Here is a 51,220-nt window from a genome sequence, read left to right on the forward strand (position 1 = left end):
TAATCTCCACAACAACCCTGCAAAGTGGGTTAGGCAGGGTCACCCAGTGAAATTCATGGCCAAGTGAGGGTTTGAACCCTGGGTGTCTAGTCCGACGCTCTAACCCCTTACACCGCCAGTGGCTTCAGACAGATGCTAAACAAGACGGAGGGGGGAGCAGAGTCTTGCCTGTCACACGTAGCAATAAAACTGTACCAGGATTTGCCATGTTCAAATACCGGCATTGTTTGGGCTGTTATCTTATCGAATCGCTTACAGCCCATTGAAAAGAGCTCTTCCCTTATTACAGTTTGATCTGATGTGTCAGCAGTTGTGTTTTTTTGGGAGGAGGAATTATCTGCAGGGCCAGTTTCAGAAGGTATAATGGGGAGGTGGGTGATTCCCCCCCTCTTCCCAGCCCCCCCTCTTGTTTAATTTCCAAGCAAAGGGTCTGCTGTTTTCTCTTTAAGGTTTCCAGGCTCAAAAGAGAGCAGGGCAATTAAAGGCACAGAAGCCCTGTCCTCTATTGAGTCTGGCAACTCTACACCCAGGGCAGGTGTTGCTACATAGGGCTCATGTGTGGCATCACTACGTATGATGCATGCGCCGTACATAGCGACGCCACATATGCGCTGTATAGCAGTTTGCCGCCAGCGCTGCTCCAGTGCCGTACAGATGGTGCCGGAATCCCTCCGTCGCCACTACAGCCGCGAACGGAGGATCCCGGCACGGTCTGTATGGCACTGGAGCAGCACCGGCTGCAAACCACTATACAGCGCATGTGCGGTGTTGCTACATACAGTGCACTGTACTTAGCAGTTTGCTGGTGGCGCCGCTCCAGCGCCGTATGGACAGTGCCGGGATCCTCTGCTCACGGCTGCAGCTGTGAACGGAGGATCCTCCACATGCGGCGGTGCAATGGTTAACAGTAAATTGTCTCCTCATCAGTCTCATTGCCAGACGAAAGTGGACCAAACTGAAAATGTGAAGCCAGCACCAGGTGTTTAAAATCTGAATGTTTTAAGTTCTGAAGTTTTAAAAGCAACAAGGCAGGACTTTGAGTTGGCTAGAGGAACGGCCACCGTCAGCAGTATTGCAGAGGCAAGGCTTGGTCACGAACCGTAAACGATGTGTAGCAACCGTCCTCCAGTTTCCAGAAAACTGCTCCAGGACAATGAGCCCATAGAAAAGATGCATTGCAAACCGCATTGTTCTGCTTCCCCATCCATCAGGATGAAATGGGCAATATATTTGTGCTCATTTAAACAAGGGCGTCTAAACTTTGATGCGGAACAGTGATTAAACAAACTTCATATTTTAAAATGGATTCCTAGTATGTGAGTTCAGATCAGTGGCATTGTGCGGGAGGCAGGGGACCATGGCCCTGGGTGCAAATTTCCAAGGGGGTGCAACCAGGCGCCCCCGTTACGGGCTTCCTCATCGAGACTGGAGCCACAGGGAAGCAAGCTGCGCCCACACCAGGTCTTTGGGGCTGGGGCAGTGTTGCTTCCTCCTCCTTGTGGCCAGCAAAGGGATGCCCAGGCATGCACTGCCCCTGGGCCAGCCAAGGCAAGGGGAGGCGAGGGGAGGCGAGGGTGCCCCCCCACGTGCGTTGCCCAGAACACCTTGCTGCAAGGACAGGAGACGAGGCGACACAGCAGTGCTCCTGGCTTCGTGTTTCTCTGCCTTATTTCTGCTTCCAGGGTTGGGACTAGTTCGGAAGGAGAGACTCCCTTGACATTGGCCGGCAAAGAGACTGACTGCTGCCCAGTCCATCCAGGAGGCGCAAAACATGTCCCGCCCTGGGTGCCAACGACCCATTCCATGCTCCAGGTTCTATGCTCTAGGGACGCAGGTGGCGCTGTGGTCTAAACCACTGAGCCTCTTGGGCTTGCCGATCGGAAGGTCAGTGGTTCGAATCCCCGCGACGGAGTGAGCTCCCTTTGCTGTGTCCCAGTTCCTTCCAACCTAGCAATTCGAAAGCATGCCAGTGCAAGTAGAGAAATAGGTACCGCTGTAGTAGGAAGGTAAACGCCATTTCCATGAGCTCTGGTTTCCGTCACGGTGTCCCGTTGCACCAGAAGCGGTTTAGTCATGCTGGCCACATGATCCGGAAAGCTGTCTGTGGACAAACACCGGCTCCCTCGACCTGAAAGCGAGATGAGTGCCACAACCCCATAGTCACCTTTGAGTGGACTTAACCTTTACCTTTTTTCTTTCTTCTCAAGGTTCAGATTCTTCATAATTCTCCATTTTGTCCACCTGTCTCTTGCCAACTTTCTGTTTTTTCTTTTACATTTGCAGTTTTTGAACTCATGGCAAGATATGGCCACAGCCCAGTAGTAGAGCATTAGGGCTTATCTGTGCACCTGCTTGCCCCATGCCTAGAAAGCAATGGGTCTGAGCAGTTTTCTCCTTGCCCCGCTCCTTTCCCACGGAAAACCTGCTCTTTAGTGGTATGATGCAGCAAATGCCAATCCGGAGAAAACCCAAATGGCTGTTTGCTCCAAACGAGCGCTCAAGAGCAGTTTTCCCTGGGGGAAAGCAAGAGGACAAGAGGAACTGTTAGCTTACCAAGCCCTTAGCTTAACAGGCATCCCCAAACTCAGCCCTTCAGATGTTTTGGGACTACAATTCCCATCATCCCTGACCACTGGTCCTGTTAGCTAGGGATGACGTGAGTTGTAGTCCCAAAACATCTGGAGAGCTGAGTTTGGGGGTGCCTGGCTCAGCATGAAGAAGGTCCAGCCCTGTGCATCTTTGGGTAGGGCTGGGAATATCACCCGTCTGTATCCTCTCAGAGCTACTACCTGTCAGTGTAGATAGAAGATGGACCCAATGGCCGGCCTTGGTAGAAGGCAGCTTCTTATGTTCCTAGCATAGGAGTGTATGACGTATATTATTATTTTATTATTATTTATTGAATTTATATACCACCCTTTACCCAGAGGTCTCAGGGCGGTTCACAGAAAACGCATTTGTGTGGTGATGCGCCACCATTGGACCAAATGTGAGAGAGCCTCCCTGACCTTTTTGCACACAAAGGTGTGCAATCCCCCCCCCAAAAAAAAGACTTGGGCCAGCTCATCTAGCCCTGGGCCCTGATCCAGAATGGAGTTTGTATCCAGAATACTTTGCTGCAGCTGAACTTTGCTGCAGCTTTTCTTGTGTACAGGATGATGGGGGAAAAGGATAAGGGCAGAAGACAAGAATAATGCATTGACTTGCTCAAAGCTATGATTGCTTGTGGTTAGTACAGTCGTACTTTGGATCCTGAACAGCTTGCAAGTTGAACGTTTTGGCTCCTGAATGCCGCAAACCTGGAAGTGAGTGGCCCGGTTTCCGAACGTTCTTTGGAACCCGAACGTCCGACGCAGCTTCTGCGACTTCTGATTGGCTGCAGGAGCTTCCTGCAGCCAATCGGAAGCCGCACCTTGGTTTCCAAACGTTTTGGAAGTCTAAAGGACTTCTGGAACGGATTCCATTTGACTTCCGAGGTACCACTATATCCTAAAAGGGGCGGTGGAATTAGAGTTGGAGAGGATGCATGTCATAGGAAGCACATTTAAAGTGCATGGCTTCCCTCAAAGAATTGTGGGGATGGTAGTTCTGGGGGGGGGGGGGACTTCAGCTCATGGGATTCTTTGGGGGAAGCCACACAGGTGTGCTTTAAACATTGGGTGTGCTCAAGATTAAACTCTCCCTCCCTGCATTGCATACGCTGATGTTTCAAGAGGAATGAATGAAACAAAAAGGATACAATTTTCCCTTCCCCACTTCCCAGAATTTTGTTAGGGGCCCCACTGTATGGCTATAAAATTATCAAGTTTGGGGGTCTAGCAGCCTTCCACTGCTATGGTATTGTAATGGCTATATATAATGTATGGTAATGGCTATAATATATTGTCTAAGCAAGGGCGCTAACTAGGTGTGGGGGAGGAATTTGGTTCAGTTTGCATTTTAGTGCACTTTCAGAAACAATATGTGAACCGAATCACAGCTACCCTTGGAAATTCACACTTCCCTGCATTTTGGGATGCAGTTCCCCAGCAAAGAGAGAGAGAGGCAGCATGCAAAAATGTGTAAATTAGAGGAGAGTGTAGCTAAAAATGCATAATAGCCAAGCCAAAAAAAAATGCATTATATCGGGACATAGCTTGTTAAAAATGTATACATTAGATAAAATGCACACTAAAATGCTGCAATTTATTTTTTGTGAGGGCTTTTAAAAAAATGAAAACTGATGTGGAAACGCAGTGAAACGCTCTTAATATAGGAAAAATGAGAAGCTGAAATTGAGATGTTTGTCCATCCCTACAGTCTACCATTGGTACGCGGGTGGCGCTGTGGGTTAAACCACAGAGCCTAGGGCTTGCTGATCGGAAGGTCGGCGGTTCAAATCCCCGTGACGGGGTGAGCTCCCATTGCTCGGTCCCAGCTCCTGCCATCCTAGCAGTTCGAAAGCACGTCAAAGTGCAAGTAGATAAATAGGTACCGCTACAGCGGGAAGGTAAATGGCATTTCCATGCGCTGCTCTGGTTCTCCAGAAGCTGCTTTGTCATGCTGGCCACATGACCTGGAAGCTGTACGCCGGCTCCCTCGGCCAATAACGCGAGATAAGCGCTGCAACCCCAGAGTCGGCTACAACTGGACCTAATGGTCAGGGGTCCCTTTACCTTTACAGTCTACCATTAGTTACAGGTAGGTAGCCGTGTTGGTCTGACATAGTCGAAACAAAATAAAAAAATTCCTTCCAGCAGCACCTTGGAGACCAACTATGTTTGAAGTGTACATGCACACGAAAGCTCATATCAATGACAAACTTAGTTGGTCTCTAAGGTGCTGCGGGAAGGATTTTTTAAAGTCTACCATTAGGTGGTGCTGTTCCGTGTCCTTTGTGCTTGTCCTGTTCCGCTTTGGAAATGTTCCTGCAAAGAACAGATGTGTGTGAGAGGCCGCCTGAGCTGTCAGTTTAACTTGCAGATCTCTAATCAAGTCTGTTATTCTAATCAGGATACCTACAGGATATAGCAGAGCAGCGGAAGTCCCTGGGGGAAGGGGGGGTGAGAGGAGAGAGGGGAAAAGGCATCATTTGTCCTTTCCCAACTTCTGAAGTGACCTGAAGAGCATGGCAAGGCTTCTACACCAGAACAGCTGAAGCCCTGAACAAGAACACTCCTCCAAGCAAGTGGGGATGTGCTGCAACACTGTGTTGCAATTCCCACTTGTCTTCCCGTAGTGATCAGGTGCATAGCACAGAATCATAGAATCATAGAGTTGGAAGGCACCACAAGGATAATCTATTCTAGTCCAATCCCCTGCAATGCAGGAATCTCTTGCACAATGTAGGACTCGAACCCACAACCCTTAGGTTAATAGTCTCATGCTCTAGGGACCAAAGAGGGGGGGGGCAGGTCCATGAATTCCCTCCCTACCATTAAGATATTAAAAACACGAGTTAAGTAGGTCTGGAAACACTTGGCAACTTGAGAGAGAGAGAGAGAGAACCCAGGATGATATTCAAATCCACTGATTAACTAACAAAGGCTTCTTGTTTTTCCCCTACTGTGGGACTTGAACGCAGCGTATCCTTTCAGGTTTCCCCGGTTACCTTGGCGCAAGGAGAGGAACTTGAGAGGAATGCTGAAGAGGTTCTTAACTCTTGCTTAGGAGGCGGACGGCTCCCCTGGCATTTCTTGAGTGAGGACACTGCGCTATGCTTGTTGTCATGTTGAAGCAGGCCTGGTGCCAGTACCTGGCACAATTTGGAGAGTTGGGGAGCCGAGCCCACTCCATCAGGTAAAAGGTAAGGGAAAGGGAAAGGACCCCTGGATGGTTAAGTCCAGTCAAAGGCAACTATGGGGTGTGGCACTCATCTCGCTTTCAGGCCGAGGGAGCCGGCGTTTGTCCACAGACAGCTTTCCAGGTCATGTGGCCAGCATGACTAAACTGCTTCTAGCGCAACAGAACAACGACACAGAAACGCCGTTTACCTTCCCGCCGCAGCAGTACCTATTTATCTACTTGCACTGGCATGCTTTCGAACTGCTAGGTTGGCAGGAGCTGGGACAGAGCAAAGAGAGCCCACTCCGTCGTGGGGATTCGAACCGCCAACCTCCTGATCGCAAGCCCAAGTAGCTCAGAATTTTAGACCACAGCACTACCCGCGTCCTCCATCAGCTCTGGTGTGACAGGCCAGCTCCATCAGGCTTCCTCTCACCTGGAGGCAACCATTCCATCAGGATGCCTCAGAGGGAAAGATGACATACCCTCCAAAATTTCTCCAGTGAAAATAGGGACGTCCCATTCCATAATGATAACTTTACTATTTATACCCAACACATCGATCGGGTTGCCCCAGCCACTCTGGGCCGGTTCCAACATATAGAAAACCACAATAAACATTTTAAAAGAAAACACTTCACTGTACAGGTTTGCTTTCAGACAGCTCTGGGGTTATTATTATTATTATTATTATTATTATTATTATTATTATTTATTGAATTTCTATACTGCCTGATACCCAGGGGTCTCAGGATTAGATAACTCCATACCCTCCAACATTTCTGCAATGAAAGTAGGGACATCCCAAGGGACAGTGGGACAATCCAGGATCAAATAAGAAACCAGGACGGCTTCTCTAAATCAGGGACGTCCCTGGAAAATAGGGACACTTGGAGGGTCTGAGATTGAAAGCAGGGCTCACTCCATCAGCTTTGCTGAAAGCCAAGCTCCAACAAGCGCCTCCTGCCTCTGCACTGTGCCAGCTGCCAGCAACCTGTCTGAAGCCAAGCAGGTCTGGGTCTCCACTGCTTTGGGAATCCTCTGTATGCCTTCCTGAGATCCATCATGAATGAAGGTCCCATCTACACTATACATTTAAAGCACAGTTATACAACTTTAGACAGACATAGTGGGGAGCTAAGAACCGTAGTTTGTTAAGGGTGCTAAGAGAGAGTTATTTGGGACCTGTAAGGGGGGGCTTATAGGGAACAGCCCCCCCTCATCAGGAGCAGCCATCTCCCAGCAGTAATGAAAGCGAAGGGTCGGAAGGGGAAAGTCAGGAGACGGAGAGGGAGATGTAAGTGCAGCAACACCCAAGAGCCACTGCTCCTCATGCAGGAAGAGAGGGAGGGGGGGGAAAGAGGATGGAACTCAGACGGGCCGGAGACCTTTCCCCCCCGACACCAGAATTAAGGAGGAGGAGAAAGGGGAGGAGGTTCGCTGTCCCGCGACTCTTAGGTTGGTCAAGGCCGCGAAAGGGGGCAGTGCCGGATTCTGAATCAGACTGATGAGACATGAAACTAGCAGCTCACTTCACTGTAAATAATGTGCACCAATAAAAGTTCCTGAAAGACAAGCATGTGGAGGGTCGTTACTCAAGAGTAGTCACAAAAACCCTGACAGGACCCTTCTTCCCCTCACAGAGCTATAATTCCCAGAGCAGTTTAACAAATAAATCATCTTCGCAGAGTCACAGGGGTCTCCTCATAACTCTCAGCACCCTTAACAAAGCACAGTTTCCGAAAACGCTGGCAGCACTAAGGTTAAATTTGACAATATAACCTATTTAAAAGGGATGTAAGAGGGGAGAATTGAATTAAGACAGATACGGTATATGAAAATATGCAGGAAATGTGAGCAAATCAATAGAATCTTGGAAGGGGAGGGAGGGAAGTCGCTGAATGCATGGGTATAATGAAAGATGCTTATTTTGAAATGTAAGATTTGAACACTTAGTAAGAAATGTTTTTTTAAAAACCAAACAAAGCAAACCAAAACCAAACAAAGTTCCCAGGATTCTTAGGAGGAAGCCATGATTCCAATCATACTGCTTAAAATGTACAGTGCAGACAGAGCAACAAATGTACAATATTAAGGACTCAGCTACATTAGTCAAGAAAAAGCGTTTTAAACGTGTTATAACACTGTGACACCAGATGGCGCTGTAGAGTTCCGTCTTTTGCCAACGTGATTTCCCATTACAAGGTTTACAACAACGCGTTTTCCTGAAACGTTTTTTTGGATTGGTCTAGATCCAGCCTAAGTGAAAAATTGGAGCGAGTGAAAGCTGCCATGGCCCCTTCTCACCTTTCCGTTATTTTGTAGAAATCTTGAAATGATATGTGGAAACAATTATTACAGAAACACATGCGCGCGCACACACACACACACACACACACACACACACACACACACACACACAAACAACCACCCAAAGGCTCAGCTATGATAGTAAAGAGCACACAGTACTTACAACTTTAGTCATGAAGAACAAGCCACACTAGTCACCCAGTACTCTGCTGTATGTAATATATGTATTCTGGAAAGACCTCTAGAGGTGACTTGGAAAAGTGATAATGACCTACAACTGACATCATTTGACGTACAAGCTTAAAGCCACCAGTCCTCTTTAAAGTCTGCTTTTTACAAGTCTATTGTCTCTTGATGTAAATGTGTGCTGTTCTGGGCTGCAGGGACCTCCTTCTGTTCTACTGGCCCGTTTTCCTCTTCTCTGGCTTCCAATTCTTTGTTCTCCTGCACCAAGGTCTTGTTCTGTTTCCTTAAAATGAGGAGCACAAGCACACACGGGATGTAGGACACGGCGCGGAGGACGGAGGGCACACCCAGGTACAGCTGCCTGGAATGCAATTTAGACAGCATCAGTAAAGAGCAGCTATAGAGCACCGTATCCAGAAGTCCCCATGCCTATGGAGAATCATGTAGCCCCCATGCTTCTTTTCATTGGCTTCCTTGATAACCTTAGGCTTGTTTGCGTGTTACGCTGAACACAGATACATGCTTCTGTGCGTGGGCCAGTGTCTGTGTGAAACAGTGTGTTATGTATTTGTTATACATACACCACTTAGTGACTGTGGCACCTAATTAAAACTCACAATAAAAGCATTTCATCCAAACATCCACAATTGAAATTTTCCAAAAATGAAAGGAGAAGCCCATTAAAACAGCCAGAAACAGGGGTGGGGGTGCTCAACTGACCAGCTGGCAGGTGATTTGCTGCTGCTTCCTGGGCGGAGGAGGAAGAAGGGCAAGGGGGCAGTGAGGTTGGTGCAGTGCAAACACACCTTTTGAGCCAAACGGGAGCTTTTATTGGGGCGTATTCACCACGCCACTCTCCCTGCTGCCTCACCCTTCCCAGTAAGCAGCAGCAACTCACCAGCTCAACAAACTCAAGCACTTAAAGCATCAACAGGAGATTCAAGTCAGGAGATCAGGGAATGCTTGTCTAAACAGATAAATCTTCATGAGCCGGGGAAATGCCAATGGTGATGGAGCCTCTCTTATTTCAGAAGGGGAGGGCATTCCATTCCACTGGTGCCACCAGAGAACTTGTTGATTTGTTACAACTCTCTTAGAAGCACTCGCACTGGGAAATTCCAGACAAACCCCCTTCCCCCTTCCAAAGCATATATGAGGGTGCTGCAGGATTGTGTGTACTAGCCCCACCTCCATTTCTGTGGTTCCCATTGACTGTGCCCACCCACAACCATGCATTTAGCAATCATTTGTCCCATGGAAGAGCGCTATGTGTGTACATCAGAATACACATAGTCTCCCTTCTCACAGTTGCCAAATATGGTTGTGAGAGGACAGTGGTGTTGATAGGGATAGTGACAGGAGGCAAGGGTTATCCCCTGCTGCCTGCACACTCTTCAGATGTGCTTTTAATACAAAAAGAGGTTGATCTGAAACACCCCTCCAGTCTAGAGCTAAAGGGGAAAATCCCCTATGTGGCACCCAGAATGAGTGGGAAACATATTGGAAGAAAACCTTTGGGGCTCATATCCCAAATCATTGCTGTTCTAGCATTTTACAACTTTAGAGGGGTTTTTGGAAGACTGAAAAGTGAAGTGGGCATGGCCGTTTTGGTGGTATGATGTGGCAGAAAGGGAATGGGCAGGGAAAGGGTCCAAGACCTCTCCTCTCCCTGCTTGTTCTGAACTCCAGATTCCTTTATATCCCTAAAATGCACCATATCAAAGAATGATTATACGTATCTTCCAAGGCTCTGGAGCAGACATAGTCAATGCAGTGCCCGTACAGCTCCCATCAGACCTAGAATGGCCAGGGTCAGTCCATCAAAATCTGGGTGGGTTCTCAGGCTCCCCACCCCTCCATCCATCCATTCACTCACTCAGTCTGATATGTGATGCTGCAGAATAAACTGGACTGAACCCAGAGGCATCAGCTGCATCCATTTGCAGCTGTGTCCCTCCAGATGTTGTTGGAGGCAATTCCAGCCAGCACAGCCACATGTCAGGGTGATGGGAGATGTAAGTGCAGCAACACCTAGAGCAGGCATCTCCAAACTTCGGCCCTCCAGATGTTTTGGGCTACAATTCCCATCTTCCCTGACCACTGGTCCCGTTAGCTAGGGATCATGGGGGTTGTAGGCCAAAACATCTGGAGATGCCTGACCTAGAGGCTACTGTGTAGGCTGCCCTCCCAGCTGCTCTACAATATTCTAGAGATAGCCCAAAGCAAGAGAGACAGTGATCTGCCAGCAATACCTGTATGTGTCAGAATCGTACATCCGGCAGGCTCCTTCGCCACCGCAGCTCTTGGTTCCCCATTTCAAACAGGTAGTGTCAATCATAGCTCCAAAATAAATAGGTGATGGGATTCCAGCTACATGGAATACGACATGAAGAGAAGACGGGTCATTTGGGGGGCTTTTGTAAACAGCACACTGTTATTATGGGGGTGGGGTTTTTTTGGGGGGGGGAGTCATGCCCAGGCTAGTGATTCTGCACCAAGGAGGTTTAGAATCTAGCAGAAGAGGCCATTGAACTGGTCAAACAAATTTCTTTGAAAACACAATGGCCCAAGTTGGCCAGCTGAGTACTTCCATTTACATGTCCAAAGAGGTTGCCCTGTTGCCATGGAAACAAAGGAGTGGTGCTGCTCCTACTTTACCTGGTTGAGTGCCATGTCATGCTAGTATGGAGAATAACAGGCGAAGCAGGGTTGCATGTGTTTGTGAGTTTTGGCTGATGCTGGAAGATGGAGACACAGAAACACGTCTTGCTCTGTGCTGGCAAACTGTGTGATAAAGCTATGGCAAGATCCGTTGGGATGTTTATGCTGTGAGACCCTCCATCCTATGCCTATATATGTGTAAATAGAACCATATACAGTAAGACTCCAATTTAAGCACATTTAACTTATGAGCTTAGCAAAAAATAAAATCGAAATTCAAAAGGGGCAGAAAGAGGATGGGCATCCAGGGGGGAAAAAATACTTTGGCCGTTCCACCTGCTATTGCACCCAGTGTGTTTTGACTAGACCCGATTCTGGCTTTAGGCATGGTCCCTAGAATGTAACCTCTGCGTAATTTGTTGGCTTACCATATCCTAAAATCCATCTATCCTGGGAGCTGTAGTTTGTTAAGACTGCTGAAAATTGTTGTTGTTGTTTAGTCATTTAGTCATGTCCGACTCTTCGTGACCCCATGGACCAGAGCACGCCAGGCACTCCTGTCTTCCACTTCTTCCCGCAGTTTGGCCAGACTCATGTTGGTGGCTTCGAGAACACTGTCCAACCATCTCATCCTCTGTCGTCCCCTTCTCCTTGTGCCCTCCATCTTTCCCAGCATCAGGGTCTTTTCCAGGGAGTCTTCTCTTCTCATGAGGTGGCCAAAGTATTGGAGCCTCAGCTTCAGGATCTGTCCTTCCAGTGAGCACTCGGGGATGATTTCCTTCAGAATGGATAGGTCTGATCTTCTTGCAGTCCATGGGACTCTCAAGAGTCTCCTCCAGCACCATAATACAAAAGCATCAATTCTTCGGCGATCAGCCTTTTTTATGGTCCAGCTCTCACTTCCATACATTGCTACTGGGATAATTGTTAGGAGGCCTATATTTGCCTCTCAGAGGTACAATTCCCTGGGAAGAGGAATTGCCTGTTCAAACACTCTGGGAATTGTAGTTCTGTGTGGAGAATAGGGGTCTCCTAAAAACTCTCAGTACCCTTAACAAACTACAGCTCTCAGAATTCTTTGGGGGAAGCTATGGCTGTTTAAAGTGGTGTAATAATGCTGTAAATGTATGTTTTGGGTGTGCCTCCTCTCTCTTTTTGGAGTGCAATTTAAAGTAACCAGCACCTTACCAAAACCCCTTGCTGCCAGGGAGTGGAGACCCACGCCAAATGACTTCTCCTCGGGTTTTAGGGACCTGGAGAAGAAGAGAATTTTCCATGAAGCCAATAAATGAGAAAAGGCGCTTTGCCTCACATTGCAGCCCCCCCAACTGAATCTAGTTTCCTACCCCTGCCCAACTGCTTTTATTTTAATTTTCAGTTTATTAGATTTATATACATCCCTTCGTCACCACAGGGTGGTTCACAGAATAAAATACAGGAAAAATCATGAAAATAAGTAAAACAAAACAGCAAAACAATAACCTCCCCATCCCACAGACACATTTAAAAGGTTGTAGGATATTAGTCAGCCAAAGGCCTGGCTCCTAAAAATATACAATGAAGGTGCCAGGTGAACCTCCCTGGGGAGAGCATCCCACAAATGAGGAGCCACTACGGAAAAGGCCCTGTTCTTGTGTTGCCACTTTCAGACCTCTCATGAAGGAGGCACACAAAGAAAGGCCTCAGGGGATGAACGGAAAGGTTAGGGCAGTTTGTATGGGGAAAGCTTGGAAGCTGTTTCTGCAGAATGCGATCCCACGCTGCAAAGGGCACGTGTATTAAAAACGTGACCACACTTCAGGGCATCTGTGCGGCTGTTTCCCACAGAAGAGGTACTTCAACCTGGACGTCAGCTTTTGCTTCTCATTATTGCACAGAAAATCCTTATCTTTTGCACGGAGCATTATTCGCCAAAACCGAAGGCGGGCAGAAAGATCGTTTTACTAAGCTGACCAAATCTGCTATGAAATATAAACTTAGACACTCTAAGGAGGAGACAAATGCAGCGTTCTGAGTCAACAACATTGCCAATGGGGCTCCCCTTTCTCCCAAGACCTATATATCCTGCTATTCCCACCTCCCTTCAGTCAGTACCTTATGAGGACCATGTAACCCGGCATGGCTCCAAAGGAATAAATTAAACAACAGACTAAGGATAAGATCAAGAAGTAGTGCAGCATTGTGCCACAGTTCTCTCGGTTGCACTGTCCCAGGACCGCCGAGTCATTTCCGAAGGCTGAAATGCAGGAGCAGTTTCTAAATACCTGCCAAAACACAAGACAGAATCAGTTAAGTGATCTTCCCTCCCCAAGCAGCCCATTGGAGGGAAAGGGTGTGTGGGTGTGGCTGGAGATGAAGAGAAGGTGGTATCAGAAAGAGAGAGGGAGAAAGACTTATTTAAGTATGCAACGACAGCTGCACGAATACTGTTAGCACAACATTGGAAGGAAGAAGTTGTCCCAGCTAAAGAAGATTGGCAAGTGAAATCAATGGAATATGCTGAAATGGCAAAATTGACTTTGAAATTAAGAGGAAGAGATGACGATGAATTTAAAGAAGATTGGAAGGACTTTATTGCATGTATACAGAAGCAATGTAAACTGGTTGATACATTAGCAAGATTTTAAAAATTATTGTAAATGTCGGAATGATGCTCTCTCGGAGACAGCGGACTCCAAGACCCCTGGCATGTCCCCTCACTCCAGTGTGCCTGTCTGCGACCCTCCTCTTATGAGAAGAGCACACAAGTCTTCGAGCATCATGCAGCTAGAAGAAAGAAACATCCATAGATCTAAACTACGTTTATTTACAGTCTATATACAGTGACTCCATAAATCACATCTGTGTTCTCCAAGCTCTGGCAGAACAAGAAGACTGCACACAGAAGGAGTGAAAGTACATCACATTACAATAACACTCTCAGGTGGAAGAGATAAGACAGCCTTCCGTTCCCACACTCTCTCCCTCAGATACTCATGTGATTTAAAGTACAGTGGTGCCTTGACTTACGACTTTAATCCGTTCCGAAGGCACCTTCGTAGGTCGAAAAATGTGTAAGTCGGAAAGCGCCATTGGAAACACGATTTCCCATAGGAATGCACTGGAAACGGAAAAATTCGTAAGTCGAAGCAACCCCATCTAAAAATTCATACATTGAAAAAACCCTATCTAAAACCGCCGCGGTTTCTGTTCAGATGTCGAGAAATTTGTAAGCGTGCGGCCATTTGCCCCACTTGTAAGTCAAAAAATTCGGTTGTTGAGTCGATCGTAAGTCGAGGTACCACTACCTAATCACACTAGCCAAGCTGACGCAGCAGAGGCTACACAAAATCCTAACAGTAAAGACATTATAACTGGACAATAAGTAATTTTAATGATTTCATAATTTAAAATGGACATGCAGTGTGATGATAAACAATGGAACCAGGGAAGGGAATAGGGGGAAGTGTAAGGGGGAGGGATTATAGAGAACCCTCCCCCCCTCATCAGAAGCAGCCCGTCTCCCAGCAGACAGGAGAGTGAGGGGTCTGAAGGGGTGAGTCAGGAAACGGAGAGGGAGTGCCAGGGCTCTGACAACATCAAAGAGCCCCTGCTCCATAGGCAGGAAGAGAGGGAGGCCGAAAGAGTGGACAGGAATAGGTCAGACAGAAGACCCGTCCCCCCCGACGCCGGAATTGCAGAGGAGGAGGAAAGGGAGGCGCTTCTCAGTTCCGAGGCTTTTATGCTGGTCCCGAACGCAGAAGGGGGTAGTGCAGGAATCTGACTCGAGCGGGTAGACATGAAATGAGCAATCCGTTACACTGTAAATAATGTGCACCAATAAAAACGTCTGAAAGACAAGCATGTGGACGGTCGTTACTCAAGAGTAGTCACAACACACCCTGACAGGAAGTCAACTCCTTTTATTTTTATTTTTTATGTTTGAATATCATGCGAAAGGCTGGACTGGATGAATCCCAAGCCAGAATTAAGATTGCCGGAAATATCAACAACCTCAGATATGCAGATGACACAACTTTGGTGGCAGAAATGAGGAGGAATTAAAGAACCTCTTAATGAGGGTGAAAGAGGAGAGCGCAAAATATGGTCTGAAGCTCAACATCAAAAAAACTAAGATCATGGCCACTGGTCCCATCACCTCCTGGCAAATAGAAGGGGAAGAAATGGAGGTAGTGAACACTGCAGATGGTGACAGCAGTCACGAAATTAAAAGACGCCTGCTGCTTCTTGGGAGAAAAGTGATGGCAAACCTAGACAGCATCTTAAAAAGCAGAGACATCACCTTGCCGACAAAGGTCGATATAGTTAAAGCTATGGTTTTCCCAGTAGTGATGTATGGAAGTGAGAGCTGGACCATAAAGAAGGCTGATCACCGAAGAATTGATGCTTTTGAATTATGGTGCTGGAAGAGACTCTTGAGAGTCCCATGGACTGCAGGAAGATCAAACCTATCAATTCTGAAGGAAATCAGCCCTGAGTGCTCACTGGAAGGACAGATCCTGAAGCTGAGGCTCCAATACTTTGGCCACCTCATGAGAAGAGAGGACTCCCTGGAAAAGACCCTGATATAGGGAAAGATTGAGGGCACAAGGAGAAGGGGACGACAGAGGACGAGATGGTTGGATAGTGTTCTCGAAACTACGAACATGAGTTTGACCAAACTGCGGGAGGCAGTGCAAGACAGGAGTGCCTGACATGCTCTGGTCCATGGGGTCATGATAGAGGAGAGTGCAAAATATGGTCTGAAGCTCAACATTTAGTCATGGACATGACTAAATGACTAAACAACAACATGTTTGAATATGTATTGTTGTTTTTATTTTTTGTTCTTTTTGGAAAATTAATAAAATAAGTTTTTTTCAAAAAAAGAAAGAGGGGGGAGGAGAGATGAGGGACAGTTTTGTGCTGTCTCGAACATCTGCCTTACCGTATTTTTCCCAGTTCCGTTTGAGATGTCGCATCCTGCGAGACATGCTGAAATGTACGCTATGCCGTTTTCTCCGCAAACAGGGTCCCACACCTTGGTGGAGCATCCGCAATGGCGGTTGCAGTCCGCGTACAAGTTTGTTTCCATGTAGGAGACTTGTTCGAGCCTGAAAAATATCCAGAAAGGTGTGCAAAGAGCCTGCGAACAATGACAAAAAATGAATAAACAAACCCAGAGCCCCCTCTTCGAGAGGAAGAGCCCGGCGGCCACCCAGCACAAAAGGAGTTTATTTGTAGATTGTCTGAAGTTGCTTACACACCGTACATTTAAAGTACGTGGTTCCCCCCCCCCCAAGAATCCTGGGAACCGTAGTTTACTCCCAAAGAGTTACAGTTCCCAGTACCTTTTCACAGGCTACAGTTGCCAGGATTCTTTGGGCGAAGTTTATGCAGATAAAATTATGCATAGCGTGGAGAAAGTGGATAGAGAAAGTTCTTTTCTCCCTTGTTGGTATTAAAGGGTTAAGTTATACTAATTGCTCTAAACACTGAGCAGCTGAGCATCATTAAACATCCGACAATGTTCAACAGCCTGTATAAATAGTCAGTTCCTTACATGTGCTCGCTCTCTCAGTAGCGTTTTCTCTTAGTCTTGGTTGCTGTGTGTAGGAGTCATGCCTCAAGTTTGTGCACTGAGGCACAGTTTTGTTTAAGTTTTTACTTGGCCAATCCTTACCCTTTGCCGTTGTGCTAAAACACTCTGCTGAAAAGGAAGATTTACGTCCGGAAGCGCGACTGGACCGGTAACTTTGTTTACTTAAACACAAGCTAATTAAAGCTTATGGACATCCCTCTCTCGTAACCCTAGAACTCAGTGACATCCAATGAGGTCGAATGTTGCAAGTTTCAGGACAGATTTTTAAAAAGTGCTCTTTCACACATAGCACATAGTTTAACTCTCCCACCAACCTAGATGGCTTTAAAAGAGGATTAGATAAATTCATGGAGGAAGAGGGCTATTGATGGCTACTGGCAGTGTTGGCAGCAACATTTATAGATACCAGGTGCTGGAAGCCACCAGAGGGGAGAGTGCTATTGCACTCGAATCCTATTTCCAGGTTTCGCACAGCGATCTAGTTGGCCACTGTGAGAACAGGATGCTGGCCTAGATGCTGATCTAACAGGCTCTTCTTACTTTCTTATGTTTTTAATTTATATTTTATATTTTAAAATATATTTTTATTGGTTTTCTGTTTAACCCCCCATACCCATTACATCGTTACGTATTTACATATTTTACAGTTTGATAACTGTAATTCATTAATTCATCGTCATTCATTAATACAAATCTTATTTCACAAATTATATTTCACAATCGTTCAAGTTTCGCATTTGTATTATCATATCATTTCTTTGTAGACTTCCACTCTTCCTTTACTGTCTATTTTAATTCAAGTTTCTCGCACATTATTCTTTTTCTATATATACAATTTTCAAATGTCCACATGTTATATCATTTGTTTCCGCTCTACTGATCTCATCTTTCTGAGTTTCATATTGATTTCTCAATATAGTCCATAAATTTCATCCATTCCCTGTCAAATATTTCGTCTCTTTGGTGCCTAATCTTCCCTGTTAATTTAGCTATTCCTGCAAATTCTAGTTACAGGTAGGTAGCCGTGTTGGTCTGAGTCGAAGCAAAATAAAAAATTCCTTCAGTAGCACCTTAAAGACCAACTAAGTTTTTATTTTGGTATGAGCTTTCGTGTGCATGCATTTCATGGTATCTGATGAAGTGTGCATGCACACGAAAGCTCATACCAAAATAAAAACTTAGTTGGTCTTTAAGGTGCTACTGAAGGAATTTTTTATTTTCCCGCAAATTCTGTTATTTTTTGCCGCCAATTTTCTATTGAGGGTATTTGGTGTTGCTTCCAGACCTGGGCTAAAAATAGTCTTGCTCCCGTTGTAAGAAGAGTTTTTGGTCGTGTTTTTTGACATCCTCAGCTACCATCCCCAGCAAGAAAGCTTTGGGTCTTTTCTTAAAAGTGTACTTAAAGATTTTCTTTAGTTCATTGTATATTTTCCCCCAGAAATACTTAACTTTCTCATACTTCCACCACATGTGGAAAAAAAATCTCCATCTGCTTTCCCACACGTCCAGCAGTTCTTATTGCCTGTTTTATACATTCTAAACCAGGCATCCCCAAACTGTGGCCCTCCAGATGTTTTGGCCTACAACTCCCATGATCCCTAGCTAACAGGACCAGTGGTCGGGGAAGATGGGAATTGTAGTCCAAAACATCTGGAGGGCCGAAGTTTGGGGATGCCTGTTCTAAACAGTTTGGATGGGGTAAGGTACCATCGGTACATCATCTTGTATAGATTTCCCTTTAACAACGTGCATGCTGTAAATTTTATTCCAGAGGTCCATAATTTAATCCATTTGTCATACCCAATGTTGTACCCTATGTCTATTGCCCACCTTGTCACTCTATGCCACTCTAATAGGAATTCATATATTTTTGATAGAGGTTTCATGTTGCTTTGCACCAAGATTTTTTCTATTTCTGAGCTTTGAACTTTCTTATGTTTTTAATCCCTGTCATCTCCAAGTAGGGCTGGGAGAGATGCCTGAATCTGAATCATTTCTTCTTTTTTGATGCAGTTATAAGCTTGGTGGATCAGAGGGATGCTGTGGATGTCGTGTATCTTGATTTCAGCAAGGCTTTTGACCAAGTCCCCTATGATATTCTTGCGAGGAAGCCTGCGAAATGTGGATTGAATGAGGTAACGGCCTCGTCCCAGTATACCTGAAGGAGCGTCTCCACCCCACATCATTCAACCTGGACACTGAGGTCCAGCAGCTCCGAGGGCCTTCTGGCAGTTCCCTCATTGTGAGAAGTGAGGTTACAGTGAACCAGGCAGAGGGCCTTCTTGGTGGTGGCGCCCGCCCTGTGGAATGCCCTCCCATCAGATGTCAAGGAAATAAACAGCTTTTTGACTTTCAGAAGACATCTGAAGGCAGCCCTGTTTAGGGAAGTTTTTTTAATGTTTTATGTTTTATCATGTTTTTAATATTCTGTTGGAAACAACCCAGAGTGGCTGGGGAGGCCCAGCCAGAGAGGTGTAGTATAAATATATTATTATTATTATTATTATTATTATTATTTGACAAGTGGCATACCACAGAGTTCTGTCCTTGCCCCATTGTTGTTCAAACTCTTTATAAATGACTTGGATGAAGGAATTGAGAGGATGTCCATCCAATTTGCAGATGACACCTAGCTGGGTGGGGTAGCTAATGTCACAGAAGACAGAATCAGGATCCAAGATGATCTTAACAGATTGGGGTTCCGGGACCAAACTAACAAAATGAATTTCAACAGGGATGAATGCAAGGTTCTGCCAAAACTCCGGTCTTTGTGCAATCTAATCAGCACCACCCAACAGGGAGAAATCAGGCTTAGGTAAGAGCAAGAACATACCCTTCGTAGGACATGGTTAAGCCAGCAACCTTAGCATTCTTGCAGACCATGAAAAAAGCAGAGAAGTAGATGAGATACTCCACTAGAGAACTCCAAAAAGCGATGTGGGCAGCTTTATAGGTGCTTATCTTGAATTTCTTCATCATGAGGCCACCAAAGAAATAACCAGCACATATAATTGGTAAATTGTAAACACCTAGAGAGAAAACACAAAACAGCAGGTTGAAGCATGGCCCTGTCTGCGGCCCTTGCAGAACCACGAGTGTTTTAAGGACATCAAACCTACCTACAAGGTGTGCCCCCTCCTATTCATGTGTGCTCATGGTTGTAGGACTCATCAGGGATGGTATAAGTGTAATATTAAATAAATAAAGTTCATAATCAGCCCTTCATTCACACACACACACACACACACACACACACACTCTTTACCTATTAAAAAGATGGCATCTGCCGCAGATATCCCATACTGCTGTTCCATATATTTTGGCATAAAGGTAATCATCCCAATCCAAGCGCTGAACTGGATCACAGTGATCAAAAGAAAAAGCATGTAAACTGGATTGTGAGACAGACTTTTCAGGTAGGGGATGAAATCTGGAAACCAAAGAACCAGAACAGTTAATCTCAGTTGCATTAGTAGTAGTAATCACTGTGCTTCCCTGGGGAGAGAATTCCATAAGCAGGGAGCCACCACCGGAAAGACCCCTTCTCCTGTGAGCCGCTGTCCACACCAGCCTTGGCAAGGGCAAACAGAGAAAGCCCTGTGGCAATTATTTTACACACAATGGAGGACTGGGCTCTTTGAAATACATTTTAGGTTTGTATATGCATGTACCCGGATGCCAGCTCTGTGAAAGCTGTTTACAAAAGATGCTGGTGGAATTTTTTCTATTGGCTATTTTAATTATGGACCTCTACATATTAATGATATAATGGGTTTTTTATTGTGCATTTTAATGATGGTGTGTTTTCAATAACATTAAAAATAAACATATATAATAACACTATACAGTGGTACCTCCGGTCACGAACGGGATCTGTTCTGGAGGTCCGGCCGCATCCTGAGGAATTTGCAACCAGAGGACTACTTCTGCGCATGCGCGCGGCGCAGTTTAGCGCTTCTGCGCATGCGCGCTTGGCAAGACCCAGAAAAATACTTCCAAGTTTGCCGCATTCACATCCCGAATTTTACATACCCAGAGAGATACATAAGCGGAGGTACGACTGTATTACAAAACATTGGCAGGGGCAAGGGTTGTTGTTTTTTTTAAAAAAAAATCCGTTCACCTTTAGCAATTTCTCGAATTTTTGTGCTGGCCTGAGCTGCATTTTCTGCTGGTAGCAATGTTTTGTTGCCCTTTGTGTTTAACTTGGCACTGTTTTCCTCTCCTTCCTTCGGAAGAGACTTGGGCAGGAAGCAGAAAGGGATGGCGACGAAGAAGCTCACGGCGGCACAGATCAAGACCCCCAGCCACCAGGCTCCGACCCAGCGAGCATCAAGGAGGCTCAAAGTCACATCCTCTGGAGAGAGAGATCAATGGAGAGGACTGTATTAGTAGCGCCACGGTAGCCATCAGTCTCAGTGGTAGACTCTCCCCTTCTTAGTTGTTTGATTGCAATAAATCAGGTCCTCCCTAACAAGAGGGCACGTGTTGCAATGGGACCTGGCAACCAGACCCTGTGTTGTGGGTGGGAACATTGGAGCGGCCACAACACACTATTGGTGGTCCCTCGATCTGGGGTGCAATTTGGCCAGACGGACGCCAGTCAAAGCAATCGGGGAACCACTATTTAACCCGGTGCACGTGCCCTGAGCTTCCTCTTTCGGGCTCAGTGCATCGGAAGACCCACACACCTCTTCCTATATCATACCTGCCAAGTTCCGGCTTGAGAAATAAGGGACTGGACCGGAAGTAGCAGACCGGAAGTAGTGCTGCCGCCATTTTGGAACTGGGCGGAGCATGCTCAGAAGCGACTTTTGATGCTGCTCTGCCCTGTTCCAAAATGGCCGCTGCACCAGAAGTCGCGCTGCAGCCATTTTGGAATTGGGCAAAGCAGCATCAAAAGTCGCTTCTGAGCATGCTCCGCCCAGTTCCAAAATGGCCGTCGCGCCAGAATAAACCGGGGAAAAAAATCCGTTTTTTCGGCTGGGGACAGCTGGAAAAACAGGGGGTTCCCGGGGAATACGGGAGACTTGGCAGCTATGCCCTATATTTAGAGCTTGCGCTTGACCTTGCTATGCTGTCGTGTATTGCTATCGTTGGGACAGGGGCACGGCAGGAATTTCCCCCACTTGGCTGATTGGATGTTGCCATTTGGGTTTCGCCTGCCGTGTAGCAAGTTGTCACAACTTGTAAGGTTGCGGATAGGCTCTGGTTCAGGTTGACAGTTGTGGCAGGATGCCTAGCCAACCCTATGCTTGGGTATTCCTTTAACAAGGAATCCACAGATTCATGGCTGGTCTTCTCCGTGCGGGGTTGTGCCCTGAGCCTGAGTCCAGGGGGACATCTGGGTGGTGGTGGACATAGCATGTCCCCGGCTTTCCGCCATTCCAGGTGTTCACCCTATGGTAGAGCCCTGGGTCAGCGCTACCTACAATGGTGCAGGGAGTTAGTCGAACCAGAGCCTATGCAACCACTCACTTGATTGTAATCAATAAAGTTGTGGCCTAAATTCTGCCAAAAACCAAACCAAAAATTTGAGTCTTGTCTGAATTTATTTCTGGGGGTGGTTAAAAGGTCTCCACACACAAGCAGGTTTACTTTCGAATGTGAACACTGCATTTCTGGAAATAAATTAAAATATGCCTTTATAAACACTTGTTAGGAATGGCATTTAATAGCTAGCTGTCATGGATGCTTTAGCTGAGATTCCTGCATTGCAGGGGGTTGGACTAGATGACCCTTGGGGTTACTTCCAACTCTACAATTCTATGATTTTATTAAGGCATAGGTGGTAAACTTGAGCAGATGCTGCAAGTTTCAAACAGCAGAAGTTAGTCGTTGTCCTGGACAAGGACACACAGGTCTGCATGAAGCATCTCAAAGTGGTTTCGCAATGTAATAAAAGCAGAAATAATATTATTGCATCTTTAAAACCAGTTAAGCCGTTCCGTATATGAAAATATTAAGAACCATTGCATATGGTTAGAACAATTGCATATATTTTAAAAATTGAAATACATGCATGAAATACATACGGTTGAACCCCTTGACCTGGGACATCTGGAAACCAGATTCAAGAAACTGGGTTCTGCTGGCTATTTCTTGGAGCAAAGCAGAATGGGGAAGGATGTAGGGATCAGGGGAAAATGCACACTTCCCCAACCAATGTGCAAACCAAAATACAGATCGCCTTCAAAATCTGCCCTTTCCCATATTTTGCGCTCCAATTTGCCAATAGGAAAACATGTACTTTTTTTATTGCAAAAATGCATACTCTGTTATATATAATGAATTGAAAAGGATGTTCAAAATAACCTTTGTAAAAGAAGAAGAAGAAGCTTTTCTTTTGGGAATTACAGAGACAGAACTACCTAAATTGTATAGAAATTTATGTATGCTACTACAACAGCAAGAATGCTACTCACCAAAAAATGGAAAGAAGCTGAAATCCTAGCAAAGGAAGAATGGATACAAAAACTTATGTAATATGTAGACATGGCGAAGGTTACCGGAAGAATAAGAAATCAAGATAACAAACTTTTTATAAAAGAATGGACATGGTTTATTGAATATTTACAGATAAATTGCAAACAGATAAAAACATTGGCAGGATTATTGTAATAACCTGCAGATTCGTAAGAGTATATATTTAAAGTAGATAATTAAATGAGCAAATTAAATGAATTTGGATATGCAGAAGATATTTAAAAATAAATTTAAGGCACCGCAGAAAGAGGGGGAAGGAAATCAAACTTTGAAATGTTAAAATGATTGTAAAATTAATGAAATGTATAAATTTGAAAAGTGTAATTAAAAACTTTTTTTAAAAAAAAAATGCATACTCCAGGCAAAATTGCACCAGCAATGCATATCTTTGGATAAATGTCCACAAATTTTCAGGCAACTAAAAAAACAAAAACAAAAACACTTTTGCAACTGTGTGTAGAATGGGGTGAATCGAACTTCCTAAAAAAGAGAATCTGAAATTGACAGATTTGTCCCTCCCAAACTGGATGCCACCCAGGTATCCTCCCCCCCCCACAAGAAGCGTGTAACAGGAGTAGCCCTTATGGGTTTTGACCATTTCCATTGCATTACCTGGGTCTACAAATCCAACATCCACATACAGCATGGCACAATAGGAGCCTATCAGTAGACCAAACAGAGGGCCCAAGACAGTTGCTATCTGCAGGCAGCCTAGCAGAGGGAGAGGCAGAAGAATATATATAAAAACAAGTTATTGTCATATTTCACGCAGCTTCTTGTCCAACATTTGTTTGGCTTCCTGTCCTCAACTTCTCAAGGACTGTTTTTTTTTTAGAATAGCAATGCAGGATCTCACCAGCACTGAAACATAAAATAGACCTCTGTGCACCAGCACCATCTGTATTAAAAGTGAACTCATTATCCTTACATAGTCCAAAAAAGAAAAGAAAAAAAGCACAAAATGGAGGCAACTGCAGGCTTGGAGGAACCCAAAGGTTAGAAGTGCAAAAGCAATCTTAAGGGGGGAACCCGAAGGTTTGTCTGGAACCAGAACAACTCAACGTGCACAGAATGCTGGCTGGCTATTGGGAGATGGAAGCAACACAGAATCTGTGGTCTACACACCATCTGTGGGAAAGCACCACCCATGGCTCCAACATTTATGTATTCTTTAAAAGGTAAAGGTAAAGGGACCCCTGACCATTAAGTCCAGTCGTGACCGACTCTGGGGTTGTGGCGCTCATCTCGCATTATTGGCCAAGGGAGCGGCGTTCTTCCAGGTCATGTGGCCAGCATGACAAAGGTAAAGGGACCCCTGACCATTAGGTCCAGCTGTGACCGACTCTGGGGTTGCGGCGCTCATCTCGCGTTATTGGCCAAGGGAGCCAATATAAACCTCAAGCATCAAAAGCCAGGGTAAAGAGGTGTATTTTTAATAATAATAATAATAATAATAATAATAATAATAATAATAGCAGTAATAATTTATTATTTATACCCTGCCCACCTGGATGGGTTTCCCCAACCACTCTGGGCAGCTTCCAACAAAACATTAAAATACAATAATCTATTCAACATTTGCTATCTTCATTTGCTCCAAATGATCAACCTCCACTGAGTGGGATTTGCCTTCTGAATAAATATGCAGAGGACTACATCATGAACACCCCCCAAAATGTACTTTTTCTAAGGCATTTGAAGTCTCCCTTTTGATCCAAAGCCAGGATGACTTTCTGGAAGAAACCAATTCACACCATAAAGCTCTTTAATGCCACTTTAAGCGGCCATAGCTTCCCCCAAAGAATTCTGGGAACTGTAGGGTGCTGAGAGTTGTTAGGCAAGCCCTGTTCTCCTCAAAGAGCTACAGTTCCCAGAAATCCCTTGGAAGAGGGATTGATTCAGCTCCTCTGGAAACTGTGAGAGGAATAAGGGGGTCTCCTAACAACACTTAGCATCCTTGACAAACCACAGCTCCCAGAATTCTTTGGGGGAAGAAGCTATGGTTGTTTAAAGTGTCATCTTTGTACTTAAAATGTATGCAGTGTATGTGGCCCAAGTGTATATAAGAGCTTGGTTTGATTTTTAAATCCAGCACACAATACTGAGGAGGGGTGTTTTCAAGTTTACCGATGTAGAAAGGAGAGTTTTCCGTCCTTGCGAAATCCTCCACGTACGAAATGCCCAAAGGAGCGATGGGAGTTTCACCAACTCCCCGGACGATGTTTCCCACCAGCACAAAAACCCACATCAAGGATCCAGCCTGTTTTTGACATTCTGGGGATAAAAGAAAGAAAGGGAAATCTCCATGGAGGATTTTTGCCGGTAATGAAATACTTTAATGCTCCCCATTCATCTGTAACCAGATGCGCCTGGCAAGGTGACACGTTCCTGTCCCTGAATTCAGAAGTTAAATCAGCTGATTGCATGGCATATTGTTTTACTTCTCCCATTCCCTTTTGGGCTAGGGCAGAAGCAGAGAACCCGTGGCCTCCCAGAACGTTGTTGGACTTCCACCATCCCTTGCCAGTGACCATGCTGGCTGTGGCTGGTGGCAGTTGGAGTGCAGGGGAATCCTGAAGTCACAATTTCCCCACCTCTCTCCTAAGGAGGTCACTGCCAAACTGGCTCCCATTGGCTTTGCATACCCTCCAACATTTCTCCAATGAAAAGAGGGACGTTCTATTCCACGATAATAAAATGTTTATTATTCATACCCCACCCATCTAACTGTGTTGCCCTCAGCCACTCTGGGTGGCTTCCAACATATATAAAAACATAACAAAGCATTAAACTTTTTTATAAAAAAAAACATTTAAAAAACTCCCTTCAGATGTCTTCTAAAGGTTGTATAATTATTTATCTCCTTGGCTCAGGGGGGTCCCATAACTCCATACCCTCCAACATTTCTCCGATGAAAATAGGGACGTTCTAAGGAAAACCTGCACATTCCAGGATCAAATGAGAAAATGGGATGGCTTCTGTAAAGCCAGGACTGTCCCTGGAAAATAGGGAGACTTGGAGTGTCTGAGTTATTTTTATGGGGTTAAGTCTTCAGGCAGCAAAATATCCTGAGCCCTGCAGTGGAGCCATTCAATCACATACAAAGAAAATATGTGTGCTGGTGCTATGGCACTGTCTGTCGCCACACCCGTCCCAACTCTCAGCCACCAGTCACACAGGAAGGTGTGTGTGTTTTGGGGGGGGGGGGACGGATATGATTCAGTTCTCATTTAAAGTTGACCTAACCAAATTTGCATTTTCTGAAACAATAGACTGAATTTTGCAGGGCAGTTTTCCAGCCAAGTGATATGTTCAAAAATGCATTTTACTGTGGTAAAGTGTGCATATAAATCAGGCATCCCCAAACTTTGGCCCTCCAGATGTTTTGGACTACAATTCCCATCAACCCTGACCACTGGTCCTGATAGCTAGGGATCATGGGAGTTGTCGACCAAAACATCTGGAGGGCCGCAGTTTGGGGATGCCTGATATAAACACATACATCAGTGACTATAACATACAACAATGCATTATTTTAGGGGAAATGGCTTGCCCCAAATGTACACATTAGGCAAAATTGTGCACAAACATGTGTTTGTATAGCAGGAGAAATTAGCACAAAAATGCTGGATTTTCATGAGGACATTTTTTAAAATTAAAAAATGCAAACGGATGTAGAAATGTGGAGAGCTCAGCTGAAAATTGGAAAAGGCTGGAGAAAATGAGAGAAACCCGAAATGGCATATTTGGCCATCCCTAGACACAGGCAGAGTAGGCATAAAAAACACTACAAAAGCTGGCACCTACAAAGATAATACAGTAGAAAGAAAGACACTGAAAAATGAATCTAGAAAGCAACCTCACCTTCTGAGGATTGTTCGGCCGCCATGGAAAACTGGCTATGATTTGCAAGGCAAACAGCTATGGTTGAAGAATTTTCAGATACAGAAAGAGAGTTTTCATAGCGGTACCTGTGGAGTCAGAATAAAATGTACACCCGAAATGAGTGTGGCTCATTTGCAGAGCGTTTGCCTTGACTGCAGAAGGTCCCAGGTGGATTCCCTGGTGTCTCCAGGTCTGGTTGGGAGAGATTCTCTGTCTCTAGAGAGTTCCTGCCAGTCATGAATAGATAATACTGAGCTAAATAGACCAATGTTCTGATTGGGTGCAAGGTAGCTTCCAATGTTCTTGTGGCTACACATTACGGAAGCAGATCAATACTTATGGGTTATGAGAGTAGCATTCTTTTATAGTGATTTAGTCAGTGCTTTTTTTCTAGGGGGACGCAGGGGTATGCATACCCCTAAACATTTTGTGAATCTTTGTACTTTTGTCCATTTACTGTATTTATTTTCCCCGATTTGAACTATAAAATGGTGGTTTTCTTGAGTCAAAATGAGAGTAGCCCTAAACATTTTTAAAGAAAAAAAGCAGGTGCTGTGATTCTGCAGCGGTTTGTCTTCAACTCGGGGAGCGCAATCCATTGCTCTCAAGAGAGACAGATACCAACAAGTATACAACTTCCCCCAAAAAAAACTTTGATTAAAGATACATTTCTAAGTACGTCTGCAAATGTATTTCTTAAAAGTTCACACTTATTTTACACAAATACAAACAACTCTCCCACCATCAAAACACTGGTATTACAATTAAAAACCTATTAATCAGAGGCCCCTTACTAACTGCTTCTGCAGATTTATTTCTTAATTCTTCCCCTTTAATTTGATGTTCAGGTGTGCATGGGATGAATCGGGGGTGGGTGGGTTGCATATTCAATGTTATTTCAAGGAGAAGAGCCCAAGGTTCCAACAGGAGCACATAGACAGGTATACCTCAGAAGTATGAGCACTGGGATTTACCTTCCCATCAAGAAATGAGGTAGTGCTATCAGAAAACATCCCAAAGCCATAACTATGCAACCAATAGCGATCATGCGTGGTCTGTGGAGTTTTGATCCCAAGTAGCTCACAAAGGGTATCACCAGCAAGTTGCCTGTGGAAATAGAGAACATAGAGTATCATCCGTCCAAAGTTATTCACTCTTCAGTCCCATGAGTCTCAATAGGTGAGTTAGGCAAAGGCAGTCCAAGCTATTTGGCTGCCCTAAACACCTCATCCAATCGTGTGCCCTCTTGAAGTTGCCTCCACAATCTTGTTGGATCCAGGATGGGGATTCTGTTTCTTATGTGCAAGCAGGACCCAAGTACAAGAGCATTTCCCCCTCCTACAGTTTTCAGCAATTCATATTCAGAAGCATACTGCCTTTGACTGTGGATAGAACATAGCAATTGTGGCTACTAGCCACTGAATGAGCTAATAGTGTTCTCCTAATAAGGCGTTATTCTCACGCTTTGTAACAATTTGGTGACAACCTGTCTGGCTCTCGGAGAGAGTGTTTTGAGCTACCAATCACTCTGGATCGATTCGACTCACTCCAACCTGCTCCAGAACAATCCAGACTTTCTTCAACCTGATCTGGATTCATCCCAAATTGTCTCAATTCAGTTCAAGGTTGGGCTTTTCTGAGTTGCACCGTCCTAGCATGTAGCTCACTAAAGTGAGCTTTCATTTCTTTTCTAGAACAGTAGCTCTATTGGTCTATTGTACTAATCTTTTTATACACCCTGCATATACTTTTGAGAGTGACCCCCCCCCATCATACTCAATGGGGTTTACTTCTGTAAAGACTTGGGAATGCAAGGTAGCCATGCCGAAGATAAAAGCAGAGTGGTCTTTATTCTAGATAGTTCAGAACACTTTTGTGTCTAGCTCCACCTATCATTGCTCTGATTCTTCCAATCAAAGGCATGTGGCCCTCAACAGGTTACAACTGAAGCGATGTGGATCTTGCCAGGAAAAAAGGATGTCCACTATTCCTGGACTGGTCTTTCTATGCTTTTAGACATGCCTGTTAAGCTATTATTGAATTCTCATCAACCTTTTCACTTGCATACCCATTTCAAAGCTTCCATTTATCACACCAACCAACGAGGCAGGGATGTTGAACCGCCGTTCAATCTGTGTGAGCATGCTGTTCATGTAAGCCCCAGACATGGTCTTGGCGAGATAAGCAAAAGATAACGACACCAAAAAGACCTAGAAGAGAATGTGGAGAACTCATTAAATCAACAATAGGACCTTGTTAGGTAGATTTCAAGCTCTTGAAATTGCAAAATGAAGGGCTAGTTATCCTGTAATTTAGGGTGGAAAGGTATGGAGAGGGGCAAGAATATTCACATGTTCCACCTCCTGACTCCATCCAATCGTAGCCAAATGGAATGGGGGTTAGGCAAATGCACACACAAATATTGCAACACTTGCAAATCTTGATGGTCAATGTCATGGACTGGCTGGATGCAGAGGAGTGGTGGGAGGCACCAGCTGGGGAACCCTCAGGGGAAGAAGGCTTAGAGCCAAGGGCTTGGTGGTGGGATGACAAGAGGGAGAAGAGGGAGCAGACTGGGAGGAGGAGGTGTCAGAAGTTGAAGAGGCAACAGGGTTTAGTGAGGAAGAAGAGGCTATGGCAGACAGCAGTTCAGAATCAGAGGCGGAAGCAGAGGGGGGTCAAGAGGCAGAGAGGAGGCACACTGCTGAAGAGGCCAGGGAATCTCCCCCTCCTGGTGTGACCAGCTCACCTCCTCCCTGATCTCCCAGAACCAGAAGAGGAATGAAGAGCAAAGAGAGACAAGGCGACAGAGTCTGAGGAGGTCTGAGCCTTCGAGAGTACTGGGAAGGTGTGGCCCTTCAGTTCTTGCAACTGTCTCCTTGAGGCAAGACCTACTGGGAAGAGTTGCTGTGATCACAGGGTTTCTTTGAATAAAAAGTTAACTTCACTGACAGCAGTGGCTTTATTGCTGACCTGCAATAAAGCTCCTGACTGTTGGCAAGCTCTGTGAGTGTGCATGTGTATGTAATTGTCCTTTTCTCTGTGCATGTGAACAATTTCCATAGGTGTACTGTATGTGAAATTGCCCCTTTCTTGGTATGTGATTGCTTCATTCCCCGTGTGTGTGATTGCCCCCTTCCATGTGTGCATGCAAAATTACCTCTTTTTCTCTCTGCGTCTGATTGACCCTTTCTCTCTCTGTTATTATTGCCCCCTTTCCTGTCCTCCCTAATAGGACACTGAGAACGACCCTGGGTCTACTTGACACAAAGTGAGAAACAACAGTGTCATGTTTAATCTGAAGACTTAAAGAGGCCGTGGAAATCCAGTACTGATAAGCCTTAATCCCATTAGTTCTGCTTGGGACAGACCATAAAGCTGACACCCGGAACACAATTCAGTTGGCTGTCCTTCTCTTCCTTTATCCCATGCCTATGGAGCCGATGCCAAGCACTTAAATCTCGAGAAGCGGTGCCCTTAAGGAAACCAAATAAACTGCAGTCTTTGCTCCTTCCTTTGATTCTCTCGGGAACTCTCCTCACCTGGCATTAAAGAGATGGAGCCAACAGCCAAGGAACGGCTGTGACGTTGCATTAACCAAAGAAGCAGAGGTGATTCTTAGATGCAGGACTGACATGAGCCCTGCTCAGGTGTTCACACATGTAGAAATAAATGTGTGGAAGGTGGGGATATAGTTGCACTCACTGGTTCCACCCCACCCTCCACAAAGGCCACATTCACACTGTACAATTGAAGCACGATGATACGACTTGGGTTTGCCCAAAGAATTCTGGGAGCTGTTAGGAAACCCCTATTTTCCCCTCACAGAGCTACGGTTCCCAGAACTCCCTGGGAAGACAGATTGACTGTTAAACTACCAGGGGGGATAGGGGTCTCCTAGCAACTGCCAAGACCTTTAACAAACTACAGCTCCCATCGTTCTTTGGGGGAAGCCATGACTGGTTGAAGTGACATCATGGTGCTTTAAATATATAGTGAGATTGTGGCCTTGTACCCATACATGCAATCTATGCCCTTCATATACCTAGTATTCAGAGCATGTTCACAGGAGTCTGCGAATGGCTTATGGCTGGTAGAGAAGGTCTGGCTGTTGGGACTCTACTCAGCCTCTGTCCCCTCTCTCCAAGCCAGACCATTCCCTGGCCCTGCTGAGCACCGTCATGTGTAATTGCCTGGCTGGAATGTGTCCTTGAACTCTGATGATGCCTCTTGCTTACCTGGATGGAGGATGGCAAGATGGGAGAAGGGGAGCTGTAGAACCTACAGGTGTTCTATTTTAATTTTTTTGCATGAGTGGAATCAGTGGAGGCTGGTCCATTTGGGCGAATGGTGCGCTGCCCTGCCAACCTCAGTCTCCCCTCATCCAGCCTGCATTTTGATTCTAATTCTGTGGCAGCTTCCATGATAATATTTGAATGGGGAGCATATAAAGTGTATATCCATGGCCGAATCCTTGCATATTCATCTTATATAAACAAATTAAAGGCCAACTATTATACTGCAAGAGTAAATCCAGCCTGTGCCTACCTGCCTTCTTACTTACAACCAGTCTAGGGGATGGCACTGCCAGTTGACTTCCTTCTCCTTGGCTTCAGTCTTGCCCCTTGTAAAGGAGGCAGGCAAGACTAGGTTGAAGTGGCTTCATCCACGATTGGTTCTGGCTCCACCTATTCTCTGCCTTCTACCCCATCGGTCCCAATGGGACCAGCCTACCATATAAAGTGAGAAGAACCACAGCCAAGCTTCCACCAACTTTTGCCTCTGGCCCTGCCCACAATCTGCATGTGGCCCATGGGAAAGTTACCCATCAGAGAATGTGGCCCTTGGTTGAGAAGAGCTCCTCACTCCTCGTTCATGGGACATCTATCCAATGTAAGGGCTGGTTACCAAATACTGCTTGATTTATGTTAATACAATTACCGTTTTCCTCACTTGCTTTGCTCTTGAATCATAGAATCATAGAATCATAGAGTTGGAAGAGACCACAAGGGCCATCCAGTCCAACCCCCTGCCAAGCAGGAAACACCATCAAAGCATTCCTGACAGATGGCTGTCAAGCCTCTGCTTAAAGACCTCCAAAGAAGGAGACTCCACCACACTCCTTGGCAGCAAGTTCCACTGCCGAACAGCTCTTACTGTTAGGAAGTTCTTCCTAATGTTTAGGTGGAATTTTCTTTCTTGTAGTTTGAATCCGTTGCTCCTTGTCCGCTTCTCTGGAGCAGCAGAAAACAACCTTTCTCCCTCCTCTATATGACATCCTTTTATATATTTGAACATGGTTATCATATCACCCCTTAACCTTCTCTTCTCCAGGCTAAACATACCCAGCTCCCTAAGCCGTTCCTCATAAGGCATCGTTTCCAGGCCTTTGACCATTTTGGTTGCCCTCTTCTGGACACGTTCCAGCTTATCAGTATCCTTCTTGAACTGTGGTGCCCAGAACTGGACACAGTACTCCAGGTGAGGTCTGACCAGAGCAGAATACAGTGGTACTATTACTTCCCTTGATCTAGATGCTATACTCCTATTGATGCAGCCCAGAATTGCATTGGCTTTTTAAGCTGCTGCATCACACTGCTGACTCATGTCAAGTTTGTGGTCTACCAAGACTCCTAGATCCTTTTCACATGTACTGCTCTCAAGCCAGGTGTCTCCCATCCTGTATTTGTGCCTTTCATTTTTTTTGCCCAAGTCGTTAATGAATTGTTAATGAGTATCTTAAATTAGAATCCTTGGGTTGAGTAATGCAAGTTTTCCTGGATTATCTAGCCCACACTGACTGTTCTGTTTCATGCTACTTAATTGAGATAGGAGGGCAGATAACAGACGTCTGCTTCTCTCCCCTTTAACATGCCATCGGTTCAGGTATGCTCAGGTATTTGGATAATGGTCACACAACCATTTGTGTGTAAATTACGCAAGGGGCACCTCTCCTCTGCAAAGGAGGCGGAAGCTCAAGGGTCAGTATTCATTAATTTACAGGATTTAAAGGAAAGTCAACCAACTTTCCTAGGTGCTCGGCAACTTCCTCAAGGGGTCTGCGCAGATCCATCAGCAACAAATGAGTTTTTAATTGACAGAAGAGTCATAGCATTTTCCTTACCCTCAGCTTGGTCATACAGAATATAGATGGCTCCTTAGCTCCTTTCATTGTGCTTTTTGAATCGGCTGTGGAATCTTCCTTGTGGTTATTTGCATCTGTCCCAGCATCCTTTTAAAGGAGAAGATGAAAAGAAGTGCACTGGTCATAACAAGACGAAGTTTAAAAATACTATAGAGCGGTATGCAAAAACAGCTTGCAGGTGGGGTACACAGCTAATAAACTACATTCCCTGCATGTGGGTAGCTATTGTTTACTGGGTGGGATGAGGTGGACAGGGAAGTCAGCGAGGTGCAAACCCATGATTGAAGCCAATCCAATGCTCCCACCAGTGTGTTTGCACTGCGATGACTTCCCTGCCACTTCTTCCCTCCTGATAAGCAACAGGGGCTCACCTGTCAGACAGCTTGCATAGTACAAAGAACTGCTTATGGATGCATGATGCCTTCAGTTTATCTACCAGGAAAGAATCTGCAGTGAAATCAATGGGATTAGCGTCTGAAAACATGCATAGGATTGGGCTCTTAGGCACACCTGACTCAGAGAAACTGCTGATCTTGGTTCATGCATAAATACCCATAATTGACGGCAAGCTCCATAATTTCCTTGGTCATTGGCTTGACTCTTTTTTAAAAATGGGCATGACTACGACTGCTCTCTTCCAGCTAGAAGGAATCCTACCAGAACTACCGGTATTTATTGTTGGAAAAAGGGCAGCCACCAATGTTGGTTTGCTTTTATAAGATGCAAAGGAATACAGCCAGTCTTCAGGGCCTCACTTGGGAAAGTGCCAATTCTGCAGATCAAAGTGATTGTGTGGGCACAGATGGGGCAAGATGATCCTTTGAGTAAACTAATCAAATCAAATCGTTATTCCTGAATATGACAATATAGGGAAATAGAGATATATGGCTAAACACATTGGGTTGTATCCAACTTCTCAAAGCAGACCCACTGAAAGTAATGAACCTAAGCTGGCCATATCCATTTATTTCCATAGATCTGCTCTGAGTGTAACTAGCATCAGTGACAACCCGTTGATTAATTATGCCACTCAAAAACTAGCACATTCATAAGTCAACTCTAGTAGTTTCATAATTCTTCAAAGCATTGTGAGCCCTGATCCAATGATTCTTTTAAAAAATGTTTTCTTAGTTTGATACAAGAAGTTTATGAGCAAACAACATGAGATCACAATCAATCATAAAATGCAGTGCCATGATACCGTGATGCATGTGTTGGAAAATAACGTTGCATCGTGCATGCCACATTCCCCAGATGCACTTCGGTGATGTGCAATAAATTCAGACACTTTGAAATCTGGTGGTAACAAATAACTTTATAGCAGAAGGTCTCAAGTTCAACCCCCACCATCTCTAGGTCAGGCTGGGGTTGCATCTAACACTGTGAAGGCTGAGTTTTGCTTGCCCAAGGAGACCTCCATTTCCTCGCCTCCTGCTGCATGCTTCCACAAACTACTTCAGAGGGCCCCAGAAACTGGAACTGATTTTGGGGGTGCATGAAGGGGTGGAAGGGGCAAATGATGAAGAGAGCATTCCATCGGTTTGTTGCACCAGCGGAACTTCAGCGATGGACAGTGCCCCCTGTCTGAAACCCTGCCAGGATATTGTTGCATGCTATCCCAATCTCCAGCCAGTTTACAATTCCAAAGCTTCCAGGCACTTACCCAGGATTCGGTTTTCCTGGAATGAGGGAGATGGTAGTGTTTTTAGGCTATATAGTTTATTTACACATATATATAACCTTAGCCTGAGGCCCCAAGAAGGTCTTGCTTTTCCCATAGCCACAGCCTTGGATTCAAGCATAAATCAAGCATGTCTCTCCCACTCAGGTTTCTGCCTGCATTTTGCTTCTAGCCTAGCTCTCTCTCACACACACCTCTGGCACAAAGCCACTTCCTTTGTTATCCTAACAACCCACACCACACTTAGAGGACCATTAAGTCACCAAGGAGCTGGCCTGGCCATTCCAACAATTGCATTTGGTGCTGGCCTGGCCATTCCAACAATTGCATCCTCCATTACCGGTAGATTTTAACCCTTGCTGGATCCAGGAATTAGAAGGGACTGGGGCATACAGCCTAACACAAACACATCCCGTCCAAACTCACAAGAATCTTGATCTAGATGAGACAGCAGGCTGGCTCAGTATAAGCCAGCTTTCTCTGTTCCTAATTTCCACCCAAGTTTATGCCAGTGGATTCGTAATTCAACAGGCACATTGCAAATTATACTGGGCTCAATGTGTTCACCACTAATCTTGGTATGTGCAGAGAGATCATCTGCACATCACCCAGAAAGAGAGAGGAAATATGCTGAGATTCAAAGCATGTACCCTGCTGAAAAAGCTCTATTTTCTCCATGTCTTGATCCTGCAGGTATCCCTGACCATTAGGTCCAGTCACGGACGACTCTGGGGTTGCAGCGCACAGAAACACTGTTTACCTTCCCGCTGGGTCATGTGGCCAGCATGACTAAGCTGCTTCTGGTGAACCAGAACAGCACACGGAAACGCTGTTTACCTTCCCGCCGGAGCGGTACCTATTTATCTACTTGCACTTGACGTGCTTTCAAACTGCTAGATGGGGAGGAGCTGGGACCGAACAATGGGAGCTCACCCCGCCGTGGAGATTCGAACTGCTGACCTTCTGATCGGCAAGCCCTAGGCTCCGTGGTTTAGACCACAGCGCCACCCGTGTCCCTGATCCTGCAGATTCTTACCTAAATAAGTACACAGAGATTCTTTATTCTGGATACAAATATAAAACCCAGGTACATATCTGGACTCAGGTAATACATTTGAGATCCTCTCTCTCTCTCTTTCTCTCTCTCTCTCTCTGCAATACAAGTTCATTCTCTTATTTAGTCCAAACACATAATGACTTCTGCTGGCTTTTCTTTTTGCTGGGTGGTGCTTAACGTAGGAAGAAGAGGAAAGGGAAGTGGGATAGCTTCATTTAAGGTTAGGCTCAATTACATTCCTTGAAAAGAAGTGGGGAAGTTTCAGATCCCCCTGAAAAAGATGTGAGGTGGCATCCCATAACCCTGCTATGATTATAATAGCCTATAATGGTCAGGGGAGGAGAGACAATGGTTGGGAGTTAGTTGGCCATCTGTCTGTTGAGTTTGAATGATGAGATACCTATCAGAAATGGGTGATGGGAAGGGGAGGGCACAGGATTGTGAATGAGAATCAAACAATAGACAGGGGGGGAGAGATGACGACTGAAGGCAACTTGAGACTGCAGCGCCACTTTCTGGGGAGAAGTTCTGCTGGTTTGCAGGAGAGACAGCTGCTTGTTCAAGGTGTTATTATTGCTATGTAAAGCTCTTAGCAACTTGGGACCAGTTTACCTTGCCCACTCGACTGCTTCAATCTGCAGAGCTGGTTGCAGGTGCCAAGTAACACTTGCTCTGCCTTTGTAAAGAATCAATATTTACGTGTGGCAGCACCAACACATTGGGACTCCCTGCCAACTGTCAAGGCAGGAGTCAGGAGCAGGTCAGCAATAACTCACACGGTGTCAATGAAGTTACGGTAACTCTTTATTCAAAGAAACAAAACAGCTCGGGCCGAAAGGGCATAGCAAATCCTCCCAGTAGATCTTGCCTCAATGAGGCAGTTGTGAGGACTGAAGAACTCCACTTTCCACTTAGAGAAGCTCTCTAAGTTTCCTCTTCCCCCAAGTCCTTCCCAAGCAGCCTGAGACTTCTTTGCCTTGTCTGTCTCTGCTCAACTCTCTTCATACTACTTCTGGTTCTGGGAGACTGGGGGCAGGGAGGGTAGATTGTCGCAGCAGAAGGGGGTGACACTCTGGCTTCTTCAGCAGCCTGCCTCGTCTCTGCCTCTTGGTTTCCCTCCTCTCCTGCTTCATCTTCTGATTCTGGACTTCTCTCTGCCACAGATTCTCCCTGCTCACTAAACCTCTTCGGCTTTTGACACCTCTTCTTCCCACCCTTCACTCTCTAATCACCAATCTCCAGGCCCTGAGCTTTCGTCCCTTGGGGGATTCCCCAGCTGGTGCCTTCTGCATCCAGCCAGTCCATGACACCAACTGACAACAGGTAGGTATACTCTTTTTTTGGCACCTGCTAAAACGATTTCTGTTTAGGCAAGCCTGCCCAGCTACGTAGATTGGTAGGGCAGTACAGGCTTCCACTGGCACTTTCTCTTCCCAAGGAAGCGAATGCTGTGTAGAGCTGCCCCAGAAACTGCTTAGAGAGCAGGGGCAACACTGTTCTTCCCAATGGAAACCATCAAAATATTACACACGTACCATAACAGTTTGGCCGTAGTTGAAAGATCTGCACTGTACACTGGGGTGGGCAACCTTTTCCAGCTTAGGCCCAATGACTCCCACTTTCTATACATGGGTCCAAGTGGCTTTGCATTTGCTCAGCCACCATCCCCTGGGAAAGCCATTCTTTAGCGCTAAATCAGAACTAACAGCAATCTGCAGGAAACCCGGTTGCTGTTTGTTCCAATTCAGCACTAAAGATCAAGTTTCCTGAAGGGCAAGTAGTGGAGCAAATGGAGGTGGGAGCTGTAGAAGGAAGCGGATTTTGGTTGAACATCAGGCAAAATGTCCTGTGCTAAGAGCTGTTTGGCAAGGCTCTCCTTCACTCGAGCTATTTAAGTGGCATCTGAACAGCTGTTTATTAGAGGTGCCATTCCTCCATCATGCATAGAAGGCCCCGCACTGAGCACAGAGGTAATTTTAGGGCAGCACAATCAGTTCACCCACACTGAGTGCCGAGCGGAGAGGGCACCTGTGAAGCATTTGCTTGGCTATGGGAAGGAGGCATGAGGGCTCTGGCAGGGTCCTAGAGTCCCCCCATCTCCTTCCAAAAGTCCGGGTGATGCTTGCCCAGCATTGGGAAGGAGGTCAGTGGACTCTAGGACCCTGGCAGAGCCCTCACACCTCCTTCCCAAAGCCTGGCAAGGTGCAAGGACGGGGGGGGGGGAGGAGCACCAAATTTTGGGCAAGCTCAAAGTGCCATAGTACCAAACTCCATCCTTGCTTTGCAGAGAGTTGTCTATGGTACTGTGATCCTCTGATTCTATGGCAATGCCTTGCAGAGGTGTACAGTTTGTCTCTCAGCAGCTTCAAGCCCCCTTTACACACATGCACGTGCACACATGCAAAAATAATGACTGGCATTTTGCTAGTTAACTCGATGTGCCCTCAAATATACAAACTGAGTGCTGCGATTTGGAAGTGCTGGCTTTTCCTTTAAGAAAAGTTTTAGGTGCAACACGGGAGAGATATCATGCCCCCAACCCCCCGCTACACACACACCATCCCCATTGCAGCGTTGGTTATGAAAATCTGCTTGCCGGAAAATACAATACACAAAAGTCCTGCAAACTCCATGCCAAGGAATGCTTTAAAAGAACATCAGGTGTTTTATTTCCCTGAACTTCTGGTTACACAATTATTTTGGACGTTCCGTCAGGTCATTAAAGGGAGCAGCATTTTTAGAATGCTTGTACAGTGCGACTCTTTTAATCGTTTGATCTGTTAGTTCAAAGTGAGCCAGCGGGAGAAAAAAAAAACCCAAAACATGCTACAGTCTAGGATTTGATGGCATGCAACCTAAAGGCTTTGTGTGTGTATGTTAGAATCTTGCAAATCCCAACATTCTTTAAAATGCTTTTTTGAAAAAGAAGGACTCTTCTAGTCCTCATGGCTGTAAGATAAATCTAACGTCATATATTTCCTGCACTGAGCAAGCTTCCCATCTCTTCATCAACCCAAAGCTCTGATTGTTTGTTTTTAACATTCCCATTAGATGACTTTTCTCCCCATTTACAATTCTGATCTTCCCTCCCATCTCTTTCCATCTCTTGGCATCTTTATGGCTTTATTGCTATCCATACCTCGGTGATCCTGTTAGTGGCAAATCCATTGGCTTCTCTCCTCAAATCTAACCCATATCGGAGTTTCTTTTGGAATAAAGGCATTGCAGTTTTGGAGCAATGAAAGGATCTCTTACGAGAGACACAAAACCAAGAGAACACGGGGGAAAGAACAGAACTGAATGTACTTCTTTCTTAGAAAAAGTCAGTGAAACTTTTGTTATATTCAGCAGTGACCTGCTGAGCAGGAGAAAGAAACAAGAAACAGGGGGACCTTGAGCCAAAATAAATAACCCAGAAAACTGCCCCATTTCAAGACATGGTCATATCTTTCTTTACAGCTCTCCTCTCTATTCTTGCAAGTGCTTTTCAGACAATAAACTAGGCACAACCTTGGGTTGCCTACCTTGATGCCATCACTCATCTTGGCTTCAGTTTCCATTTCAGACCAGGATCGGACCACACACTACCTGAACGTCTCCTCTGCTCTCTCTTCCTTTTTTAGCTAAGCATGTAAAAAAGACTTGAGTCCTGAGTAATTCCCTAAACAATTTTAATCCCTGCAGGTCTTTGATTACCTTGAGTTCTGGCCAGTCGAGTGCCATTAACCCCTAACAGGATCCGAAATGTTGCACTGTTGTGCTCATTAAAGGCAAAATATGTACACAGTGAAACTAAGATAATGAACACTGGCTCCTCTAGATGAACTGTTTAACTGAGCATTTGTTTTGCTTTGCTTGCATAAAGCTCGCACAGCAGTTGGAGTCCAGGGGTGCCCTCTGTTGGACTACAGCTCCCATGAGCCCTGGCCAGTATGGCCAATTGTTGGAGTTGGAGTTGGAGTCCAACAGCAGCTGAGTGGGCAACACTATGGACTCCTCCAAGCATCCTTTTCATGATGGCACCAGGGCACATACACGATCTTGCTTTCAATACGGGTTTTACAACTCTTGTCTCTGTTTTATTATAAAATGAAATAATAATAAACTTTACAAAACCCTAAAACACTGTTTGCATCCACTAAAAATTGTTGTATACATGCTGTTTAATTTTGGACTGGGGTATGATGTCCTGTGGCTTCCTACTGAAGCAGTGGCATAGCATTCGTTGCCAGCACCCAGGGCGGGGGGCCGCCACTGCCAGAGCAACCTCACCTCCACTGGAGCAAAACGGAGCCAAGCTGAACCATCTGCCCGCCCACACAGGGGGGAACCTGTCTGGTCAATGCAGCCCTTCAGAGAAGAGCACCGGGCCACACCGCACTGGGGGCACTTTTTTGGGGGTGCCGGGTTCACACCCCCTCAAAATTTGTGCATCCAGGGGCACGACCCTCTGGCACGCCCCACGCTACACCCCTGTGCTGCAATCCTAAAAATGGTTGCACCACAAATGTTCCAGGTTTGTCCTTTTTTTTTGCTTTGGTTGTGCTATAGCTCCCCTTCTGACAGCAATAATGCAATAAAATTGGGGAAGCATCGCAGAACAACTAATAGAGCAGGATCGTGTGTGTGGATGGTCCATTAATGGTATTTTGTCAATGGCATTTTGCAGAAGACACCCTCAAAACAACCACAAGTCCACAGAGGCCTTATGTCTGGATGAGGGTGGCGCTGTGGTCTAAACCACTGAGCCTCTTGGGCTTGCTGATCAGAAGGTCGGCGGTTTGAATCCCTACAACGGAGTGAGCTCCTGTTGCTCTGTCCCAGCTCCTGGCAATGTAGCAGTTCAAAAGCACCCCAGTGCAAGTAGATAAATAGGTACCGCTGTGACAGGAAAGTAAATGGCATTTCCTTGCACTCTGGTTTCCGTCACGGTGTCCCGTTGCGCCAGAAGGGGTTTAGTCATGCTGGCCACATGACCCAGAAAGCTGTCTGTGCACAAACGCCGGCTCCCTCGGCCTGGAAGCAAGATGAGCACCGCAACCCCATAGTCACCTTTGATTGGACTTAACCACCCAGGGGTCTTTTACTTTTTTACCTTATGGCTGGTCTTTACTTAGCGTTCGTTCTGATTTGGTTACAGATCAGTTGCAGCGCCATCACCCTGCATCCTGAACTCAACCTGATTTGCTTGCAGGGTGTTTTTTTATTTATTTTACAAACCTTCTTGTTAATCATTCATCAGTCCCATGCTTTGCAGTGCATTTCCCCATCACTTTTCCAAATGGCAAAAAGTTAGTTTCTTTCCCTTTTTTTCCAAGCAAGATTATTGAAGTTTGCAGGAGAGCACTTTAATCCACTGGGCAAACCTAAAGTTCCAGGATGACCCAGAATCCTTCCAGCAAAATACTGACAGTCTCGGGGCACCTGAATTCTCTGCTGGACCCCTTTGTGCAGAACTCATAATGTGGTCTCCCAGAGTCCCAGGTTAAGGAACCTATTTGCAGGCTTTCCTCTACAGCAAGTGGCCGGGGGGGGGGGGGCAACCTTTGGCTGCTCAAGGAGCCGTATTAGCTCTTGGGGAAATTTCTGTTTCTGTTTGTGTGTGATTGTTTAAACTATATAACTATGGGAATCTGTGTTTTGAGCCCCTTATAACAATATTTTAAATTGTATTATCTCTCCCCCTCCCCCAATACACACCTTTTTGTGTTTGCTACCCTGGGCAACTTTGCGAAGAAGGGCAGAATATGAATAAACGGAAAGAAAAGAAAGAAATTGGTGCTGGCTAGTGGTAATATTTATTTATTTTATCAGAGTCTTTCTGCCCCTGCTCCTTCCTGCAGTTCAAAGTGCATGGCAGCTTAACAGCACCACGTATAATATAAACAGTAATGCAAAACATAAAAGAGAACAATCCCTCCATGACAAAACAGGAACACTAAGGCTGAGTCTAGACATATTTTTTTAATGCTGTGAGAATGCTTTTTTAAAAAAAGTTTTAATATATATATTGAATTTTCCATTAGCTCACCATCGCCATCTACTGTCACATTTGTATAATGCACTAAAAGCACGCTTAAAACGTCATATTTGCAGCTGTATAGCTGAGTCCCAGAGTCGCAGCTCCAACCAAAATCAACGCCCTCAGGTTTTAAAAAACGCCTGGACAAAGAAGCACATTTTCACCCGCCATCTAAGTACAGCTATTGCCATCACACCAAAAGAAGATTCAGGGCAACACGAATGTGGGGAAACAGGTTATATTTATTAAAGGTTTTTTTAAAAAAAAAGGTAAAGGACCCTGGATGGTTAAGTGCTGTCAAAGGTGACTATGGGGTTGTGGCACTCATCTCACTTCAGGCCAAGGGAGCCGGTGTTTATCCACGGACAGCTTTCTGGGTCATGTGGCGAGCAAGACTAAACCACTTCAGAACACCGTGACAGAAAGCAGAGCGCACAGAAACACTGTTTACCCTCCTGCTGCAGTGGTACCTATTTATCTACTTGCACTGGCATGGTTTCAAACTGCTAGGTTGGCAGGAGCTGGGACAGAGCAATGGGAGCTCACCCCATTGCGGGGATTCGAACGGCCGAACAATTGAAGGATCTGCCAGTCAACACAACCAGAACAAAGAGTGCAATCAAACAAGTCTGGGCATGTGAGCGAAGCAAATGGGAGGATCCAATCATTCCCATTGCTTGAGCCAGCTTACAGCTTGCTATGGTCACACAGCAAGGTTTGATAAACTCCTACCCATCCTCCCATTGAATAGACCTTGGGTTCATTGGCCTACATTCAACCCGATGCGCGTACCAGGCCAACCCCCCCTCCAAAAAATGACTCAGATATTAACCCCATATTATCTTAAATCTGCTCACCTGCCTGGAACAAATGTCAGTAAGCCGAATTGCTATACACTGCTCCAGCCTGACGGGAAGCACTCAGCAGTGTAGAGTAGGTGAAACCAAGGAAATGCAAGGCAATCTGCATCCCTACCCAAAATTCCTACTCAGTTCCCTAAAAGAAAGGGTAGCTAGCAAACCCCACACTGCAAAAACGGTGGGAGGGTGGGTGTCTGGAAAGGAAAGAGGGGGAAATGTGGGGTGAAGAAGGCTTAAATAGCCTAAGTGTCACTTCTCTCCTACTGGGCAAAATGCCCCCATGTGGTGCCCAGACTGCTCCTCTACAGAAGATAACGTCTCTCCTACAATTCTTTGATTCCTCTTCTTTGAGGGGTGGAGGGTGTGGCAAATATGTTCCCCTCACCTCACCCCACCACCAACAGAAGAAAGGGAAGGGAAATGTGGTCGACTGTCATAATCTCATTATCACTATTTTCTGTACAAAGCTATATACGCTGCCTAATCATGACCTCTCATAAGCAGTGTGCACAATAAAACTGTAGATAAAACACAGCTGTAATCTGCAAAACTATTCTGTGTGTGCGCGTGAAATAACCATTACTAAAACACAGATAAAATCAGTAAAAAAAATTCAAAACAAATATCACACGTAAATTTATCACTGCTTTTAGTTAATCAGTTACAGGTAGGTAGCCGTGTTGGTCTGCCGTAGTCGAAACAAAATTTTAAAAAATTCTTTCCAGTAGCACCTTAGAGACCAGCTAAGTTTGTCATTGGTATGAGATTTCATGTGGTATCTGAAGAAGTGTGCATGCACACGAAAGCTCATACCAATGACAAACTTAGTTGGTCTCTAAGGTGCTACTGGAAGGAATTCTTTTATCTAGTTAATCAGGTACGCCTTCGTATGTTGCCATTTAACAGGAAATCCATTTGATTAACTCTTACTGTTTCTGCTCTAAAACCAGGGCTAGGTCTGGGGTGTTTTGTTTTGTTTTTTGCATGATCCCCCCCTCCGTATTCTGCCAACCTACCCCATTTGGTGCTTTTCAAGCCCCTCTGGCTCCTCTTTCCCCTCCACCCTATCCAAGTCCAAGCAGATGGATGGAACCAACCTGAAAAAGTTGAGAACAGGGAAAGAGACAAGCGACAAGGAGGTGGGGCTGGCATGTCCTAGACCTGGCTGTGTTACCTGGTGCTGAACCTGCCTAGAGCAAGAGAATCAATTTGCAGAAACATCTCTTATTCTGCAACCCACAGGAGCCTGTACATTTTGCACTGCAGACGGAACCCTTCAAAAACAGGGTTGCCAAGTTTTTAACCAGACCATGTAAGGAAACCTGCAACAGCACCTTTGCATGAAGACATCTAGCAGGCGATCGTGCTCATCTCCACACCATGGCAAGCTGCACCGTTTTCTGATTTCTGCACGTCAAGTGACAACAGTCAAAAGCAGAAGAGCTGAGAAGGCCTTTTTTCCTGCTCTGTCAGCAACCACACTTGAATATTAAAACAAACCCACCCTCAAGATCCTTAGTAAAACAGATGCTGTCATTCACTTACCGCTGTGACTGTTTAGGAACATGTGGAATGATGTTTCCTGATTTTGCCTTTGATCTTTTATTTCCCAACGTGTTGAAAATTAACTAGTATGTGGCGGCCATTATATGATCGGCTTCTGTCAAATATTTGCAGCCTCACATCTTAACTTGCTTCGCTCTAGCCGAGTAAATAATGCCAATCTGGCTTAGTGGTCTAAATCACTGAGCCTCTTGGGCTTGCCGATCACAAGGTCGGCGGTTCGAATCCCCGCAATGGGGTGAGCTCCTGTTGCTTTGTCTCAGCTCCTGCCAACCTAGCGGTTCGAAAGCACGCCAGTCCAAGTAGATAAATAGGTGCCGCACTCAAATGCTGTTAGCCCAAAGATGGAAAGAAGCAGCAGTCCTGACTAAAGAAGAGTGGCAAACCAAGTTAATGGATTATGCTGAAATGGCAAAACTAACTGGAAAGGTCAGAAATCAAGATGACAAGATATTTTAAAAAGAATGGAAAATGTATTTGCAAAAGTATTGTAAACAGATAAATACATTGGCAGGATTTTAAGAACACTTGTAATTTTAGAAATAGTATAGTAAATCTGAGATTAGAAAAAAAATGGAGTAGAAATGATATGCAGTTGATAAGAAATTTAGGGAACCAGGAATGGGGGGGGGGAGTCAGGGGATTCGGAGAATCCCACTTTATGGAATTGATATGGTTTTATGCATAATTCTCTTTTTATGCATAATTCTCTTTGTTTATGGATGTTATTGCATTTGTTACTGTTTGTTTTTTATTATATTTTGTTACTCTTGTTGAAAAATTAATTAAAAAATACAATTTAAAAAAGAGATAAATAGTTACCACTGCGGCGGGAAGGTAAACAGCATTTCTGTGCACTGTGGCTTCCGTCACGGTGTCCCGTTGCGCCAGAAGTGGTTTAGTCATGCTGGCCACACGACCCAGAAAGCTGTCTGTGGACAAACGCCGGCTCCCTCGGCCTGAAAAGTGAGATAAGCACCGCAACCCCATAGTCACTTTTGACTGGACTTAACCGCCCAGTGGTCCTTTACCTTTACCTTATTGTGTGGAGTATGACTGTGCCCCCCATACAATAAGTAGATCAGCACTCACTAGGGCTAATCTGCGGCTGACATGACCTACAACTGGGCCCTGAATCAATTCAGTGGGAGAGGACAGTTCTTCCTCCACTGTCTCCCAATCACACATTTTATTTGGGTTTTTAAAACACAGAGGAGGGGGTGGGGAGGCAGGGGGAAAGGGGACACAGGGTCTCCTCCCCCTCCCCACTGCACTACAACCAGCAGGATATTGCACACTGCACGCAACAGTCCTGTTGGCTGGTGCTTCCCCGGTGCATCCCCTGCAGGGAACATGCTGGTGAAGCATGGTCCTCCACTCTGCCAAAGCACAGTGCAAGGCTGTTTGAAAGCCTTTTTGCAAACAGCCCAGCCCAGCTTACAGCCTGCCTCTCCTTCTTCCCCACTGCTGCCTGCCCGCCTGCATTGCCTTCAGGCAGTTCGGAGCTGGGGTGATCTGAGGCTGTCCTCCCAACTTGGTTAAACGCTTGGTTAAGCCCTGGTTCCACCCAAATGGGCCCAAATCAGTTCAGAAGTTGAACCAAGTTGAGCCAAGCCCTCATGACTTAATGGCTATAATTGACTCATACATTTCGAGTGCACATAAACACCTATCTGGGTCATAGCAATCTTCTTCTCACACATCATGGGTTTCCTGGGTTGGCAGTGGGGTGGAATAGATGACATCTGAGGTCCTGTCAAATTCTATGATCCTACATAACTGGGAAATAAGGACTTCCCCTTATTGATATGGCGCTCATTGATATGATTGATAAAATACTTAAGTATTTTAAGTATCATTCATTTTTTTAAAATATGGTTTTAAATTGCATTTACACATCCTATATAATAATGTGCAAGTGTCTCTGCATCCAGATTCCCTGTGTCCCTGTGTCCGCGCTACTGCACATGTGCCCCATGGACACAGGGATTGGATGCAGAGACTGCACGCACACACACACACGCTCTTCCCCCCCACCTACCGTTTCCCTGCGGCCGCCAACCGCTGCTCCCAGCTGGACTGAGCGTTGGCGGCGGGGGAGAGAGAGCGTGTGTGCGTCCAGCAAGGACAGGTCGCGGGTTCGGAGATGTCTCCTTCCTGTCGGCGGCTGGGGGAGAGGAAGGAAGAGAAAGGGCTGCTTTCTCCTCCTTCGTTCCTGTCCCCCTGCCACCGACAACAAGGACAGGTCCCGGGGTTTGGAGAAGCACTGCGCAAGCGCTTCTCTGAACCCCGGGATGTTCTAGCACCCGTTTACTCAACGGGCTGAATTACACTAGTTGGATTATATTTTGTCAAGTCATTTGAAGACTTTTTATTGTATCAGGTGGTTCATAAATGTAAACCATCATTATAGCTTCCATTGGAATCAATGGCCTTTTCCTCCCAGGAAGAATAACAGGTTCAAGGGACATTAGTGTAACTGCTGAGCTTCAGTTTCAATGTGCAAAGGTTGGGGGTGGAGTTGTGGGGGCAGGGCAAGCCGGCCAACTCCCCTTCCACCTGTTAAAAGGCACAGGACCAAACTTGGCTCTCTAAAGTTTCACAAACACACAAATGTAACTGACTTCCCGTCTACCATGAACTGGGTGGCGGCTAATAGAAAAGGCTCCTGGAACCATGTCTTGATTCGTAGCGATGGACATGTGTGCCACTGGAAGATCGAGCGGCTGTTTAAGCTCAGCTCCAGTGAACGGCTGGAAAACTGGCGGCCTTAACCACAGGCTGACACGAGGCATCAATGAGCGGTGTCAAAGGTGAAGTTTGTCAAGCATGTTGCATGCCAGGAAAAAAAACACAGAACCTAAACAAACAAAACAGGAAGGATTTTAACAGAGGTGCCCCTGCAGAGGACATTCCCCTGAGTGCGAACAGCTGTGTGCCTGATCACCCAGCCTGACCTGCCCCCCCCATACATAATGTCCTTAGCAGTTAGGAATTTGCTGTGGCTGTAATTTTCATCAATGGCCAAGGCTGGTGCAGAACACAGATATGGAATTTGATACTTCAGTTGTCGCCTGTCTTTGAGCATGTATGTTTGCAATTGCTTTCATACATCTTATTTATTTTTTTAATTTTCTACACTGCCCTTCACCCGAGGCTCACTGCCTGCAGATATGGCATTTTATGCCTGCAGAAGCGGGATTTAATTAGCAAAGGGCCCACTGCCCCAAATGGGGAGAGGCAGATTTGTTGATTTGGGTTTCTCTCAGTTTTGTTCTCTTTTTTCTTCTGGTCTATTGTCAATCCTCTACGTATCCACTTCAGTTTCTGCATTTTTAAAAATTATTTCACAAAAATTCATCCGCATTTTTAGTGAAAATATCCCCTAATGTGCAAGTGTTTGTATGTAATTCTGGCTAACAGAGACCTTTTTGCAAAGCGATTTCCCCTAATACAATGAATTTACATTGTTGTTTTCACCAGTAACATGAATTCACAAGTACCCTGTGCATCAGTATATGCCATTTTGCACACATTACTTGGCTATGTTGCAAAAGGTAGAAAAGCGCAAAATTCGAAGGAGGCTGTGTTTCAGTTTGCGTATTGTTTCACAATGTGCAAATAAGGTAAGTTTGCCTTTAAACACAAATTGAATCAATTTTTCACCTCCAATCCCAAACCTCCCACAGCCATTGTGCTTTACCTGGGCTGCTGTTAAAGGCACTCTGCTTCTGTAAACCAGAGGTCCAAGGATGGGTGAATCTATCAATTTTTGTTTCTCCACGTTCCTCATTTTCCTATCTTCACAATCATCAGTTTAGTTTTCTATATTGGCTTGGGCATTTTTTAAAGTCTTCATGAAATTCTGCCAGCATTTTACTGCACATTACTCCTGATATACATATTTTTGTATGCAAATTTGCCTACTTTATGCCCCCTAATACAATGCATTTCCCCATGTTATTTTCATAAATATATACATTTATGCACACTATCTCCTAACACATGCATTCTTGTACACCCCGTTTGGTTGGAGAGCTACACTGCAAAATTCAGAGAAGTTTGAAGGCTTCTTATATTTCACTTTGCATATTTTTTTCCATAAAACTTTAGGGAAGCTTGCATTAAAATGCGAACGAAACTGAATATCTCTTCCTAAATACTGACAGCTCTTCTAATTAGATTGTCTAAACAGGGCTGAAGAACATAGACCATAGTATCGTAGAGTTGGAAGGGACCCTGAAAATCATCTAGTCCAAATGCAGCAATATACAGCTGTCCCATTTGGGGATCGAATCTGTGCATTTGGTATTATAAGCACCACGCTCTGATCAACTGAGATACCCTTGCTTCCATGAGAATAGCCTTCTGGATCAGGCCAGTGGCCCATATAGTCCAGCATTCTGTTTCCATAGTATTTGTTCCCAAAATCTGGTACGGTGGTACCTTGGAAGTCGAACGGAATCCGTTCTGGAAGTCCGTTCGACTTCCAAAATGTTCGGAAACCAAGGTGCGGCTTCTGATTGGCTGCAGGAAGCTCCTGCAGCCAATCGAAAGCTGCAAAAGCTGCGTCGGATGTTAAGGTTCCAAAGAATGTTCACAAACCGGAACACTCATTTCTGGGTTTGCGGCGTTTGGGAGCCAAAATGTTCAACTTGCAAGACATTCGGCATCCAACGTAGAACTGTATTTGGAAGCCTTTGCCTCTGACCATGGAGCCAGAGAACAGACATCATTCTAGTAGCCATTGGTAGCCTTTTCCTCCATGAATGTGCCTAATCCTCTTTTAAAGCCATCCAAGTTGATTGTCATCACTGCCTCCTGGGGGAGCAAGTTCCATAATTTGACTGTGTGCTTCTTTTATCTGTCTTAAATCTGCCAACAGAATATATAAACAATCACCCTTATTACCAGCTTCAAGGGGACGACAGAGGACAAGATGGAAGGGGACGACAGAGGACAAGATGGTTGGACAGTGTTCTCGAAGCTACGAACATGAGTTTGACCAAACTACGGGAGGCAGTGCAAGACAGGAGTGCCTGGCGTGCTATGGTCCATGGGGTCACGAAGAGTCGGACACGACTAAACGACTAAACAACAACAACCAGCTTCAAAGCCCTGAACAATATTATTCCATCAGTTCTTCCCAAAACAAAGGTCATCGCGAGCATCTTATTTCTGAAACTCCATGCATTCATTTGTTCCTGCTTCTGTTTGGTTGGATGGTTGTTTTTTAAAATGTAAGCAGGTGGATATCTCCTGGTCTAGAGGTAAATTTGTTAAGACATCTTATTACAAAAACATCCATTTCCGAATGTTAGGAAACATCAAACGTTCTAGTTGTCTAAAGCAGCTCTACCGTTCAGTTTGATTCTTCTTTTCATAGTGTATCAAAACAAAAATAATAAAAGACCCCGGTTTAATTGAAGGTCCTTAAGGGATCTTTGCATGCCTGTTATGGGGTCTGCTTGATCCCCTGTTACAAGGTGCAGTGTGTGTCGTTAAAATGGTTCATGAACAAATGTGTGGCAGTTTGAATGACAGTTCAAAGACATCACTGCATCTCCTGAGTCCTCTCCCTCTCCCGAAAATGCCATTAACTATGTGATTCATCAATCAATGCTTTATATAACCTGGAAACATTTCCATTTGGTTACCCACCAGGTCCCATTTCTTGAAGTGGGGCACCAATGTTCCGTGGGCAGAAACCGTCAATTGTATCTTGTTAGATTCTAAGCAATGAAAGGGGGATTTTGCTTTTATTTTAAAGGGGGGGTTGTCCTGAATGAAGGTAGTTGTTCAGAAATCCCCTTAGATGTTGTGTTTGTTGTTTCAACTGCTATTTTTAGAAGGCTATGGAGAAACATGACTGGCAAAAATTGGGGGCATCAGAAGCGGCAGGGACCCACTAGGTCTGTTATGAAAACTTGAGCAATGCTCCACTAGGTAAGGGACGCGGGTGGCGCTGTGGGTTAAACCACAGAGCCTAGGGCTTGCCGATCAGAAGGTCAGCGGTTCGAATCCCCGTGACGGAGTGGGCTCCCATTGCTCGGTCCCTGCTCCTGCCAACATAGCAGTTCGAAAGCACGTCAAAGTGCAAGTAGATAAATAGGTACTGCTCCAGTGGAAAGGTAAATTGTGTTTCCGTGCGCTGCTCTGGTTTCGCCAGAAGCGGCTTAGTCATGTTGGCTACATGACCCGGAAGCTGTACGCCGGATCCCTCGGCCAGTAAAGAGAGATGAGCGCCACAACCCCAGAGTCATCCGCCACTGGACTTAATGGTCAGGGGTCCCTTTAGGTAGACAGTAGAGGAAGGCATAGTCCTCCTCTTCTTTCTACTCCATCCCTCCAGGAGCAAAGAACTCACCATGGTGGCTGTGGATGGGGTAGCAGGCAGTGGAGAGGTCCTTCAAAGGCGAAAGAGTCCCATCAGGCTTCTCCTTTCTTACTCAAAGTGTTTGCAAAAGGGAAACAGGGCTGCCTTGGGGACAGTTGGGATGTGAACCAACAAGCTGAGGTTCAGTTGGGATATTTCAAGTTGATTGGCAGCGCTTGCTCAACTCATGGCTCTCAAAAACAACATCAAACCTTGGGTTACGTGAAAATATACTCAATAAACACACGAGACGTAACCGGCTGCACTCTTGCAAAATAAAGGATACTATTACTGTATCATATGAAATAAAAATATCCTTCCAGTAGCACCTTAGAGACCAACTAAGTTTGTCATAGGTATGAGCTTTCGTGTGCATGCACACTTCTTCAGATACCTTAGTGAGGTTGATGGACTTCCATTTCATGCGGCTCAATGTGGTGCCTTCCATAGTACTAGTTACAGGTAGGTAGCCGTGTTGGTCTATGTCAGACCAACACGGCTACCTACCTGTATCATATGAATTTCAACAGAAATGAGTCATAAAATTCAATGGAACAATCAGAAGACCCAGTGGATCAGCTGATACTGTAATCAGTTCATGGATCAGGTCTAGACACTGGTACGTGTCTGTTCCACCTGCATCA

General features: G+C 45.4%; 1 protein-coding gene across 7 annotated transcripts; it reads right to left on the reverse strand.

Moving 5' to 3' along the window:
- Positions 1 to 6,904: 6,904 nt before the first annotated feature.
- On the reverse strand, positions 6,905 to 50,717 carry SLCO1A2 (solute carrier organic anion transporter family member 1A2). 7 transcript variants are annotated; one of them, XM_060279162.1, is made up of 16 exons: positions 50,568 to 50,717; positions 32,997 to 33,104; positions 28,941 to 29,082; positions 27,847 to 27,979; positions 26,852 to 26,958; positions 25,115 to 25,261; positions 23,600 to 23,698; positions 20,625 to 20,858; positions 19,767 to 19,931; positions 19,335 to 19,530; positions 15,848 to 16,013; positions 13,015 to 13,184; positions 12,109 to 12,173; positions 10,512 to 10,629; positions 7,390 to 8,620; positions 6,905 to 6,948 (listed from the first exon to the last, which is right to left on the reverse strand). In XM_060279162.1, exons 1-15 carry the CDS (start codon positions 50,568 to 50,570, stop codon positions 8,407 to 8,409), a joined length of 2,067 nt encoding a protein of 688 aa, XP_060135145.1. In that variant the 5' UTR covers positions 50,571 to 50,717; the 3' UTR covers positions 6,905 to 6,948; positions 7,390 to 8,406. The 7 variants fall into 7 exon arrangements, with proteins under 7 accessions (XP_060135145.1, XP_060135144.1, XP_034984096.1 ...); XM_060279161.1 differs by lacking the exon at positions 50,568 to 50,717 and adding an exon at positions 45,023 to 45,623; XM_035128205.2 differs by lacking the exon at positions 50,568 to 50,717 and adding an exon at positions 44,183 to 44,420.
- Positions 50,718 to 51,220: the final 503 nt, after the last annotated feature.

The sequence above is a fragment of the Zootoca vivipara genome, chromosome 10 (genome assembly GCF_963506605.1).
Source record: "Zootoca vivipara chromosome 10, rZooViv1.1, whole genome shotgun sequence".
Lineage (NCBI taxonomy): Eukaryota > Metazoa > Chordata > Lepidosauria > Squamata > Lacertidae > Zootoca > Zootoca vivipara.

Bases quoted from the DNA above. Each gene is read 5' to 3' on its own strand.
- SLCO1A2 (XM_060279161.1), bottom strand. From the start codon at position 45,190: ATGGGGTTGCGGTGCTTATCTCACTTTTCAGGCCGAGGGAGCCGGCGT. The intron at 26,959-27,846 runs GTAAATCCCAGT...CTGACTCCACAG, and splicing joins CCTCATTTCTTGATGGGAAG to GTACCGCTATGAAAACTCTC. The intron at 16,014-19,334 runs GTATGTTCTTGC...GATATTTTTCAG, and splicing joins TTAACCATGTCCTACGAAGG to GCTCGAACAAGTCTCCTACA.